The sequence below is a fragment of the Oncorhynchus gorbuscha genome, linkage group LG11 (assembly GCF_021184085.1).
Source record: "Oncorhynchus gorbuscha isolate QuinsamMale2020 ecotype Even-year linkage group LG11, OgorEven_v1.0, whole genome shotgun sequence".
Taxonomy (NCBI): domain Eukaryota; kingdom Metazoa; phylum Chordata; class Actinopteri; order Salmoniformes; family Salmonidae; genus Oncorhynchus; species Oncorhynchus gorbuscha.
This window is the reverse complement of record NC_060183.1, coordinates 27,171,497-27,243,585: the sequence shown is the minus strand read 5'-3', so window position 1 is coordinate 27,243,585 and position 72,089 is coordinate 27,171,497. Positions and strand designations below refer to the sequence as shown.

The window sequence follows — 72,089 nt, the reverse complement described above, 5'->3', positions numbered from 1 at the left end:
AGCATGATACTGCTACCAGCATGCTTTACTGTGGGGACGTTGTTCTCAGGGTGATGAGGGGTGTTGGGTTTGCGCCAGACATAGCATTTTCCTTGATGGCCAAAAAGCTCCATTTAGTCTCATCTGACCAGAGTACCTTCTTCCATATGTTGGGGAGCCTCCCACATGCCTTTTGGCAAACACCAAATGTGTTTGCTTATTTTTGTCTTTAAGCAATGGCTTTTTTCTTGCCACTCTTCCGTAAAGCCCAGCTCTGTGGAGTGTACGGCATAAAGTGGTCCTATGGACAAATACTCCAATCTCCACTGTGGAGCTTTGCAGCTCCTTCAGGGTTATCTTTGTTCTCTATGTTGCCTCTGTGACTAATTCCCTCCTTGCCTGGTCCATGAGTTTTGGTGGGCGGCCCTCTCTTGGCAGATTTGTTGTGGTGACATATTTCTTCATTTTTTTAATAATGGATTTAATGGTGCTCCGTGGGATGTTCAAAGTTTATGAATTATTTTTATAACCCAACCCCGATCTGTACTTCTCCACAACTTTATCCCTGACCTATTTGGAGAGCTCCAAATTGCATTACATGCAATCCAAATAAAAATCTATTTAAATTGCAGGTTGTAATGCAACAAAATAGGAAGAACGCTAAGGGGATGAATACTTTTGCAAGGCAATGTACCTAAACGACCTACCTGCTTATCTATCTTTCTCCCTGCCTACCGACATACTTACCAACCTACCGGCCTACCAACCTACTTACCTACTTACTTTATTATGGTTTATGGCTTATGAAAGCGTAATACATACATTTTAAAATTCATTTTCATTGTGTCTGTGTGTCTGTGTATTTAATTTGTAATGGAATTTACATTGACCTCTAAGGGCAATTGACTCGTTTGTTTCTGTTCACTTGTAAAATAATGAAATTGAGAGAAAAGACAGGATCATCATTTTGACCTGAATGTGAAATGTTGTGAAAAACGGGCCTTTACCTACACCTAAGGACCATGGACAGTTCCCAAGCATTCAGGCCACAGTGCACTCTTCCTAAGCAATCAGAAACCAAGGGGGAATCAGATCTCTTTATAGTAACGACAAGGGGAAACTAGAAGTCCACTTTTTTTTTACCCCTTTTTCTCCCCTATTTCATGGTATACAATTGTTTTTTAGTAGCTACTATCTTGTCTCATCGCTACAACTCCCGTACGGGCTCAGGAGAGACGAAGGTTGAAAGTCATGCGTCCTCCGATACACAACCCAACCAAGCGCGCATCCAACCCGGAAGCCAGCCACACCAATGTTTCGGAGGAAACACCGTGCACCTGGCAACCTTGGTTAGTGCGCACTGCGCCCGGCCTGCCACAGGAGTCGCTGGTGCGTGATGAGACAAGGACATCCCTACCTGCCATGCCCTCCCTAACACTAGGCCAATTGTGCGTTGCCCCACGGACCTCCCAGTCGCGGCCGGTTACGAGAGAGCCTGGGCACCAACCCAGAGTCTCTGGTGGCACAGCTGGCGCTGCAGTACAGCGCCCTTAACCACTGCGCCACCGGGAAGGCCCAGAAGTCCACATTTTAAAATCATTTTTTACATCAGGTATTGTTATTCTAATGATAGACTAATAGCGAGATTATCACACCATATCAACCAATTATTTATAACTGTGCATCACTTATTCATTCACTATATACTGTATAATCTCAAGATTAACAGTCTATAAACTCATTTTAAAACATGAATAAAGTACATATGTCTGTAAACATTTTACCAAAAGTTTTGTATTGTCTGAACACATCCAGAATCCTGGTATATTAGTACATTTGGCCCAAAGTGGATGTATTGTAGCAGCACCACAGGAGGTTGGTGGCACCTTAATTGGGGAGGACGGGCTTGTGGTAATGGCTGGAAGGGAATAAGTGGAATGCTATCAAACACATGGTTAAATGCCATTCCATTCGCTCCGTTCCAGCCATTATTATGAGCCGTTCTCCAATCAGCAGCCTCATCTGGGCTGCAGCACTCAGGCTGTTTCAACAGTGATAACCCGGCCTCGGACCCCAGTTATACCTCTCATTAAAGATAAATGGAGCTTTATTGTCCTTATAATCCCGATGGAGGGTGAGTCAGCGACTGACGGCGTAAAAACCTCTTGGTATGTCCAACACTTCCTCCCCGTCAATGTCACTCCGTCTGGTACGGTTTTCTATCTCACACACATCATCTCACTCTCTCTCTCTCTCTCTCTCTCTCTCTCTCTCTCTCTCTCTCTCTCTCTCTCTCTCTCTCTCTCTCTCTCTCTCACACACACACACACACACAAAACACAGTGTTCTAGAACTCACCCACTGACACAGAACCCTAAGCCCTGCGGGCATATCTGGACTTCAGACCCGATTTTGTTTTAGAAAATAGATTTTCACACCTTGTTTCTTCCTCACTTCAAAAGCACTTAAGGTGTAAATGGGGTTTCTGAATATTTCACACGAGGTGAGAAGGAGTTGCTGTTGCCAAGATAAGACAAATAGCTAAGCCAGACAGACATTTCATAGAGTGAGCAGAATACGTAAGAAACACACACACACACACACACACACACACACACACACACACACACACACACACACACACACACACACACACACACACACACACACACACACACACACACACACACACACACACACACACACACACACACACACACACACACACACACACACACACACACACACACACACACACACACACACACACACACACAAACTTAAGCACTGTATTTGTATCCACAATGATACATTACAGCACAGCTAGAGCAATTTTTAGAGGAGAACGCTGAGTCCCAATCCCAAGACAGCAATATTATTCTCCCACTAACATCCGTAACCAGCAGAGAGCAGCCACATCGACGCGTGCAACTAAGAATAGACCTCTGGCTGTCAGATTTGTTGAGCAAACATATTTCTGTGCCGGCTCTGCTATCTGGCTTCCTCTGTTTCCCTGGCACTCTGACTGGCTTTGTCATTGAATGCCGTCCTCTCTCTATTACACTCACACACTCTTTAATTCGATGATCCAATAAATGAAATCGAATCCCCAATTTTCAATTTTCAATAAAAAGTATTCTTGTTTTTTGGTCCTAGTTTATTTGTATTTTTATGGAGGATTGGGATCTCCATCTCTCTTTCCCAGGGGAGGTTATTACCAGGATATCATACCACTCCTTCATTTTCTATTCACACTCAGCACAGATGGACACTGGAATGATAATGTACTCATTGTCCAAGCTAAATATCTTTGTACATACACTTTTATAAATTTATTAAGTCATAAATATGTCATACCAGACTTATTGTACTGCGTGTAGGGGTATAAATGACAATGTATAAACTCTCTAATCAAGACCCGTTTATTATTCTAAATTCACGGTAATCCAATCAATATTCATGGGCATGGTAGGGATTAAAATGAGAAAGGCCATTTTACGTGTTCATTTTGTGTGCCACATATTTGACTGCTCATGTCAATCTGCAGTAGCTAAGCATAGTACCATTGACCTTTAGGTGTTTTGAATTTTTCAACATCTGTTGTAAAGATTTTGTTTTCGAAGCGCATACCCGTACGTGCGTGCGTACGCACACACATTTTAAGTTAACAGAGGTCCAAACAAGCACACTGCCTTTATCACACACACACACACACACACACACACACACACACACACACACACACACACACACACACACACACACACACACACACACACACACACACACACACACACACACACACACACGCACACGCACACGCACACGCACACGCACACGCACACGCACACGCACACACACACAGCACTTTTGCACACACACATACACACACAGCACTTTTGCACACAAATATACTCACAGCACTTTTGCACACACACACACACACACACACACACACACACACACACACACACACACACACACACACACACACACACACACACACACACACACACACACACACACACACACACACACACACACACACACACACACACACACACACACACACACACACACACACACACACACACACACACACACACACACACACACACACACTTCATGGCAACAGAGGCCCGAACACACACAGAAATATTTTGCACACAAACCCACAGGTCTTTTGCACACTCAATGTAAGTGTGTTATATCATACAGGGATTTGTGTTATTTGATGTATTAGTAGGTTCATCTTTGACCGAGATAGAGCAAGTCATTAGGGACTTTTCATAACAACAGAGGATACAAATAAAGCTCTAACAATGGCCAAGCTGAAGGCTCGTATTCTTCATATGTTAGAAAACATGTCTTAAAGGCACAATGTGTCATTTCCAAAGCCTGACCCGGCATCTTTGTTTGGTAGGCCGAGGGACAGGGCTGGGGTAATGTAACCACTGTTAAAAACATATAGACAGCAGTGGATGTAAGGACTGACAGTTTTACGTGGCTCATAAGGCATTATAAGGTATATTATTCAAAATAGGAAAAGTGATCACACATTTGAGGTTGCTTGTTGCAGGTGATTGGTAATAATGAAATTATATCCCCTCTTATATTTAAAGTCCCCTCTTTGGGGACCTGTGTGATTCTGGTACTGGTTCCGACCGACATTTTTGCTTATAAATCATTATGTGGACGCCATAGATTGAAATGGATAACACACACGCACACAATTAAGTTATACTATGTCACTCAAAAGCTAGGCCTCAATGTGCCTCTGGAATGTAATGTGGAAATGCAAGCTAGCCGGCGAAACAATCAACCAACCTCTGATCACGTGTTATGGCCTAATAGTTTTCCCTGTGATACTGTTTTTTATTCCTGTAACAGAATGGGCAAGACGTGACTAAGAACCCATGGGAATGAGTAATGAATACATGTGCATGAACCGCAGTGCCAATTACAACTTCAAGGACGTTATCATAAAAGTGATCAGCTACTGTCTGTGTTTTAGATAAATTGTTGTGGTTATGTAGCCATTGGCTGTCCCATCTGAGTTTTCAGCATTGCGGTGTTGTGAGTGAATAATAGTATATGCCTCTCTGTCCTCCTTGTTCTATTCAATAGCTTCTATACGTTAGAGCGTTGGACTAGTAACCGGAAGGTTGCAAGTTCAAACCCCCGAGCTGACAAGGTACAAATCTGTCGTTCTGCCCCTGAACAGGCAGTTAACCCACTGTTCCTAGGCCGTCATTGAAAATAAGAATCTGTTCTTAACTGACTTGCCTGACAAGCCCTGATTCTCACGGACATAGGAGTATGTCTCTTGTGCATGTGTGAAGCAGGATGTGAAATCTGACACCACTTGAAGCTGGGATGTCCTTCCTTACCATTTCATTCGCTCCTCTGACTCCCTACGTCACAGTCACTAACACCGCATATGCCTGGAATCCTTTCATCGTAACACAACAGGAGATAGTGGTTTCGTCGCTGCAGAGCGTTCAGAGATCGATTTATAGCCAGCAATCCAAAATCATTCATAGATTTGACACTTTCTGTTTGTCATAGACGGATAAGATTAATGTCCGATGAAAGGTGAGTTTCTAACGGGTTCAGGAAGCAAGGCTAGAGCTCTGTGAGACGTTCACAGCTGTGGGGCAGACGTTTTGATCAAGCGAGACCTTTAGAAAATACGCACTAAATACACAGATATGTAATTTACAGTTATAATAAGGAAGGTGAACTCTAATAGCTTTTTCATTTTATAAATAGATTATGCTATATTTAGAAGAAAATATGTACTTTCAAGCCTTATTCATACAGTTTTGTTGAAAAGGAAAGGGATCATACAACATATTTCATATTTTCATCATATTTGTACTGTGTACCTGAGCTTGTGTCCTCAAAAATGACTACACCTCAGAATTTCTTTTTTTTAAAGACCAAAAAGTTGAGATTTTAACCTTTCTTGGAGTATGCAACATTACCAGTTATTGTTTATAGCTCTCTCATGATAAATAATTACTTTTGGGGATTATGTAGATTACATTTTCAATTACATTTAGTTACATTTAAGAGGTTTTAAAGGCCTTATATCGGCCTCATATCATTCTCTGGCCGCAGAGCTCTGATACGTAAGCTTGATAAACTAAAGAGATACTGACTAGCCGTGTGTCACGTTCTAACCTTAGTTCTGTTATTATATCTTTGTTTTATTATGGTCAGGGCGTGAGTTGGGTGGGTTGTCTATGTTCGTTTTTCTATCATTTGGGATTTCTGTGCATTGGTCCTCCGATCCTTCTCGCTACTCCTCCTCAGAAGAGGAGGACGAGATCCCTTACAGAAACACCCACCACCAAAGGACCAAGCAGCATGGTAACGGGCAGCAGCAGCAGCAGCAGCAGCGAGATCAGGACTCCTGGACATGGGAGGAGATTCTGGACGGCAAGGGACCATGGGCACAGCCTGGAGAATATCGCTGCCCCAAGGCAGAGCTAGAGGCAGCAATAGTTGAGAGGCGGCGTTATGAGAAGGCAGCACGGCAGCGCGGCTGGAAGCCCGCTGCTTGGTAGGAGACCTGCGCCAACTTCCCATGCTTTCCGGCGAGCGGGAGGGACCGGGCAGGCACCGTGTTATGCGGTGGAGTGCACGGTGTCCCCGGTGTGCGTGCATAGCACGGTGTGGTACATTGCAGCACCTCGTATCGGCCGGGCTAGAGTGGGCATCGAGCCAGGTGCCATGAAGCCGGCTCAGCGCATCTGGTCTCCAGTGAGTCTCCTCGGGACGGTGTACATGGCACCAGCCTTACGCATGGTGTCCCCGGTTCGCCAGCACAGCCCAGTGCGGGCTATTCCACCTTGCTGCACAGGCTTGGCTACGGGGAGCATTCAACCAGGTAAGGTTGGGCAGGCTCTGTGCTCAAGAGCTCCAGTGCGCCTTCACGGTCCGGTCTATCCGGTGCCACATCCACGCACCAGCCCTCCGGTGGCAGCCCCCCGCACCAGAATGTCTCTCTGTCTCCTCCCTACAGGTGCTCCCGCCTGTCCGGCACTGCCGGAGTCTCCCGTCCATTCGGGACCCATTGCTAGGGTCCCCAGTCTGAGGTCGGCGGTGAGGGTCGCCGCTCTAAAGAGGCCGTGGAGGTGGGCTAAGAGGCGGACAAGGACTATGGTGAAGTGGGGTCCACGTCCTGCACCAGAGCCGCCACCACGGACAGACACCCACCCAGATCCTCCCCTATAGGTTCAGGTTTTGCGGCCGGAGCCCGCAACTTTGGGGGCGGGGGGGGGGGGTACTGTCACGTTCTGACCTTAGTTCTGTTATTATATCTTTGTTTTAGTATGGTCAGGGCGTGAATTGGGTGGGTTGTCTATGTTTGTTTGTCTATAATTTGGGATTTCTGTGTTCGGCCTAGTATAGTTCTCAATCAGGGGCAGCTGTCAATCGTACTTAGGTAGCCTGGTTTCACTTTTGAGTTGTGGATGTTTGTTTTCCATGTGAGTGTTTGGTCCACACGGTACTGTTTTCGGTTTTGTATATTCACGTCATCGTCTGTTGTTTTGTTCGAGTGTTCTATTACCTTGATTAAAAAACATCATGGACACTTACCACGCTGCGCATTGGTCCTCCGAGAAGAGGAGGACGAGATCCCATAAACCGTGTGAGTTTTTCTTGTCATGGAGGTATATTCTTCAAGAATTTTTATTTATTTATTTATTTCACCTTTATTTAACCAGGTAGGCAAGTTGAGAACAAGTTCTCATTTACAATTGCGACCTGGCCAAGATAAAGCAAAGCAGTTCGACAGATACAACGACACAGAGTTACACATGGAGTAAAACAAACATACAGTCAATAATACCGTATAAACAAGTCTATATACAATGTGAGCAAATGAGGTGAGAATGGAGGTAAAGGCAAAAAAGGCCATGGTGGCAAAGTAAATACAATATAGCAAGTAAAACACTGGAATGGTAGTTTTGCAATGGAAGAATGTGCAAAGTAGACATAAAAATAATTGTTTGCAAAGGAGCAAAATAAATAAATAAATAAAATACAGTTGGGAAAGAGGTAGTTGTTTGGGCTAAATTATAGGTGGGCTATGTACAGGTGCAGTAATCTGTAAGATGCTCTGACAGTTGGTGCTTAAAGCTAGTGAGGGAGATAAATGTTTCCAGTTTCAGAAATTTTTGCAGTTCGTTCCAGTCACTGGCAGCAGAGAACTGGAAGGAGAGGCGGCCAAAGAAAGAATTGGTTTTGGGGGTGACCAGAGAGATATACCTGCTGGAGCGTGTGCTACAGGTGGGAGATGCTATGGTGACCAGCGAGCTGAGATAAGGGGGGACTTTACCTAGCAGGGTCTTGTAGATGACATGGAGCCAGTGGGTTTGGCGACGAGTATGAAGCGAGGGCCAGCCAACGAGAGCGTACAGGTCGCAATGGTGGGTAGTATATGGGGCTTTGGTGACAAAACGGATTGCACTGTGATAGACTGCATCCAATTTGTTGAGTAGGGTATTGGAGGCTATTTTGTAAATGACATCGCCAAAGTCGAGGATTGGTAGGATGGTCAGTTTTACAAGGGTATGTTTGGCAGCATGAGTGAAGGATGCTTTGTTGCGAAATAGGAAGCCAATTCTAGATTTAACTTTGGATTGGAGATGTTTGATATGGGTCTGGAAGGAGAGTTTACAGTCTAACCAGACACCTAAGTATTTGTAGTTGTCCACGTATTCTAAGTCAGAGCCGTCCAGAGTAGTGATGTTGGACAGGCGGGTAGGTGCAGGTAGCGATCGGTTGAAGAGCATGGATTTAGTTTTACTTGTATTTAAGAGCAATTGGAGGCCACGGAAGGAGAGTTGTATGGCATTGAAGCTTGCCTGGAAGGTTGTTAACACAGTGTCCAAAGAAGGGCCGGAAGTATACAGAATGGTGTCGTCTGCGTAGAGGTGGATCAGGGACTCACCAGCAGCAAGAGCGACCTCATTGATGTATACAGAGAAGAGAGTCGGTCCAAGAATTGAACCCTGTGGCACCCCCATAGAGACTGCCAGAGGTCCGGACAGCAGACCCTCCGATTTGACACACTGAACTCTATCAGAGAAGTAGTTGGTGAACCAGGCGAGGCAATCATTTGAGAAACCAAGGCTGTCGAGTCTGCCGATGAGGATGTGGTGGTTGACAGAATCAATGAGCTTTATCACATCGAAATATAGTCAGAGGATTCTATTTAAAGTAACTTATGTGGCTCATACACATCCTATCTAATGATGTGAGCAACAGCCTTTCATGGCATTGTGGCGCATCATAACACACCCCACGGCATCCTCCTCAAAATCATGCCGAAAAGTTTCTTCTATTTCCGTTTTGCGATAATAATGAACACAGCGGTGAAACGAGGTCACTCATCAGAAGCACTTGTAAATAACACGCCATGGAGCTGAGTCTAAAAAGACACCAGAGCAGACCCCCCCCCCCCCCCCCCAGCAGCAGAGCGAGAAGGCTGAAAGCACTATTTGCTCACAGGCCTCCAGTTGCAAGACGGCTCTTTTGTACCAAAATAGATTTAAGAAACAAAAAGTTGGCACTCAGTAGAAACGACAGAGCAGCAGAAGGGAATAAGAGAGAGAGAGAGGAAAAGATAGAGAAAGAGAGAGAGAGGAAAAGAGAGGGAGAGAGAAAAAGCTGTAAAGAAAAAGTTGAAGACCAAGGGGGAGAGTGAAATGGAGAGGTGGCAAGAAAGAACGGTGAAGAGAAGAGAAGAGGCGAGAGAGAGAGTGACACTGGGTGTTATGCTAATTGGGGTGGGGGGGGGGGCAGACATTCAGCCTGCTTATGTTCCTGAGCCAGGAGACTTATCCCCTTGCTCTCTAACTACTGTGGAAGAGATTCTGGATCTTAGAAAGCAACACGCACACACACACATACTCGGGTACACTCTAGCTTGCATGCACACTAGCTCACATACACACACACACACACACACGCTTGCCTCTAATGCTACTTCTGTTCCCTGCTGTGTGCTACGAATGTTTTAACCTTTACACTGTGGGATGACTGTTTGTGGAGGCAGAGTCGGGAAACAAGAACACATAGGAGAGGGCCGCACGTGCACTGTCAGGAGTGGAAGGAGAAGAGAGAGAAATAGACGTGGACATTTGTACGAATTTTAGCTGTCGCCCCCACCCTGCCTGATAACAGCACGAGCCACACATCTCCATTCTACCTGATTCCTCTGGATGGTGTGATGAGGTGTCAATGAGAGAGAGAGAGAGAGAGAGAGAGAGAGAGAGAGAGAGAGAGAGAGAGAGAGAGAGAGAGAGAGAGAGAGAGAGAGAGAGAGAGAGAGAGAGAGAGAGAGAGAGAGAGAGAGAGAGAGAGAGAGAGAGAGAGAGAGAGAGAGAGAGAGAGAGAGAGAGAGAGAGAATGAGACAGAAATGCGCAATGAGAGATGAGTACATACTCTAAATGGGACTAAAAATGCTCTTACACATAATTTATAAACTATGTCCTTTTTATGTAACAGCCATGTTCTCTCTCTCTGTCACTCCTCACCCTCACTAATCCACTTACACCCTAAGTAGTGCTTAAAGCTCTTAGTATATTTGACTTCAGTCGATGGTCCAAATGGCACACTATTCCCTACCTAGTGGACTTTCTTTTCACTAGAGCCCTATGGGAATAGGGTGCCATTTGAGATGCAGACCTACATGATCCCGACAAACATAAATGCCCTGTATGAAACTCATACAGAGTAGCTAATACACTTGATGTGTATTATGTATCACACACAAACACACACAGACACACACGTACACAATTAAGTTATACTATGTCACTCAAAAGCTAGGCCTCAATGTGCCTCCGGAATGTAATGTGGAAATGCAAGCTAGCCGACGAAACAATCAACCAACCTCTGATCACGTGTTATGGCCTAATAGTTTTCCCTGTGATACTGTCTTTATTTCTGTAACAGAATGGGCAAGACGTGACTAAGAACCCATGGGAATGAGTAATGAATACATGTGCATGAACCGCAGTGCCAATTACAACTTCAAGGACATTATCATAAAAGTGATCAGCTACTCTCTGTGTTTTAGATAAATGAGTAATTGTTGTGGTTATGTAGCCATTGGCTGTCCCATCTGAGTTTTCAGCATTGCAGTGTTGTAAGTGAATAATATTATATGCCTCTCTATCCTCCTTGTTCTATTCAATAGCTTCTATATTTAGCTCGGCGTCATGGGGTGGGTGCATATTTAAAAACTCAAAGAGGGGGATGCTTGCGTTTGCAAGTGAGAAGTACTGCTTTTTTGCAAAACCAGTGATTATTACAGTAGATTGACTTGGTAAAGTTGACTATGAGAAAGTATTTTTGATGTTTTTTAAGATTTACATTGTGTTTCACTCCCTTTTTTATGTGATTTGGCTATTCTAAGTGTCAGGTTCTGTCCATGGCATATGGTGCTGAAACAGGGACTGGGCACTGTTCAGGCCTTTTCTGCTGAAACATAGGGTCTGAGTACTGTCAAACGTATGGCTTTGAAACATGGGGAAAGGACCAGGCGCTGTCCAAACCTATGGTGCTGAAACATGAGACTTGGTGCCTTTTGGATTTACTTTGGAAGGGGCGCTGTCCAGCTATAATATGGTTCTGAACCGCGAGGAAAGAGTCAAACCCTGTCCGGGCATATGGTGCTGAAACACAACGTTCCACCTAGCCTTCCTACAACTCCACTTTGAAATAACATCATCCAACATAAAAGCAGTCATAACCATAAACCGAAAGAACATTATTAATAGACATGTTAGCAAGCTGTTGCATTGCCATCAACATCTTCAGAGACGTACACCTGCGTCCTAGCACCGCCCAAGTCTACCAACGTCATCAGCTTTGATCCAGTCCTGACGTGGTCCTACACTAACATTTGCATAGTGTAAGGGGGTTAGGCCAATCAGGTTGAGCCAACCTTGTCACTAAATCAAAGTTTGTAAAGGCGCGTGTGGCAGAAGCTGAGCGAAGCAGTGGACAGCGCTCATCAATAGATAAAGATAAGGCTATATAATACGCTTTGGCTAGTGGATATTTACAATTGTTTTAAAGTAGCCTAACGTGATACGAGGATTTTTTTTATTTGGAAGAGAGAGGATATTGTTTTTGCGACGGAGTGGCTTTGCGCGTCAAGATACCTTATTCACTGGAATGTTATCGAGTAAATTACTTCGATTTGACTCGTGAAAAAGTGAAAAGCATGAGCCTTTATAGCCTACGTATGCTTTCAAGTTCATAGCCCACGAATACCGGTCGCGTTAGACGTTTGTTGTATTTCACTAGAGCAAATTTAACCACGGTATCCAATTTTGGCAGTATACTGTAATAGCTTCTGCTTGTCTGCCAAAAGATGACGGAAAACAATGAGAAGGAGAATGAACCGCAACACCGGGACCTCCATCGTTGCCCGAGCACTGTGCCTATTCAGCCCGAATCAAAGGTAAGACATTCGGCTTTACTTTGAAGCCTTGCAGGTGCGCACGCAAAGACGTTGATTCTAGTTGCCAGATATTAGTTTAAATGCAATGCAGTTTAATGGCCTGAATCAAATGATGAGGACTTATAGCCATACCTAACCATTTTTAGACGACATTTTTCGTTTATATGCAAAGCATTTATATTTATTTTTGAGACCCAACATGATTGAGAAAAACTGGGATGTGACACCACAGGCGGCAAAAGTGACAGCATGTATCGAAAGTGACAGCTAGCAGCTAGCCTTAAATGACAGTGTCATGGTGCTTTCAAGACAACTGGGAACTCGGGGAAAAACGAGGTCAAATCATGACATCAGTGATCTTCAGGTCGGAAAGGTAGGGCATTTTTACCAGTTGGAGCTTGTTATTTTCCAAGTTCCCAGTTGTGTTGAACACACTGAAGTCGGAACTCTGTGAGTTGTTTGAGATAAGACTATAGCTTAAGGAGGGATGAACCTGTATGTCACCAGATGAAATCTACAAGATCCAAATATTCATAAACGTAATAATAATAAATTTTATTTATAAAGCAGCATTGTTTTTTATACAAAAATGCATAGAGATTTTTAAAACGTATTACAGAATGTTATTAGGTACTCCCCTTTGCCTCCAGAACCGCCTGAATTCTTTGGCGCCTGAATTCTTTGGGGCGTGAATTATAAAACGTGTCGGAAACGTTCGTTGCTCAATTGGCATCAAGGGACATAATGTGTGCCGGGAATACATTCCCCACACCAGGCAGGATGGGTCCACGGATGCTGCTTACGCCAAACGTTGACTCTGCCATCAGCATGACGCAACCGCAATAGTTGGACCAAGCAATTGTTTTTCCACTCCTCAATTGTCCAGTGTTGATGATCGCACCCTCACTAGAGCAGCTTCTTCTTGTTTTTAGTTGATAGGACTGGAACCCGATGTGGTCGTCTGCTGTGTCATTCTGCACACCACTGTTGTACCGCGCCGTGATTTGCGTGTTTGTGGCCCGCCTGTTAGCGTGCATGATTCTTGGCATTTTCTTCCGACCTATCTCATCAACAAACTGTCTTCTCCCACAGGACTCCAGCTGACTGGATGTTTTTTGTTTGTCGCACCTTTCGCAGTAAACCCAAGGCACTGTGGTGCGTGAAAAGCCCAGGATGGCGACCGTCTCTGAGACACTGGATCTGGCGCGCCTGGCGCCGACGATCATACCGAACTCAAAGTCGCTTAGGTCACTTGTTTTACCCATTTTAACATTCAATCGAACAGTAACTGAATGCCTCAATGCCTGTCTGCCTGCTTTATATAGCAAGCCATGGTCACGTGAACGGGATGGCGTACCTAATAAACTGACTGGTGAGTGTACTGTATATGAAACAGTGTAATATAAAAAAAAACTAAAGTAGCCTACATAGGGAATAATACAATTGGTAGGCCTACATGTAAAAGTGGATAACCAGTAAAGAAAGATACAAAAGCAATTGAAAATAGGCCTACATTTTCTACTGTCTCTTAAAATGAAGATTGTTTACAAAATCGTTGGTACTTCTATTGAAACAAGCCAAGGCTACCAACCAAAAAATAACGTATCACACACACCACAGAAAAAAAACACTATCCAAAACTTTCATTGATTGCAGAGCCCTGACAACCTTCTACTCTGCACCTGGATTTGTGTGGTGTGTGTATATGTGTGTGTGTGAGTGTTGTATCTGTTTCTGTATGTACACTGAGTGTACAAAACATGACATAGACTGATGAGTTGAATCCAGGTGAAAGCTATGATCCCTTATTAATGTCACTTGTTAAATCCACTTCCGGCAGTGTAGACGAAGGGGAGAAGACAGATTAAAGAAGGATTTTAAACATTGAGACAATTGAGACATGGATTGTGTATGTGTGGCATTTAGAGGTTGTATGGGCAAGACAAAATATTTAAGTGCCGTTGAACGGGGTATGGTAATTGGTGCCAGGCATACCGGTTTGAGTGTGTCAAGAACTGTAATGCTGCTGGGTTTTTCATGCTCAACAGTTTCACTTGTGTATGAAGAATGGTCCACCACCCAAAGGAAATCTATTTGTCAATAACAGCTGGTGTGCGATATCTAATATTAAGGTAGTCTCGAGGTATTGCTTGCCTAATGCAGAGTACCTCATGATGAGCTGTAGAACCGTACTATCTACCGAGAGAGTTTTCATCTATATTTTTCTTAGCCATCAATTTACCACCACAAACCGACACTGGCACTAAGACCACACTCAATGAGCTATATAAGGCCAATAGCAAACATGGAAATGCTCATCCAGAAGTGGCGCTCCTAGTGGCTGGGGACTTTAATGCAGGCAAACTTAAATCTGTTTTACCTCATTTCTACCAGCATGTCAAATGCAACCAGAGAAAACAAACTCTTGACCACCTTTACTCCACACACAGAGACACATACAAAGCTCGCCCTCCATGATTCTATCCTCCTGATTCCTACTTGCAAGCAAAAACTAAAGCAGGAAGTACCAGTGACTCGCTCAATACCGGAAGTGGTCAAATGACACAGATGCTACACTACAGGACTGGAATATGTTTCGGGATTAATCCAATGGCATTTAATTTTTTTTACATTTTACCTTCATCTAACCAGGCAAGTCAGTTAAGAACATATTCTTATTTTCAATGACAGCCTGGGAACAGGGGGTGTAATTCTCCTTGAAGATGCCTTCAATTCTCATTGTGTACCACTTCTGTTAGCAATGTATTCAGTAACGATAGATTTGTACCTTGTCAGCTCAGGGGTTTGAACTCACAACCTTGCGGTTACTAGTCCAACGCTCTAACCACTAGGCTACGCTGCCGCCCCATTGAGGAGTATATCACCCCATTCACTGACTTCATCAATAAGTAAATCAACGACATCTTCCCGAACAGTGAATGCATGTACAATACTTGCAAAAGTATTCACCCCCCTTGATAAGTTTCCTATTTTGTTGTCTTACAACCTGGAATTAAAATATATTTTGGGGGGTTGTATAATTTGATTTACACACATGACTACCACTTTGAAGAAACAAAATATTTTTTCTTGTGAAGCAAACAAGAAATAAGACCAAAAAACCGTACAACTTGACCGTGCATAACTATTCAACTATTCAAAATCAATACTTTGTAGAGCCACCTTTTGCAGCAATTACAGCTGCAAGTCTCTTGGGGTAGGTCTCTATAAGCTTGGCACATTGAGCCACTGGGATTTTTGCCCATTCTTCAAGTTTTGGATGAGTTCCGCTGGTGTACAGCAATCTTTAAGTCATACCACACATTCTCAATTGGATTGAGGTCTGGGCTTTGACTAGGACATTCCAAGACATTTAAATGTTTCCCCTTAAACCACTTGAGTGTTGCTATAGCAGTATGCTTGGGTCATTGTCCTGCTAGAAGGTGAACCTCCGTCCCAGTCTCAAATCTCTGGAAGACTGAAACAGGTTTCCCTCAAGAATTTCCCTGTATTTAGCGCCATCCATCATTCCCTCAATTCTGACCAGTTTCCCAGTCCCTGCCAATGAAAAATGATGGTGTTCCTGGGGTGATGAGATGTGTTGGATTTGCACCAGACATAGCGTTTTCCTTGATGGCCTAAAAGCGAAATATTTGTCTCATCTGACCAGAGTACATTCTTCCATATGTTTGGGAAGTCTCCCACATGCCTTTTGCCGAACACCAAACATGTTTGCTTATTTTTTTCTTTAAGCAATGGATTCTTTTCTGAACGCTCTTCCGTAAAGCCCAGCTCTGTGGAGTGTACGGCTTAAAGTGTGTGTTCGTGCGTACGCGCGCGTGCTTAAAGTGGTCCTATGGACAGATACTATCATCTCCACTGTGGAGCTTTACGGCTCCTTCAGGGTTATCTTTGTTCTCTTTGTTGCCTCTCTGATTAATGCCCTCCTTGCCTGGTCCATGAGTTTTGGTGGGCGGCCCTCTCTGTGATTTGATTTAACTTGACACAACTGTGGGAAGCATTGGAGTCAACATGGGCCAGAATCCCTGTCGAACACTTTCAGCACCTTGTAGAGTCCATGCCCTGACGAATTTAGGTTGTTCTTAGGGCAAAAGGGTGTGCAACTCAATATTAGGAAGGTGTTCCTAATGTTTTATACACTCAGTGTATGTATGTATGTTGTGTTAGAATGTGTGTATGCGTGCATGCTTGTGAGAGTGTGTGTGCGCGCATGTGTGTGCGTGTGTGTTCGTGCGTGCCTACGCGCGTGTGCTTAAAGTGGTCCTATGGACAGATACTATCATCTCCACTGTGGAGCTTTAAAGCTCCTTCGGGCTTATCTTTGTTCTCTTTGTTGCCTCTCTGATTAATGCCCTCCTTGCCTGGTCCATGAGTTTTGGTGGGCGGCCCTCTCTTGGCAGGTTTGTTGTGGTGCCATATTCCTTGCCTTTTTTAATAATCAAATAAAATGTATTTATATAGCCCTTCGTACATCAGCTGATATCTCAAAGTGCTATACAGAAACCCAGCCTAAAACCCCAAACAGCAAGCAATGCAGGTGTAGAAGTAATAATGGATGTAATGGTGCTCCGTGGGATGTTCAAAGTTTCGGAAATATTTTTTTTATAATACAACCCTGATCTGTACTTCTCCACAGCTTTGTCCCTGACCTGTTAGGAGAGCTCTTTGATCTTCATGGTGCTGCTTGCTTGGTGTTGCCTCTTGCTTAGTGGTGTTGCAGACGCTGGGGCCTTTCAGAACAGGTGTATATATACTGAGATCATGTGACAGATCATGTGACACATAGATTGCACACAGATGGACTTTATTTAACTAATTATGTGACTTTTGAAGGTAATTGGTTGCACCAGATCTTCTTTAGGGGCTTCATTGCAAAGGGGGTGAATACATACAGTGGGGAGAACAAGTATTTGATACACTGCCGATTTTGCAGGTTTTCCTACTTACAAAACATGTAGAGGTCTGTAATTGTTATCAACCAGAGACAGAATCTAAAACAAAAATCCAGAAAATCATATTGTATGATTTTTATGTAATTAATTAGCATTTTATTGCATGACATAAGTATTTGATACACCAGAAAAGCAGAACTTAAAATTTGGTACAGAAACCTTTGTTTGCATTTACAGAGATCATACGTTTCCTGTAGTTCTTGACCAGGTCAGGAGGGATTTTGGCCCACTCCTCCATACAGACCTTCTTCAGGTCCTTCAGGTTTCGGGGCTGTCGCTGGGCAATACGGACTTTCAGCTCCCTCCAAAGATGTTCTATTGGGTTCAGGTCTGGAGACTGACTAGGCCACTCCAGGACCTTGAGATGCTTCTTACGGAGCCACTCCTTAGTTGCCTTGGCTGTGTGTTTTGGGTCGTTGTCATGCTGGAAGACCCAGCCACGACCCATCTTCAATGCTCTTACTGAGGGAAGGAGGTTGTTGGCCAAGATCTTGCGATACATGGCCCCATCCATCCTCCCCTCAATACAGTGTAGTCGTCCTGTCCCCTTTGCAGAAAAGCATCCCCAAAGAATGATGTTTCCACCTCCATGCTTCACGGTTGGGATGGTGTTCTTGGGGTTGTACTCATCCTTCTTCTTCCTCCAAACATTTTACACCAAAAAGCTCTATTTTTGTCTCATCAGACCACATGACCTTTTCCCATTCCTCCTCTGGATCATCCAGATGGTCAATGGCAAACTTCAGATGGACCAGACATGCGCTGGCTTGAGTAGGGGGACCTTGCGTGCGCTGCAAGATTTCAATCAACAGGGCTGTAGTGGAGCGGGTCGAGAGTTTCAAGTTCCTTGGTGTCCACATCACCAACAAACTATCATTGTCCAAACACACCAAGACAGTCGTGAAAAGGGCACGACAACCCCTTTTCTCCCCGGGAAACTGAAAAGATTTGGCATGGGTCCCCAGATCCTCAAAAAGATCTCCAGCTGCACTATCAAGAGCATCCTGGCCGGTTGCATCACCGCCTGGTATGGCAACTGCTCGGCATCCGACCGTAATGGGCGCAACAGAGGGTAATGCGTATGGCCCAGTACATAACTGGGGCCAAGCTTCCTGCCATCCAGGACGTATATATACTAGGCAATGTCAGAGGAAGGCCCAAAAAATTGTCTAGGTCCAAAAAGCTCATTAACAGCTTCTACCCCCAATTAATCAAATGGCCACCCAGACTATTTGCATTGACACCTTCCCCTTTGTTTTACACTGCTGCTACTCACTGTTAATTATCTTTGCATAGTTACTTTACCCCTACCTACATGTCCAAATTACCTCGACTAACCTGTGCCCCCGCACATTGACTCGGTACCGGTACCCCCTGTACATAGCCTCATTATTGTTATTTTACTGTGTTACTTAGTAAATGTTTTCTTAACTCTGTTTTCTTAAAACGGCATTGTTGGTTAAGGGCTTGTAAGCATTTCACGGTAAGGTCTACCTGTTGTATTCGACGCATTTGACAAATAAAATGTGATTTAACTTGACACAACTGTGGTAAGCATTTGAGTCAACATGGGCCAGAATCCCTGTCGAACACTTTCAGCACCTTGTAGAGTCCATGCCCTGACGAATTTAGGCTGTTCTGAGGGCAAAAGAGTGTGCAACTCAATATTAGGAAGGTGTTCCTAATGTTTTATACACTCAGTGTATGTGTGTATGTTGTGTTAGAATGTGTGTATGCGTGCATGCTTGTGAGAGTGTGTGTGCGCATGCATGCGTGTGTGTTTGTGCGCGCATGTGTGTGCGTGTGTGTGCGTGTGTGTTCGTGCATACGCGCGCACGCGTGTGTGTGTGATGGAATGTGCACTGACAGGGACAGTGCTCCAGAGACAGTCTGGGTGTAGTTCCCTGAGAGTTTGTTTTTATCCCAGTGGTGGAACTTTGTGCCTGGGCACACGTGAGCTCCAGCTCCCATCACTCTCCAGAACTCTAGACAGGCACACCACGTACTAGAGGTTGTATGAATGGAGGTGGTTCGCTGAATCACACTTGTGTGCAACATTAGGTTGTCAATGATCTATATGCAAACTGAGACTGCCCTCAAAAAGTATTTGTTTAACAAAATGTTAGTGTTAAAGATGTTTTTTGGACATCCCCTTTCCCATGGGCCCCAATTATTTCAACCAAAAGTATTTCTGTGCTCAATGTACCTTTTTTGATTGATCACGGAAACGCTCACACACCAGTCACCTAGCATACACACACAGACAAGTGTTAAAAGAGATGAGCTACGGTACATTTCGACCAGGGAGGGCGGACTCAGTCCTCGACCGTCACCTGAGAATTTATGACTCAATCAGGTAACAGATGTTTTCTTTGTCTGGCCACCAGTTGGGTCATAACTCAGTGGGTCGCTGGCTCAACAAGACATGGGGGAAACAAAGGGTGTCCCATGTTTCACTTCCCGCCAAGCCAAAGCCCCGGCTGGCAGCCACAGGCCCATTTCCAACCGGTTAGAGGAGTCTCAGTGTACAACGGCCAGGAGGACATGTGGCATATCATCCCTCTTTCTCGTATTGTGTCTCTCTCTCTCGCTCTCTCTCTCTATCCCCCTCTCTCTCCTCTCTCCACTCTCGCTGTCCCTCTCCACTCCAATTTCAAATGGCTCTGGGAGAATTTGTCATAGACTTAAATGGGACCGCTGGCCTCAGCGCTCTGCTAAGTGAGCTTCTCCTCCTTTGGGGTGCAGTGACAGCTATGTTCTCTGAAACAAATGATTTTGGCCCTTTTTACCCCCTCTAAGGGGGAGGTAAGACTAATGGGCGAGGTTGATAGTCTCCCGAGTGGCGCAGCAGTCTAAGGCACTGCATCTCAGTGCCAGAGGCTCCACTACAGACCCTGGTTTGATCCCGGGCTGTATCACAACCGGCCGTGATCGGGAGTCCCATAGGGCGGTGCACAATTGGCCCCAATATTATCCAAGTTTGGCCGGGGTAGGCTGTCATTGTAAAATAAGAATTTGTTCTTAACTGACTTGCCTGGTTAAATAAATCAAATTAAAATAACAATTCCACTCAAGGGGTTTGAGTTCTAATCAAAGGGGTATGGAGCAGTGATTCCCCTATTATTGTGAAGCTGGGGTGGGCCACCTTTGCCTACAGCTCTGAAATAGAACTACGTTTCCCTCTCTGCCTCAATCACTTTTGCATTGATTGGTTTCATTTGCCCCAAAAATTGTTAAAGAGCCCCTAGATGTTGATTATGGGGGTCTTTGTGCCCCTTCTTGGAAATGAATCAATAGGGGGAACACTGGATATAAAGAGGTAGTGTTGAATTAAAACTCTGATAGTGCAGAAGAGTGGCCCATCAGTTCTTCAACTAACACACAACGTACCCGGGCACAGATGTCTATTCCACGTTGGTTCAACGTAATTTCATTGAACTGACATCGAAACTACGTTGATTCAACCCGTGTCTGCCTAGTGGGAATGCACATTTATGAGGGGGAAATTATGATACTGCACTCTCTCTATCAGTGGAGGCTGCTGAGGGGAGCACTGCTCATAATAATGGCTGGAACGGCGCAAATGGAATGGCATCAAACACATAGAAACCATGTGTTTGATACCATTCGACCTATTCCGCTCCAGCCATTACCACGAGCTCATCCTCCCCAATTAAGGTGCCAGCAACCTCCTGTGCTCTCTATATCTATCCTGCACGCACTCTTCATCCGTCTCTCTCTTCTCTGCCTCTTTAATGTCGCACCCCTCCCTTTGCATCGTTATCTGGTTTCCCTCTCTCCCTCTGTTCGCTTTCGTATGAACATTTTCTCTGAACTCTCTCCTCACCCACTCTGTTTTCTCTTCGATTCATTCTTGTCTCCTTCACTATACACTTCTCCACAGTTGATGTTCCCTCTCCTTTGAATGCCCCCCCCATCCCCCCCACCCTCCTCTCTGTTTCCGCCCCCCTCTGTCTCTATGGACATTGATTGGGTGGTGATGGCTGGCTGAGCACTTGGCAGGTTAGAGGTGTGATTACGGGCAGGGTAGCGTGCCAGGGACAGTGCCCGTGCCAAGACGGGGGGATAGAGTGATGGAGAAAATAGCAAGGAAGCAAGAGGGACAAAAATAGAAAGATAGGACAGAGAGAGGAGAGTGAAGACTAGAGAGAGATGGAAGTGATGGGACACAAGCTAGAGTGAAATAAGAGAGCAAGGAAGCGAAAGAGACATGTCATCTGTGTTTTGGCTTCTTGACTGTGCCTCCACAAACAGTCATTCCACAGTGTAAAGGTTACATCATTCACAGCACATTATACTACTATGGAGGCACTACGGAAGAAGCAATAATAGAAAATGTGTGTGTGTGTGTGTGTGTGTGTGTGTGTGTGTGTGTGTGTGTGTGTGTGTGTGTGTGTGTGTGTGTGTGTGTGTGTGTGTGTGTGTGTGTGTGTGTGTGTGTGTGTGTGTGTGTGTGTGTGTGTGTGTGTGTGTGTGTGTGTGTGTGTGTGTGTGTGTGTGTGTGTGTGTGTGTGTAAGCATGACTGTATATATTTGTGTGCTAATTTTGGTTAGGGCAAGTGTTTGTGAGAGTGCGTGCGTCCGTGTTTGTTTACACACACACAGCTTGCCAAACTGAGTGACCTGCTGACCTTTAAATAAAAATGTCTGTACAGAGAACAGATGGAGAGAGAGAGAAAGCAAGGTTAGAGAGAGAAAGGAAAAGAGAAAGCGAGACAGAGAGAGAGAGAAAGCATAGGTGGAGAGGGAGAGATGTAGAGAGAGAGCAAGGGTAGAGAGAGAGAGAAAGAAGCAGAGAGAAAGAGAGAGAGAGGAGAGAGAGAGAGAGAGAGAGAGAGAGAGAGAGAGAGAGAGAGAGAGAGAGAGAGAGAGAGAGAGAGAGAGAAAGAGAGAAAAAAAAAGAGATGGAAAAGCAACAAGAGAATACAGAAGGATGAAGGAGGAGGCAACGCTAACCATTAGCTAGACCAACCCAGGGCCACGAACTGATCATTTATAACACTCTGAATGATGATCCTTCTAATACCCTTGATTGAGCTCCACAAAGTGCTGACCCAGAAAAGTCACAGTTGGAGAACAAGAGAACAAGAGTGTGCTGACAGTGATGACCTTTTACTGTTGCAATTATATTCTTGATATATTAATCTAGATGTAATTTAGGATTACACACTCACACGCACACACTCACACTCTCACACCCCTGATGATATTTGGAATATTTAAGAAATCAAGGCCTTCCCGATATATGGGATAGTAATTGCAAAGAGTTTGCCCTGGATCAAGGTAAAAGTGGCAGATTGTCCATGCAAAATATTTCTTAACCCAACCATCAGTCTCACAAAGCCTCAGTGTGACCGCCGTAAATTGCCTCTGTGTTGTGTTTTGATTGGCTTACATATAACCATAAGATCATGGTTGGTTTTTATCTTTTTTTCTCTGATGATGACAGGACAAACTTCTATAAACAAATGCTGTAAAGCCCTTATACGTCAACTCCTCTATTCCACTCCTCTCTTCCACACCAAGGCAGTCGTGAAGAGGGCACGACAAAACCTATTCCCCTTCAGGAGACTGAAAAGATTTGGCATCCTCAGATCCTCAAAAGGTTCTACAGCTGCACCATAGAGAGCATCCTGATGGGTTGCATCACCGCCTGGTTTGGCAACTGCTTGTCCTCCGACCGTAAGGCACTAAAGAGGGTAGTGTGTACGGCCCAGTACATCACTGTGGCCAAGCTTCCTGCCATCCAGGACCTCTATACCAGGCGGTGTCAGAGGAAGGCCTCCAGCCACCCTAGTCATAGACTGTTCTCTCTGCTACCGCATGGCAACCGGTACCAGAGCACCAAGTCTAGGTCCAAGAGGCTTCTAAACAGCCTCTACCCCCAGGGTTCCCGAGTGGCGAAGAGGTCTAAGGCACTGCATCTCAGTGCAAGATGCGACCGGTATGCCGTCATTGTAAATAACAATTTGTTCTTAAGTTACTTGCCTAGTTAAATAAAGGTTAAAAAAAATACCCCCAGCCATAAGACTCCTGAACATCTAATCAAATGGCTACCCAGACAATATGCACTGCCCCCCTTTTACTCTGCTGAACCTTTATGTTATTATTTATACATAGTCACTTTAATAACTCTACCTACATGTACATATTACCTCGACTAACCGGTGCCCCCGCACATAGACTCTGTACTGGTACCCTCTGTATATAGCCTCGCTATTGTTATTTTACTGCTGTTCTTTAGTTATTTGTTACTTTTATTTTTTATTTTTTTAAGGTATTTTTCTTAAAACTGCATTGTTGGTTAAGGGCTTGTAAGTAAGCATTTCACTGCTGTATTCTGCGCATGTGACAAATAAAATTTGATTTGATTTATAACAATAATCTCATTTCACATAACGGTACAATATAAGGTCAATGCAATGTACAGTTTGAAATAGATATGTACAGTATAGCCTGTGAGGCTAGCCAACCTTCTCAATGACAGTGCATTAGCGACAGCTAACAGTCAGTAAAATGTTGTTAAAATATCTTTCAAAAACAAAAATACCTTACTTCCTGATAATGACAGGAAATACGTCCATAAACAGATGCTGGGCTGCCCTTATACTCCAACTCCCCTGCAAGGTACACATTAGCAATGAAAGGGGACATGAATAGTAGTGATGGGGGGAAGGAGATCGATACAGCTACATATCTAAACATATATTTTTGATGATATCTCGCATCGTATGAGTTTGACTATCGCAATATTATTTTTGCACTAGTTGGTTGTACCTGCACCAAAACGGCAGTATTTTTCCTTCATAGATTTTTCCCTAAACTTCTTTTTAAACAGGGAGCAAATATTGTTTTCAGCACTTTTATATCCCTGACTGATCAAAGCTAGTTTTCTCGTGGTTCTCTCTTGTCCCGCTGCAGCAGACATATGGTGAGCAATATGTATGGAACATCGAATCACAATAAAATCACAGTATCAAATAGCAATACATATAGAATAGTGAGAGTCACGGGAATCACAGTACATATCGTATCGGCACCTAATATCGTATCGTGAGGTCCCTGGCAAATCCCAGCCCCAATGAATAGCCATGCTAGCCCAATGACGACATGTACAGACATCTACCACCTCATGCTAATTGCTAAAGCTGCTTAGGCAGGATTTGGAGATGCTACATATAGCTAGCTCCTCTTCACACATACATACACTCAGACCAAAGCACGCAAGCACGTGGAGTGTTGGCTAGTTAGGCTAAAATAGGCGAAATGAGGCTAAAAATACCTACCGCCCCCAGAAAAGCCAGATAGTTTACGCACAAAGCTAAAAGTGAGGCCTGAGAGAACCCGATTAAACTGACAGTGGGTGGCCATTGATTTCTTTCACTTCTATCACAATGATATCCTCCCCCTTAGCTCTTGTATAAAACATACATTTGCATGATACATAATTTGACAATTGTCTCCCCTAAAATACGGATATGGCTCCAGTGTTACTAAACAACATTTTCTTTGCCATGTTTTCTGTTTCTTGGTGCACTGTAAATACTGAGAAGCGTCCTAACTTAAATATTTTACATTTGCTGACAGGACTATCTATGGCTTAGTTCTCTGTACTTTTAGGATGAAATGTTTAGTCAACTCAGTGTAATAAGTTGAGTGTACTTAAAGGGGCAATCTGCAGCTTGCACAATAAGGCTGGAGTTACACAAAGCAACATTTTAGTTGCAAGTTTTTATTTATTTAACCTTTATTTAACTTGGCAAATCAGTTAAGAACAAATTCTTATTTTAAATGACGGCCTAGGAACAGTGGGTTAACTACCTGTTCAGGGGCAGAACAACAGATTTGTACCTTGTCAGCTCGGGGACTTGAACTTGTAACCTTCCGATTACTAGTCCAAAGCACTAACCACTAGGCTACCCTGCCGCCCCAAGTGACATCATCTCGAGCAACTTTCTGTTACATAGAGAAGCTCAAACGCGATTAGAATAGCATGCAACAGACAATTAAATTGAAGCAGCTTCTGTCATATTGTTTGAGAATTCTATACCCCATGTCATCTGCTGCATTACATAATGGTTTCACAAATTTTCTAACCGTTTGGTTATTGTAACTGCATGGATATAAACACAATGCAGCCTGTACAATTTAGCTAGCTAGCCAAAATGACATTGCAAACACCAACACAGCTGGCTAGCAATGAGCTATCCAAGATAGCAACTAATTAAGCTAGTTCATGGTGAATAATTTAAGTTGAAACTGGTCAGTGAGAGGTTTAGGTTCACTTTGAACATTACATTTATTAACTGCCAAACCATGTGCATAAACCTTTACTAGCCATTCTATTAAAAATTCTGTCAATCATTGTGGTTCCCGCAGCACTGACAGCTGTGTTGGTCAGAGTTCTGAACCTTGGAATGGATCATGTGACAACAGCATTTGTTTAAATTGGCAGTTGCTTTGTATTTGTATTTATTAAGGATCCCCTGCAGCTACTCTTCCTGGGGTCCAGCAACTTAAGGCAGTTTATACAGTTTTTAAAACATTACAATACATTCACTGATTTCACAAAATACTTTGTGACCTCAGGCCCCTACTCCACCACTATCACATATCTACAGTACAAAATCCATGTGTACGTGTGTGTATAGTGCGTATGTTATCGTTTGTGTATGCATGTGTCTGTGCCTATGTTTGTGTTGCTTCACAGTCTCTGCTGTTCCATAAGGTGTATTTTTATGTTTTTTAAAGCAAATTTTACTGCTTGCATCAGTTACTTGATGTGGAATAGAGTTCCATGTAGTCATGGCTCTATGTAGTACTGTGCGCCTCCCATTGTCTGTTCTGGACTTGGGGACTGTGAAGAGACCTCTTGTGGCATGTCTTGTGGGGTATGCATGGGTGTCCGAGCTGTGCTCCAGCAGCTCAAATAGACAGCTCGGTCCACTCAACGTGTCAATATCGCTCATAAATACAAGTAGTGATTAAGTCGATCTCTCCTCCACTTTGAGCCAGGAGAGATTGACATGCATATGATTAATATTATCTCTCTGTGTACATCCAAGGGCCAGCTTGCAACTAATTGCACAAAGTTGACATTTTTGCAACTGCATGCAACCAAGTTGCAGATAAGTTGCTTATTAGTTGCTGGGGCTGTTTCAGGAATCAATCAAGAAGCAACTCAGTTGCAAGAAACCAAGCTGTTTTGGTAAAAAGCTGAGAGATGAGGCTAGAGAAATGTACCCACTCTCAAATTCATGGAAAGAGCTATGGATACAAGGGGTGCATTCAGTTCGATTGAATGTTTGCTACGCTGCAGAACGGTTTGTACTCAACTACGTTTCCCCAAAATGTTCTTGTGCGCTCTGGAACAGACTTTTGAGGTATGTTTGATCCGTTTGGTGGTGTGGCGGGGTGTGGCTTGGAGCAATGAGTGAAGCATTTCATGGGCAGCGGCCATGCTGACAGCGTTCCACAACCCAACCCCTCCCTGTTTTTCAGCTGGTCGTTCAGTACAGCACCGTTTCTGTTGAATTGAATGTTCCAGTACGTTTTTTCGTACTAAACGCAGCCCTTGACTGACCATTAATGTTATCAAAATTATAGTTTAACCATGTTTTGAGGCCATACAATGTTTGTTTACAATTGTTTTATTTACAAACAAAGGAGCAAAAAAAACACATTTTGGGAGCAAAAAGGAGCAAAAAAACATATTTTGGAGTACAACAGTTGAACTAAGTAGTGTGAGAAACAGGAAGTCGACAAGAAATCTAATATGTACTGTAGGACTAACAGCAGTGTTTTTTGTGCTTGATACCTTACCGTTTTTCCGAGGCATGCCGTGTGAACGCCTCCGTAACCCTAATCATTAATTTATCTATGCATCTCACAACACTCTATTTTTAGCTCGCCGCCAAACAACCCTCTGTAGACTGCTCATCTTCAAACAGCCGAAGAAGAACAAGGCCACAATGTCTTCTCTGCCTCTGTCTTTACCATCTGTCTATCTGTCTATCCATCTGTCAGAGGGAGGAAAAAAGGCTCTGTGCATTGTTTGGGATTTCAAAAGAAAGGGTCTCTCTCTCTCTCTCTCTCTCTCTCTCTCTCTCTCTCTCTCTCTCTCTCTCTCTCTCTCTCTCTCTCTCTCTCTCTCTCTCTCTCTCTCTCTCTCTCTCTTTTTCCCTCCCTGTCTCACTCTCACACGGTTCTTCCTCTATTGCTCCCTCTTTCTCTCTTTTCCGCTAATTGAGTAGCCAGTTGTTCAGAGAGAGAGTGGTCTGTGTTTTTTGGAACTATGAATTGATGCAACAGCACATGAGGGAGAGACTGCAGCAATGGATGAGGGCTGGCATCCCCCAAGGGTCTGCATTTGTTCCTTTCAAATTCAGGGAGACATGGTAAGAGACAAGGAGCAGAGGAGCACATTTGGGAAGTCGCCATTTACCCTCCTCGCAAACACCCACACACACAGTCAAATACACACACACACATACACACACACAAACAGTCTCACACTTACACAGGCCTAATCACACAAAAAAAAGTTCACACATATACACGCACAGTCTCACACTATACACACGCAGTCACTCCCCCGTGCACACACACGCACGCACGCACGCACGCACGCACGCACGCACGCACGCACGCACGCACGCACACACACACACACACACACACACACACACACACACACACACACACACACACACACACACACACACACACACACACACACACACACACACACACACAGACACATACACACCCCTACCACCACACGCACACCTTTCAGCCCCTGAAGTGTGAGTGGCGAATACAACAGTTATGAGTCAGATACTTCATGCAGTCACTTTGGTAGGACTAATGGTGTAAGGTGTGAAAAACACCCATGAGACCCAAACCTGTCACAGAGCCCTTCTGTTCACAGCTGGCACCCACTGCGGCAGTTCGGGACAATGAGAGAAGCCAAGGCACTTAACCTGGCCTTTGCATATTGATATGAGATCCATGTAGCCCGAACCTAAGAGGCCTGGAATTAAATTGCAATTGCTGAATAATGCAAACCTACTGTATAGTGATTAGCCCAGTGGGATGCACTCACAAGTGTGTCGACTGAGGTACTTAGGTGTGCTGTCAGTGGTGCATAATGGGAGTTATTCACATAGGCCTGCGGAAATATGCAGATTTGCTACTATAACGAGAGGATGAAGGGAAGGTTTAATTAACATGATTGTACATATGCAAACACATACATATAACATGTGATGTCATACAATACTTAAAAAAACTGGTACAAATATATAAATGCTGGTTGGCATTTTTTGTCATGAATCTTGTTTTGGAGGCAGCTCTGCAGAGTGGTCACTAGCTGGCACAGCCAAAAAGGAATAAAAACAGATTTTAAACCTAACCCTGACCTTAACAACACTGATAACCCTAATGCCTAACCCTAACCTTAAATTAATCTTTGTTTCCATTCATTTTTAAATAGCCTCTTGTGGCAGCCGGCAGGGAGAGGTGAGGGGAGTGGTAATTGAGGAGAGAGATCTTGCAGGTAGCTGGCTCCACCCCTAAACCTTATATGGACTTCCTGCCCCAACGAGGAAAGGCTATGGGTCTTTAAGCCAGTGCTTGGGGATAAAGAAGGAAGCAGCCTGCACAAAGGGGCAGAGGAGGTGAGAGACAAGAAAGGTATGAAGAGTGAGAGAAACGAGAGCTAAATCTGTGTGATTGCCCGTTGTGGCACGGATTGTTGGATTACCCCCCTTGTGTAATGGACCGGATTGGCTGAGGACCCGAGTGGGGATTACCCCTGGAAAATGGAACCTACAAAGAGAGAGAGGCTTGTAGACTGTGAGGTGATTGGTGAATTGCCCCTTCTTTCCCCCTGTACGAAAATCCCTAAAACTTCCCCGTTGCATTCCATTTGTGCTACTGGTGCCTGTTTTGTTATTGAACTTGGTGACGTGGAAACCCCGCACCCTTGATCTTGCTACACTCTTAAAGATCGTAACAATTAAAAAAAAATGTTTGCCTAAAATGACATACCCAAATCTAACTGCTTGTAGCTCAGGACCTGAAGCAAGGATATGCATATTCTTGATACCATTTGAAAGGAAACCCTTTGAAGTTTGTGGGAATGTGAAATTAATGTAGAAGAATAACACATTAGATCTGGTAAAAGATAATACAAATCAAAACCCATGGGTATTTTTTTTCTCATCTTTGAAATGCAAGAGGCCTTACTTGCAGGTAGTAGTCTATGTGTAATTTAGATTTTGGCCACCAGATGACAGCAGTGTGTGAAAGTTTCAGACTGATCCAGTGAAGAATTACCTTACTGCACAATATTTTGTATCAAATCTGCCAGGAGTTTGCCGCCTTGGTCAATTGATACATTTTCAAGTCCAAAACTATAGAGAACATACGAAAATGCTATGGTAATACAACATTTAAGTTTACACACTCCCAGGAATGTCATACATAATGGATCATTAGCTAATACACTAACTTTCTCATATCTAGATGGTCTGGGCGGGGTGGGTGTGGAGTCAGAGACAGTAGTGAGGTCAAACTGTAGACCCCAGCTCCTACATTTGAACATAAATGTATTTTACCGAACAAAACTATGCAACATTTTATGTCTGGGACCCTCGGTGTAATATTGGAGCTGTGAGTCAGGAATCAGGTTCAACGTTGAATAGAACAACAACAACCAGAAATGAGACAATTCCATGTGGCTATACGCCAGTACACAAGAATAATACCAATTGTTGAGAAAACATAGGATAGTGACATATAAAGCGGAGGAAATTAAGGTAATGAATTCCAGGTGTGAATCATAATGATTAACAGGTGCGCGTAATAATGAGTGCCAGGTGTGCGTAATGATGAATCCCAGGACCGGTGGTTAGTATTCTGGCGACGTTGTACGCCGGAGGGGAGGAGCAGGAGAAGATGTGACAGTACCCCCTCTCTGACGCATGGCTCCAGCCGCAGGACGACACCGACCAGAGGGACGACCCCGAGGACACGGAGCCGGTCGGAGCGGGTCGGAGCGGGTCGGTCCGGGCTGCGAAGGTGGAAGTCACAGATGATGTTGGGGTCCAGAATGTCCACCGGAACAAGTCCACCAGATACTGAAGCTGAGCCCCATGACGTCGGGAGTCCAGTAGAGATCTGACAGCGTATGCTGGACCCCCCTCAATGTCCAGGGCGTGGAGGTGTGTCGTGGGGGACAGTATCAGCTAGGGGACCAGGAACCACTGGCCTGAGAAGGGAAACATGGAAAGAGGGTGATATGCGATAGTGACTGGGTAGTTGTAACCTGTACGTCACCTCGTTGACCCTCCGGAGAACCTTGAATGGCCCCACAAACCGGTGGCTCAGTTTGTTGCAGGGCAGGCGGAGTGGCAGTTTCCCGGTTGAGAGCCAGATGCGGTCGCCAGGATGGAACACAGGGGTCTCACTGTGGTGGCGGTCTGCCTGTTCCTTCTTACGGTGGACAGTACACTGGAGTCTCACATGCGCGTCACTCCACACCCCCTTCGCGTGCCGGAACCACTCATCTACCACAGGAGCCGTGGTCTGGACCGGGGCCACGGGGCCAGGGCCAGCTGGAAACCCAAAACACACTGCAACGGGGTCAACCCAGTGGAGGAGTGACATAGGGAGTTCTGAGCGTACTCTGCCCAGGGAAGGAATCGTGCCCAGTCACGCTGCTGATCCTGACAGGGACTCCTCAGGAACCTCCCCAGCTCCTGGTTCATCCTCTTCACCTGCCCATTGGACTGAGGCCGATACCCGGAAGTGAGGCTGAGGCTGTCCCACTGTCAGAGACGATGTCCTCCGGAAGGCCATAATGCTGGAAGAGCTGCTGGAAGAGTACCTCAGAAAAGCAAGTAATCAACATGACTTGGAAAATCATCAGAGGAGGGAAGATCGGTTACAAAGTCAACGGATAGATGTGACCAAGGTTGCTGAGGCACGGGAAGCGGCAGGAGCTTCCCTGCTGGAGCATTCCAGGGGGACTTGGTTTGAGCACATACGGGACCCTGAGTTGGTGGCCCACCTGCACCAAGGTCGGCCACCAGTACTTCTCCGCGATGGAGTGGGAGTGCGAGTAATACCTGGACTTCCTGCGACGACAGCTGTGTGTGCCCAGGTCAGCAGCCGATCCCTTATCCCTGTGGGAATGTAGATGCGCTTGGGAAGACAATTCCAGGGTGTGGGCTCCCTCTCTAGAGCCTGGCAGATGTCCACATCTATGTCCCAAACCACTGGACCCACGACACGGGAGGATGAGATTATGGGTGCCCCCTGTACAGGAACCTCTCCCGAATCGTAGATACGGGACAGAGCATCGGCCTTGATGTTCTTAGAACCTGGGCGATAGGTCAGCGTGAAATTTAACCTGGTGAAGAAAAGAGCCCACCTGGCTTGGGGCGGATTCAGTCTCCTTGCTGTCCGTATGTACTATAGGTGCCGATGGTCGGTGAGGATGACGAATGGTTCCTTGGCTCCCTCAAGTCAGTGTCTCCACTCCTCTAATGCCAACTTCACCACCAGGCCCTCCAGATCGCCGACGTTGTAATTCCTCTTTGTGGAGGACAGTTTCTTGGACAAAAATGCACAAGGATACAATTTCAATGGGTTACCCTGTCTTTGTGACAAAACTGCCCCCACGCCCACCTCAGATGTGTCTACCTCAACCACAAAAGGTAGCGTGGGATCTGGGTGTTTTAGCAAGGAGGCGGAGATGAATCGCCCCTTAAGGAGACGAAAGGCCTCGTCAGCTGCTGGAGACCACACCAGCCTATGAGGCCCACCCTTGAGGAGGGAGGTAAGAGGTGTGGCGATAGCGGCGGTTGAAATGGGAAACCCCAAAAACCATTGCCATGACCTTACCACATCTACCTTCTTGTCCTCCATCCTCACTCCCTGTGGGCTGATTTGGTAACCCAAGAAGAATTTAGCCATCTGGTGGAATTGGCGCTTCTCCGCCTTGACGAACAGGTGGTTGACCAAGAGGCGTTCCAGGACTACTCGAACGTGGGGTATGTGATCCTTCAGGTTGGTCGTGAAGATCAGGATGTCATCGATGTATACAATCACCTGCCGTCCGAGCATGTCCCTGAACACCTCGTTGACGAATGCCTGGAACACTGACGGAGCATTGGCTAAGCCAAAGGGCATAACCAAATACTCGTAGTGACCAAACATCGTGCTGAATGCCGTCTTCCACGCATCCCTCTCCCGGATGCGGATGAGATTGTAGGCATTCCGCAGGTCCAGTTTGGTGAAGAACTGGGCCCAGCGGAGCTGCTCGATGGCTGACGGCACCAACGGGAGAGGGTACTGATACTTCTTGGTAATGTCATTGAGTCTTCGGTAATCGATACATGGGCGTAATCCTCCCTCCTTCTTATTCACGAAGAAGAAACCAGCCGATGCAGGAGACGTGTATGTGCGGATGAAACCCTGTTGAAGCGCCTCTTTTGAATGTAATCCTCCATGGCCTGGGTCTCAGTCACAGACAGAGGGGTCTGCACGGAGGTGTAGCACTGGAAACAGGTCAATGGCACAGTCCCAGGGATGATGAGGGAGACAAGAAGCACGGGTCTTGGAGAATACATATTTTAGGTCCTGTTACTCCTCCGGGCTGAAGGGAAACCATAGGACTCTCAACCGACGTGGAACCACAGGGGACAGGGAAGCAGGTCTTCCGGCATTCAGGTGACCAGTCTGTGATTTTCATCCTCGACCATGAGATTGTAGGGTTATGGCGTTGGAGCCAAGGGAAGCCGTGGATGATTTTGTGAACTGGTACACTTGCGATGAAGAGGGAGATGCTCTCCTGGTGATTGGTCTCCATGGTGAGTGTGAGTGGTTGAGTGATGTATGTGACGGTCCCAGATCCTAATGGCCGACAGTCGAGACCTTGATCCGGTGTCTCTAGACACAGTACAAGAGGAACAGTCAGCCAGAGTGACACTAAAAATAGTCTAGCAGGAAGAGCTGAATCTGTAATACTCACTCCTGGTCCAGGGGATGGAACATCATGTGACCATCCCTCTGCTCTAGTGGATCCCGGATTCTGAAATACAGGACACCGCTGGAGCGTGTGTCCTCCTTGCCTACAGTGCAGACATAGCCCCAGCTTTATCCGTCGCTCTGCCGCGGAAATGCGTGTGACCCCTATCTCCAAGGGTTCATTCTCTGATCCCGAGTACTCGCCAAAGGAGGGAGAGAAGCGATGAGAATGCCTACGCTCCAGGAGAAGGTTATCCACGCAGATGGCCATCGCAATGAGTGCGTCCAGGGTGAGGTTATTGCCCCGACTGGCCAGTTCCGTCTGGACCTTCTCGCGCATACCTCTTCTAAATAGTGTGCGAAGTGCCGGCTCATTTCATCCACTGGAAGCTGCCATTGTCTGGAAGGTGAGCGCATGCTCAGCAGCCATCTGATTCCCCTGCTGTAGCTGAAGCAGACGCTCACCTCCCTCTCTGCCCTCCGCGGGATGATCGAAAATGCATTTAAACAGAGCCATGAACCCCGCATAGTAATCTAGCTCCTCCTCTCCTATCTCCAAGATGGCCAAAGCCCATTTCAATGCCCACCAGGTCAGCAGAGAAAGAACCGTGGCAACCTTAGACCTCTCGGTAGAGGGGGTCCCAACTGGTGTGAAAAATAGAGAAAATTTAAGGAGGAAGCCACGGCAATTGGATCGTGTACCATCGTATTTCTCAGGGAGGGGTAGACGGGCATAGCTGACCTGAGCGTGTTGCTGAATGGGCCGTTGCGCTGGCTCGCTGGGTAGACTGGCTCTAGAGTATCCTCAAATGCTTGGCTGCAACGTCTCTCGGGGGTGTTTGAGACGCTGCAGACTGCGGAGAACCTCTTTCATGGAAGTCCCCAGTTGTGCCAGCTGGACATGGTATTGACGTAGAAGACACCCTTGTTCATCGACCATCTGAGATTTCCGACTTTCCTGCTGCTTCCATAGCTTGAGTTGGTATTCGGTAATAACAGAGCTGTGAGTCGTGAAGCAGGTGAAGGTGCAACGTTTTAATAAAACAACAAAACCAGAAACGAGACAATTCCATGTGGCTATACGCCGGTACACAAGAATAATACCAACTGGTGAGAAAACATAAGAGAGTGACATATAGATGGGAGAAAATGATGAAAGTAATGAAGTCCAGGTGTGAATCAGGACCGGTGGTTAGTATTCTGGAGACGTCGTACGCCGGAGGGGAGGAGCAGGAGAAGGTGTGACGAATCAGAGCAAGATTACTGAATGTAAGTACATTATTTACCTTCCGATGTGAATGTATCCAACCAGTTACCGTGATAAAAGGGTTTTGTTGTTGTGCACTCTCCTCAAACAATATCATGGTATTTTTTTCACTTTTTCACCGTAATAGCTACTGTTAACACCATTCTAGTCATATTAGCGCACAAATGGTCAGCCACAAAGTAATAAAACCAGATTTTAAACCTAAACCTAACCCTAAGGACACTGATAACCCTAATGCCTAACTCTAAACTTAAATTAATCTTTGTTTCCATACATTTTTCCATAATAGACCATTTTAACTTTGCAGCTGGCCTAAGGGGAAACTGCCCCAGTTCTGCCTCCAGGACAAGACTCATGCCATTAAACGTCGGAAAGTATTCAGACCCCTTCACATTTTCCACATTTTGTTATGTTACAGCCTTCTTCTAAATTGGATTAAATAGTTTTTTCCCACTCATCAATCTACACACAATACCCCATAATGACAAAGCAAAAACAGGTTTTTAGAAGGAAAATAAAATTGGAACTGAAATATAACATTTACATAAGTATTCAGACCCTTTACTCAGTACTTTGTAAAAGCACCTTTGGCAGTGATTACAGCCTCGAGTCTTCTTGGGTATGACACTACAAGCTTGGCACACCTGTATTTGGGGTGTTTCTCTCTTCTCTGCAGATCCTCTGATGCTCTGTCAGGTGGAGAGCGTCGCTGCAGAGCTATTTTCACGTCTCTCCATAGATCTGGTTCAAGTCCGGGCTCTGGCTGGGCCACTCAAGGACATTCAGAGACTTGTCTCGAAGCCACTCCTGTGTTGTCTTGGCTGTGTGCTTAGGGTTGTTGTCCTGTTGGAAGGTGAACCTTCAACTCAGTCTGAGGTCCTGAGGGCTCTGGAGCAGGTTTTCATCAAGGATCGTTCTGTACTTTGCTCATCTTTCCCTCAATCCTGACTAGTCTTCCAGTCCCTGCCGCTGAAAAACATCCCCAACATGCTTCACCGTGGGGATGGTGCCAGGTTTCCCCCAGACGCTTGACATTCAGACGAGAGTTCAATCTTGGTTTCATCAGTCTAGAGAATCTTGTTTCTCATTACATTTACATTACATTTAAGTCATTTAGCAGACGCTCTTATCCAGAGCGACTTACAAATTGGTGCATTCACCTTATGACATCCAGTGGAATAGCCACTTTACAATAGTGCATCTAAATCTTTTAAGGGGGGGTGAGAAGGATTACTTTATCCTATCCTAGGTATTCCTTAAAGAGGTGGGGTTTCAGGTGTCTCCGGAAGGTGGTGATTGACTCCGCTGTCCTGGCGTCGTGAGGGAGTTTGTTCCACCATTGGGGGGCCAGAGCAGCGAACAGTTTTGACTGGGCTGAGCGGGAACTGTACTTCCTCAGTGGTAGGGAGGCGAGCAGGCCAGAGGTGGATGAACGCAGTGCCCTTGTTTGGGTGTAGGGCCTGATCAGAGCCTGGAGGTACTGAGGTGCCGTTCCCCTCACAGCTCCGTAGGCAAGCACCATGGTCTTGTAGCGGATGCGAGCTTCAACTGGAAGCCAGTGGAGAGAGCGGAGGAGCGGGGTGACGTGAGAGAACTTGGGAAGGTTGAACACCAGACGGGCTGCGGCGTTCTGGATGAGTTGTAGGGGTTTAATGGCACAGGCAGGGAGCCCAGCCAACAGCGAGTTGCAGTAATCCAGACGGGAGATGACAAGTGCCTGGATTAGGACCTGCGCCGCTTCCTGTGTGAGGCAGGGTCGTACTCTGCGGATGTTGTAGAGCATGAACCTACAGGAACGGGCCACCGCCTTGATATTAGTTGAGAACGACAGGGTGTTGTCCAGGATCACGCCAAGGTTCTTAGCGCTCTGGGAGGAGGACACAATGGAGTTGTCAACCGTGATGGCGAGATCATGGAACAGGCAGTCCTTCCCCGGGAGGAAGAGCAGCTCCATCTTGCCGAGGTTCAGCTTGAGGTGGTGATCCGTCATCCACACTGATATGTCTGCCAGACATGCAGAGATGCGATTCATCAGAAGGGGGAAAGGAGAAGATTAATTGTGTGTCGTCTGCATAGCAATGATAGGAGAGACCATGTGAGGTTATGACAGAGCCAAGTGACTTGGTGTATAGCGAGAATAGGAGAGGGCCTAGAACAGAGCCCTGGGGGACACCAGTGGTGAGAGCGCGTGGTGAGGAGACAGATTCTCGCCACGCCACCTGGTAGGAGCGACCTGTCAGGTAGGACGCAATCCAAGCGTGGGCCGCGCCGGAGATGCCCAACTCGGAGAGGGTGGAGAGGAGGATCTGATGGTTCACAGTATCGAAGGCAGCCGATAGGTCTAGAAGGATGAGAGCAGAGGAGAAAGAGTTAGCTTTAGCAGTGAGGAGCGCCTCCGTGATACAGAGAAGAGCAGTCTCAGTTGAATGACTAGTTTAGAAACCTGACTGATTTGGATCAAGAAGGTCATTCTGAGAGAGATAGCGGGAGAGCTGGCCAAGGACGGCACGTTCAAGAGTTTTGGAGAGAAAAGAAAGAAGGGATACTGGTCTGTAATTGTTGACATCGGAGGGATCGAGTGTAGGTTTTTTCAGAAGGGGTGCAACTCTCGCTCTCTTGAAGACGGAAGGGACGTAGCCAGCGGTCAGGGATGAGTTGATGAGCGAGGTGAGGTAAGGGAGAAGGTCTCCGGAAATGGTCTGGAGAAGAGAGGAGGGGATAGGGTCAAGCGGGCAGGTTGTTGGGCGGCCGGCCGTCACAAGACGCGAGATTTCATCTGGAGAGAGGGGAGAAAGAGGTCAGAGCACAGGGTAGGGCAGTGTGAGCAGAACCAGCAGTGTCGTTTGACTTAGCAAACGAGGATCGGATGTCGTCGACCTTCTTTTCAAAATGGTTGACGAAGTCATCTGCAGAGGGAGGAGGGGGGGGAGGAGGATTCAGGAGGGAGGAGAAGGTGGCAAAGAGCTTCCTAGGGTTAGAGGCAGATGCTTGGAATTTAGAGTGGTAGAAAGTGGCTTTAGCAGCAGAGACAGAGGAGGAAAATGTAGAGAGGAGGGAGTGAAAGGATGCCAGGTCCGCAGGGAGGCGAGTTTTCCTCCATTTCCGCTCGGCTGCCCGGAGCCCTGTTCTTGGTGGTTCTCATGGTCTCCGAGCACTCCACAAGCGGGCTGAGGAATGGCTTCCATCTGGCCACTCTACCATAAAGGCTGGATTGGTGGAGTGCTGCAGAGATGGTGGTCCTACTGGAAGGTTCTCCCATCTCCACAGAGGAATTCTGGAGAATTCTGACAGCGTGACCATCAGGTTCTTGGTTACCTCCATGACCAAGGTCCTTCTGCCCCGATTGCTCAGTTTGGCCTGGTGGCTAGCTTTAGGAAGAGTCTTGGTGGTTCCAAACTTCTTACATTTTAGAATGATAGAGGCCACTGTGTTCTTGCGGACCTTCAATGCTGCAGAAATGTTTTTGCACCCTTCCCCAGATCTGTGCCTCGACACAATCTTGTCTCGGAGCTGCAAGAACAATTCCTTTCGACCACATGGCTTGGTTTTTGTTCTGAGATGCACTGTCGTGCACTGTCAACTGTGGGAGCTTATATAGACAGGTATGTGCCTTTCCAAATCATGTCCAATCAATTGAATTTACCACATGTGGACTCCAATCAAGTTGTAGAAACAACTCCAGATTTTTTTATATTTTTTTTATCTAGGCAAGTCAGTTAAGAACAAATTCTTATTTTCAATGACGGCCTAGGAACAGTGGGTTAACTGCCTGTTCAGGGGCAGAACGACAGATATGTACCTTGTCAGCTCGGGGGTTTAACTAGTCCAACACTAACCACTAGGCTACCCTGCCGCCCCAAATGATCAATGGAAACAGGATGCACCTGATCTCCGTTTCGAGTCTCATAGCAAAGAGTAGGTATACTTATGTAAATAAGGAATTTATTTTTATTTTTATAGATTTGCAAAAAAATCTAAAAAACGATTTTTGCATTGGCATTATCAGGTATTGTGTTTAGATTGAGCAAAATGTTATTTAATACATTTTAGAATAAGGCTGTAACGTAACAAAATGTGGATAAAGTCAAGGGGTCTGAATACTTTGCGAATGCACTGTAAATAGGCTGAAATTGCTCGTTCTTTGTGTAAAGTAGATGACAGAACAGAATTCTATGTCGCAAGTCAGGAAATGAATTTGATGCACTACAGAATTTGATGAAACTTACAGGGTTTACTCTCCAGCTTTGAAATACATTGTTTTCAAGCTCATCAAACCATTTTGGTGACTAATCGTGCCCTGTGGATGCGGGCATTGTCATCCTATGTGGACATAGCCATCGTAGCCAAACTAATGGCCTTAAATATTTTCTTAATTAACTCAGGAACCTCACCTGTGTGGAAGCACCTGCTTCCAATATACTTTTTAATCCCACATTTACTCAAGTGTTTCTATTATGAAATACATTAAATACAAAAACGAGGTCAAATGTGTAAACAGTGTGGTGGAACGAGAAAGAAAATCAACTAGACTATTTTGAATGAACCACCAGTCAACCCTATAAAAGCCCATTAAAAATGAGCCTGGATGCAGCTCGGGGTAGAAAAGCACGTGCAAGAGGTGCTCGCTAATGGGTCAACAGAGAGAGCGCTCTTTTCATCACTCAAGATAATTGGTGCCAGTGGAGCCATGGCTTAAGGGAGGAAAAGAGGAACCCACTCAACGTTATTGATGACCGTTTCTCCGAGAGAGCGCAGGCTCCAAGAAGCTTCCGCAGGTGCAGAGGGAAACGATGTGAAGGCTACAAACACTCAGTGATGCACACATAGGGAGACACGAATACATGCATGCACGCATGCGCACACACCAACTTATACAAGGCCTTGATAATGATATATACACACACACAGTTGTGTCATATATTTTTTTATTTATCTTTAGGCTACTGCAGTGCAGGTGCAAACAGAAACAAAACAAGCTGTAACCTGCATACAAAATAAACCGAAGAGCATTTAACAAACAGCTATACACCAGACACGAGCTGTAAGGCGTAGACATAACACACAACTATACTGCGCCACGGGAAAATAAATCATAAAAAACGGCCATACCAGTCAGATAGGCAGCGAATAGCGATATGCCCGACAGTTTCACCTCAATGTGTTTTTGGTTTTACTATATACACTGCTCAAAAAAATAAAGGGAACACTAAAATAACACATCCTAGATCTGAATGAATGAAATATTCATATTAAATACTTTCTTTACATACTTGAATGTGCTGACAACAAAAAAAATCACACAAAAATTATCAATGGAAATCAAACCTATCAACCCATGGAGGTCTGGATTTGGAGTCACACTCAAAATTAAAGTGGAAAACCATACTACAGGCTGATCCAACTTTGATGTAATGTCCTTAAAACAAGTCAAAATGAGGCTCAGTAGTGTGTGTGGCCTTCACGTGCCTGTATGACCTCCCTACAACGCCATCCTGGATGAGCTGCACGACCTGAGCCACTTGTGTGGGTTGTAGACTCCATCTCATGCTACCACTAGAGTGAAAGCACCGCCAGCATTCAAAAGTGACCAAATCATCAGCCAGGAAGCATAGGAACTGAGAAGTGGTCTGTGGTCACCACCTGCAGAACCACTCCTTTATTGGGGGTGTCTTGCTAATTGCCTATAATTTCCACCTGTTATCTATTCCATTTGCACAACAGCATGTGAAATGTATTGTCAATCAGTGTTGCTTCCTAAGTGGACAGTTTGATTTCACAGAAGTGTGATTGACTTGGAATTATATTGTGTTGTTTAAGTGTTCCCTTAATTTTTTTGAGCAGTGTATATAAAAAATATAAAAACCAGGAAAATTGGAGATATTTCGTCGGCACCCACAAGGAAAAGGTTATTTTAGGCTTAAGGGTTAGGTTTAGGGTTAGGGTTACAATTAGGTTTATGGTTAGAATTAGAGTTGGGGGTTAGGTTTAAGGTCAGGGTTATGGTTAGGACAGGGTTCTCCAACCCTGCTCCTGGAGCTCTATACCGTCCTGTAGGTTTTTGCTCTAATCAAGCACACCCGCTTCTAATAATTAGCTTTATAAATTGAAATACAATTGAGTTTGGAGGGAAAACCTACAGGAGGGAAGCTCTCCAGGAACGGGGTGGGAGTACCATGGGTTAGAAGTTAGGGTCAGGGGTTTGTGGTTAAAGTTAGGATTAAGGTTAGGGTTAAATTAAGGGCTCAGGGTTAAATTTAGGATTAGGGGTTAGGGAATATAGGAGTTTGAATGGGAGTCAATAGTTTGGTTCGCACAATGGTAGTAAAACAAACGTGTGTGAGTGTGTGTGTGTGTGTGTGTGCCTTCACGTGTGCTCTCATTCCGTAGGCCATTCTATTGATGTAGGAATCTGTGGCTTATTATTATACCATAGGACCTCATTGCCTTCCACACCCCATAATCTTATGTCATTAGCAGAATCGTAATATTGCGGCCAAGATGCCTGGGCAAGTCCACTGAAAGTGAGGCGGCCGGAGGAGTGAGATATCAACCCAGTGTTTGTTCCTTGTTGTGCATCAATACATCACAGTACGGAGGAGCAGACCGGTCAATATACTAATCAAATCTGAATTTTAAGGGGTATTGACTTGAGTTCCCTGGATCTGCTATAATTCTGATCCAAACAAGGCAAGTGTGGTGTTGTAGGACAAGGGCAGTCAGAGGGTACTGCAGGGTCTCTGTCTCGCTTCCCTCTATCTCACTCCTGTCACCATATTCAAGTCAGAAGAGCTGTTGCTAGCTGCTGCTAAAATGATGTTTTTTTTAAAGAGTCCGTTAGCAAATTCTGTGGTCGTTTTGTTTTCATCGTCACTGAATGAAGGAATAAATAAATGAATGGATGGATGGAATGAATGTCTTTGATCCAGTGGGTTGAACACAGGTCATGACCAGGGATCTTGTGTATATGTGAGTGGCTGCGGTCAAACCCAGGTCTCGTGCCACAAGACTACGTTAGCCTGCTGCGCTATAAACTCATATGCATTAGCTTGGGAAGTTAACACAATTCTTCAGGTCTGTGGCAAGGTTACTCATTACCCGAGAGGGGTTCACCGAACCACCTTCGTTATCATTACATGGAGACAGCAAAGTTATAGTGCTTTGTCTTATTGTGTTTGAATTCTGGAGTTGCTAAGTGCATACATGGATCTCAAGTTACGATTCAGCCCTGAGTGCACCCTGCTATTCTGAACGATCACTGTCGGTGATTTTATCATTCCCCAGCCCTTGTCTATCCATGCTGACCTAATGTCTCCACTCCTCTCTTTCCACAGCTGCAGCGACTAAAGCGCTCCTTGTCCTTCAAGTCAGTGATGCGCAGCAAGAGCGTGGACAACTTCTTCCAGCGCCCCAGCAACGGAGAAGTCCGCCTGCCGTCTGGGATCATCCACGAGCCTCCGCTGACCTCCTCGCCACCACCCTTCGGGGAGACGCCCCTGACCTGCGAGCGCTCACCCTCCCTCTCCCCTTCGCTCAGCCCCAACCCCTCGCTTTCGTCCCGCTCGCCCTCCCTCAGTCCTTCCCTCTCCCTGACCTCCAAAGCCCAGCTCCAGGGCCGGCTAGTGAAGACCCACTGTTTCCAGGAGCACGTCTTCCGTCGGCCCACCTGCTGCCAGCAATGCAAACACGTGATCCAGGGTAGGTCGATTCAGGTCCAGTACTCCCTTAATGCAGTGACATGAAATGCAAATCATCTTCTGGTGGATCATGTCACATAAAAGCTATTCTCTTTGGGCCGACTACTGACTACTGAGAGACCGTATGCACATCCAACACAATCTAGCAATCCCATGTGATCAGTGCAATGTTTCCACGAAAATTTGAGCTCTTGTGGCCAAATGGCAAGTTAGGATTTTGATTGAGGATGAGTTCGAAGTAGATGTGGCTAATAATCACACTGTCCATACACACGTTGCCTATAACATCTCTCATCAAAAGGGTCTCACTTTGACATTTTATAACCTAGTCCTAGTTGATTGATTGATGAATGGATTGTAGTGTGTGAGCTGAGGCTACTGTTGTGAGTGGTATGTAAAGTATAGTATAGTAAAGGAAAGTACAGTACTGTAGTAACCTGGCTTCCCATCTGTGCAGGGAGCTCCAAGCAGGGTCTGCGCTGTAAAGCCTGTAAGCTGGGCGCCCACCTCTGGTGCTCCTCTGAGCTGTCCCAACAGCCCTGCACAGGAAAGGTGAGTCAACTGCCCTAGATTCAGATTTCCCCACAGCTGTCTTGTACTCAACCATTACAACCTAAGTAGTGGACTGTTCTAGAGTTGGATATCTACTGCTTTCCGATCCTCAACTATTACGGTCTAAATATTATTATTTTCTTGGGGGGGGGCTTGCTTGTAGTCTCAAAGTCCCAATCATGTTAGATAGAGGATGAACGTTTTTCCACTAGAGGAGCTAAAAAATATCTAAAGAGGGGACAGAAATAGAGAGATAATTGACAACCTGACAAAGAGAAACAGCTGAAGAAAAGAGAGAAGAAGAGGATGAGTGAGAGCCATAATAAAATGATCCGCAATGAATTTCTATATATGGAACAAAAGCCGAGGCGAGGGCTGAGGCAGATAGCGCTGTTCTGTCCCCCCCCCCCCCATCCATCCCCCAGCCCCCCCCCCATTCACCCTCTTCTCGCATGGATCCGATTTTCTCAAGTCAGTCAGAAAAATCAACATCTCCCTGCACCAGGCGCTGGTACTAATTCAGTGTGAAATGCGGTGTGTTTGAGGTGCTCGCAGTTCCCGCGGGACGCGACATGCAGCAAAACTTGTTGTGTCTGCTGCATAGTCATAATGGAGGAGAGACGGCGGCAACATGCTACAGTAGCTTGTACATAAGTTTAGACTCGTGTTGCCCCCCCAACCACCCCTGATCAGTATGTAATGAATTTTGATGTCACTTTGTATGCAAATTAAATATGGCCCCTGTGGAGTGGGATTTGAATTTGAATTCATTTTAAAACTTTTAATTCATTTAATTTAGTGACATTGTCGGCGTTCTTCTGTTGTAGAGTCAATTACAATGTATTTAAAAAAAATCCAAGGACCAAGCATTATGAAAAGCAATGTGAGAATTGGGAATATATGGTGAGACTGGTAATTCACCTAGCCTTCAGATAGGCTAGATGAAAATTTCCACCATATTGCTTACACCTATCCTCTCTGATCGACACAATGCCTAGGAGATAGGAGGTGGGGGCTAGGAGTTCGGAGTGATGGTGTCAATACAGGATTGGGCACCAGTCTCGTTTGAGGTCAAAAGAGGGGCAATTGTGTGTTTGTCCAAAAGTGTCCAAAAATCTGAATCAGTTGGACATCTGGGAGCCACATTGAATCTAGCCAGTGGGAATATCATCATTGGTGCATTAGTAATCTAGCCCAATCCCCAGCCCAGACCAATAAGGCACGATTGGGGTGGGGAGAAGGGATGATTAGGTAAGTTTGGTTCGTAATACCACCCCTCTCAGCTTCACCCCCAAATAATACAAAAATAAAGGTTGTCGGCCAAGATTAACGAGCAAGAGTTTTGTAAACACAACTAGTTTAGTTATCTATTCTCTCTAGTTCTTTCTCATTCTCTCTCTCGCTCGTTCGCTTGTTTTCTCACTCTCTTTCTTTCTCTCTCTCCCTCTCTTTCTCATCATCGTTTTACCCTATCAGGGGTGAAGCTGTAATTTGGCCGGGGACGAGGAGGGCCCCAAGATAAGCAATAAGAGAAGCAATAAGCGTTAAATTGACTTTAGATCACTCCAGAGAAAGTAGAAAGTCACCCCTCCAATTCCCCACATGCCCTGCTGAGCACCTTGGGGCCATCTTGACAGCCAATAGGAACTTCTCGTCTCATTTATCAAAATCTCACGGTGGCGCATCCGTTATAACATATCCGTTATAATGAGACTAATCTAATCAAATGCAGAGAGGATACTCTGCTCATATAATAACTTAGGATTTATGTTTCCAAAAAGTTATATTTGGAAGAAGCGAGAATGATCGAACAGTTATCGCCCCAAGACAGCGTCGGCGAGCCAAACTAAACCAAGGCATTAGCTCTTGGAGCCAACGCGAGTCTCCCCATCTTGGGTGAGGTTACTCGTGACGGTTCATGGTTCACCTTTTATGAGTATGGTTGACAATATTTTGTCGATGACACTGCCCGGTCCTATGTTATGCTTTCGGTTATCGGTTCTCATCACAAGACTGTGTTAGCCCACTGAACTGAAGCCAAGGCATTACCTCGGAAGCTAACACAAGTCTTTCGGGTGACTTATCACATTACCGTGGTCCTGACACCTTATCTTCCCCTTTCTGTATAAGCTCTCATCCAGCCACTGATGACAGCTGTTGACATATGGATATATTTTACGCCATGATGCCCCGCAAAGATGAAAGTAGAGCTATGCTGCACCTGGGGCGGGATGGTACAGGGAAAAACAACGACACAACACTGCTCCCTCTGTCAAACACAAAGCGTTCAATGACTCAGATCGACCTTTGAGTTCTATTCTGTTCCTATTTCTAAATCAGAGTCCGTGATTCATTGCCTTACACGTCCGTGGACTATTTTAATCCCAACATCTTGGGAATTACTGTGGCGAATGTTGGTTTTCTGTCAAACGACAATGCCGAGGCTTTGTTGTGCTTGTCTAGCTGACAATTGGGTGTGAGATGTGAACGATGCTGTACAGATAGACATGATAAGAGAGTGCAGGTACAATTCACTGGAAATGCAGAAGGCTAAGAATCGAGTTCCACCTGTCTCCTTGTTCAATTTACAGTGACCCCCGGGCCACAGGCTGCAGAGGGAATATCATACACAGTCAGCATCCGCTCTGCACACACGTATGCACGCACGAACATTCACACACGCACGCGCGCGCACGACATTTTCAGCTTCCTTTGTAAACCACAAGACTATCCGTTTACGGTGGGAAAGTTTCTGAGACTTGTGTTTGTCCGCCTTTCGCTGCTTAAATAACATTGAGCTGATAGAGAAAGAAATAGTTCTTAACTGAATTGCCTCGTTAAATAAAGGTGAAACAAAATGAATAAATAGGGACAGTTATTCATCGCCTCTCTGTCTCTTCTCATCCCACTCTCCTTCTCGACTGCTAGACGGGGGCCTTTAAACGGAACTTCAGCTCCCCTCTCTTGACTAACGATATGTTAGGGGTGGTCAAGGAAGCTCCACCATCGCAAGGTGAGTGAGTGTGTATGTGTGTGTGTGCGCGTGTGTGTGTGAGTGAGTGTGTATGTGTGTGTGTGTGTGAGTGTGTATGTGTGTGTGTGTGCGCGTGTGTGTGTGTGAGTGAGTGTGTATGTGTGTGTGTGCGCGTGTGTGTGTGTGAGTGAGTGTGTATGTGTGTGTGTGTGTGTGAGTGAGTGTGTATGTGTGTGTGTGTGCGTGTGTGTGTGTGTGTGTGTGTGTGTGTGTGTGTGTGTGTGTGTGTGTGTGTGTGTGTGTGTGTGTGTGTGTGTGTGTGTGTGTGTGTGTGTGTGTGTGTGTGTGTGTGTGTGTGTGTGTGTGTGTGTGTGTGTGTGTGTGTGTGTGCATGTTGCTTGAGGGATCAGCGTTGATGCTACATGTAGACCTTTAGTTCATTCCAAGATCTGGTCTTTAGTCTGACACATTGTTTTGTTCTCTCTCTGTGTGTGTGTGTGTGTGTGTGTGCGTGTGTGTGTGTGCATGTGTGTGTGTTTCTAGAGTCTGATAAAGGGGGAGTTGACCCTGTGTATGAGGCTCTGCGTTATGGAACGTCGCTGGCACAGATGAGTCGCTCTAGCTTCGGAAGCATCACTGAGTCCCCTATTCATAAGGTACACTGCTTACATGCACTTGAGTTCATAGATACAAATTGTCTATTTGACATTTTTCTCACTATACTTAATAAAAAAGCCATGTGTTTTAATATACAAATGCTAACAATAACAGTTCAAACTGATCAGTATTTTCCCAGCTTCTTTCCTTTTGCACGCTGTCTTCTTCCCTCTCTGACTTGGCACCTTGTTCTTATCTTCTTTAGGTGGAGAGAGTAGGGGAGGGACTGGAAACGCAACCAATCGTTGAGGAGGAGTTTGTCCCTGAGAGTGAGTTGGATCAAATTCCCCACAATTTACTCACCCCTAACCTATTACCTGACATCTCACCCCAACCTCTCACCTCTAAACCTCTCACTTCTAACCTATTATCAGAGATGGAAGAGGAAGTGAGACATCCGACTCTCTGTTTTTTTTTGTTGGTTCATATACATTCAATGAACGAAGCAGACCAGACCCATCATTGGTATCTATGGGAGAGCCACCCCGTTAAGTAGATTAGAATTTTTTTTTAAATTCAATGGTAAACGGCCAGAGTGAACTATCTTTAGTTATCCACCATCTTTGCTATTATTCCTAACCCCTCCCCAATGTTTCCTCTAATATTTTTCAACACTGAGCAAATTTCAGGTCTGCTGAGTGCAAACTTGAACCTTGTGAAATATCCGTGCAACTTCCGGCGCCCGTTTTCTGTGAACACTGAGGCTGTACCTGCTTTCATTTACAGTTTTAACAGTGGCTAAATAGATGACTGTGGCTATTTGATCATAATGTAGGCCTACCAGCGTGGCCTACCATGAAAAACAATGGAGAAAATGAATCACAAAACATTTTAACATGGAAATAGGGTTTCTATCATTCAGCCTACAGTAACAGCCAATGTGTGGTGTTTGATGCAGGCTGCAGGCCATGAAACACGCAGGGCTTGACATGAACCTGTGTATCCACTTGTCCTACCGACGAGGAGGTGACTGAACACTTGTTTTGTTGTTTGATGCAAGAAACCACTTTACCAAATAAAATGTATTATTATTCCTATACCATTATTACAGAGAATCAGACAAATGATGCTTCCCTCTGCCTATTGGCTACTTAGTATGACTCGCTTTTCAAAGATGTCTAGAAATACACGTTTTGTACTCTTGTAGGAAGCAATCACTCCCACATTGCTAACTACAAGTTAGCTATTACTGGGCTAATAACGCACAAACTAGCAAAGAATATGAACAAATGTGCACACGTGGCTAAATGCTGCTCAAGAAGCGCATGATAATCACAACCACCCATGGTGTAAAACAGTCCAGTTCAGAGGGAATTGCACAAATCCATATATGGCAAGGGTTCATTTGCATATAGGCCTACTGCAGCTCTGATTGGTTATGGCGCACCAGTCTGTTTAGAGTACGGGCAATAGAATCCTATTCCGATGTGTTCTGCCTACAGCAAAATATTTTGCATAGTTAGTTTTGCATACTAATGCATGCATCATTTGTTTTGTTTTGGTATGTTAAAATTGAAAGTAGTTAATATTGCGTTGATTCTATTACAATTCCCATAGTAAAGGCAAACATTGCTAATGGGGGAAATTCTAGCACTTCGTGCTTCTCTGCGTGACTTGCTATTTATTCCGTGCGCGGCAGTCCCTGGGAAGCAGCGCCTGTGCACTCGCGTTGCTTAGAGGAAACATTGCCCCTCCCTATCCTTTCACTCTAAAGCACCCTCACTCCAAACCCCCAACCCTCTGGGCTTTAAATGGTTGAGTCAACCTATTTCCTCATTATTTCAAACTCCTTTATCAATGTCATTTAAATGTAATTCATGTAATGTTATATATGTAATGTTGCATCAACGTGACTAGTTGGTTGAACTTGCAAAAAGTCAAGCCTGGACTGTCAACTATTGTCCTCCTCTCCTGAAATAATCTCTTTCATTATAGACTATCATTATACCCATCCATTACACAGAGAAGGCCTTCCATTGACAAAACTAGGTGATCTGTCTGTCTGTCTGTCTGTCTGTCTGTCTGTCTGTCTGTCTGTCTGTCTGTCTGTCTGTCTGTCTGTCTGTCTGTCTGTCTGTCTGTCTGTCTGTCTGTCTGTCTGTCTGTCTGTCTGTCTGTCTGTCTGTCTGTCTGTCTGTCTGTCTGTCTGTCTGTCTGTCTGTCTGTCTGTCTGTCTGTCTGTCTGTCTGTCTGTCTGTCTGTCTGTCTGTCTGTCTGTTCATGCGTGTGTGTGTGAGAATATGCCTGTGTGTGTGTGCGTGTTTGTGTATGCATGCGTGTGTGTAGTGAATTCACCAGTGTATTTCCATCTTCAATAAATCCGATGATATGAAGTACTGTGTATGCTTTAACTAACTGACCTTGTCTTTGTGCTATACTGCAAAGTGACAAGACCCCCTCCCTCGTTCTCTCTCTTTCTGTATCTCTGCTCTCTTTCAATCTGTATGCTCCCTCTCTCTCTTTCACTGTCCCTCCCTCTCTCTTTCTGCTCCCACTCTCTTTATCTCTCTCTCTCCTCTCTCTCTTTTCCCTGCTCTCGATCTATCTTCTTTCTCTCTTTCTCTCTCTCTCTCCCCTCTCTCTCTCTCTCCCCTCTCTCTTCATATATATATATATATCCCCCTCTCTCTCGTTCTCTCTCTACCCCCCCCTCTCTCTTGCTCTCTCTCCCTCTAGCTCTCAATCCTCCTGAAAGTGAGGCTGATTCAGAGGACAGGGTCAGTCTGAAGGTGCGTAGTCAGCATATCTCTTTCTCAAGTGTTTCCTCTTTCCTTTCAACCTTGAATCCCACTTCACCTCTACATTTAAACCCTCCCTCTATCTATCCCTCTTTCAAACTCTGCCATCAACCTCCATGTGACTTTTTGTTCACCCCTGTTTTACTAAAATTGCATAGGCCAATACAGTACCGTAATAGTGTAATATATGCTATTTATGATTGATTGCCATCCCAATGAGTGTACCCCCCCCCCTTCAGGCCATGGATGAGGCATGCAATGACATCAAACCAGACCTGAAGTATGTCAGGCTTGGATTTCCCCAGGCGCATGAACAATGAGGATATTTACTGCAATTTCGATGAGAACCTATGGCCAAATGCTCAAAACAGGCTGGACTCAAACTAGTGCCTGCTAAACATTGTCTCTTTAATTTCTTTCATTTGATCACATTGTGGAAGATGTCTTCAATGGTCACACATGGCAGAAATGACAGAAATGTTATGTTCAGTAAATTTGAATGTGTAGTGCAAGTGTATTGCCAAACGTGAAAACAGTGTAATGTACTGTAATTTACAGTACTGAAGCATACTACGTTCAATGGGCAATTTTTAAACATGCATGTTACATTTTTTGCTATTGGATTAACTGGTTGTTAAAATAACTAAATTGAGAAGATATCATTATTTTGTGTTTTGGTGCACCAATGTACTCATTATATTTCACAGTAAACGTTTTGGATCAATGGTGAAAGATGTCCACTAGTTTGGAAATTTGTAGTAGGAGTTTTGAAAATTCACCACACACATACTTGTGAAAACAGTACTAAAGTGATCAAATGAAATACAAACGGTGTGTATTAGACTCATTTGGTGTGTGCGTGTGTGTCCAGACTCCAAAGCGCATCGACGTCCACTCTGTACACACCTATGTGGCTCTGTACAAGTTCATCCCTCAGGAGAAGAATGATCTGGAATTACAGTGAGTTAAATACATAGTACCTGTGTGTGTGTGTGTGTGTGTGTGTGTGTGTGTGTGTGTGTGTGTGTGTGTGTGTGTGTGTGTGTGTGTGTGTGTGTGTGCGTGCGTGCGTGCGTGCGTGCGTGCGTGCGTGCGTGCGTGCGTGCGTGTGTGTGTGCGCGTGCGCGTGTGTGTGTGTGTGTGTGCGCGCGCGTGTTCGGTCATCTTCAGACCGAAAGTCAGACTTCGCATTACCACATGAAAGGTTAAAAGTTAGAGGTAAAGAAAGGGGCAGTGATGAAGAATGGATGGAGGGAGAAATGTATGTGTGTATGGGGAGGGGGTATTGTCGCAGTGGGCAGGTGAGAGAAAGAGGAGGGACAGGTGTGCAGTGCCAACACGTCTCTCAGACCATCTGCCTTCTCACTGGGGGTCTGAGACGTAACTGGCAACGCTGTTGGAGCCACAGACTGAGAAGGACAGGCAGCCGGGAATGTGTGTGTGTGTGCATTTGTGTGTTTAATCAGGACCTGTTGTTTCCCTCTCAGACCTGGCGATCGAGTGCAAGTAACTGATGACTCTAATGAGGACTGGTGGAAGGTGGGTGAAAAATACGTTTTTTTTGTTTTGTTAGAATACTTTTTATATCCTTCCTTCCTTCCTTCCTTCCTTCCTTCCTTCCTTCCTTCCTTCCTTCCTTCCTTCCTTCCTTCCTTCCTTCCTTCCTTCCTTCCTTCCTTCCTTCCTTCCTTCCTTCCTTCCTTCCTTCCTTCCTTCCTTCCTTCCTTCCTTCCTTAGTAAAAATTCCCTGTCTTTGGTCAGTTAGGATCACCACTTTATTTTAAGAATGTGAAATGTATCGTAGAGAGGATACTAGTAGAGAGAATTATTTATTTAATCTTTTATTTATTTTTTCACATTCCCAGTGGTTCAGAAGTTTACATACACTCAATTAGTATTTGGTAGCATTGCCTTTAAATTGTTTAACTTGGGTCAAACGTTTCGGATATCCTTTCACAAGCTTCCCACAATAAGTTGGGTGAATTTTGGCCCATTCCTCCTGATAGAGCTGGTGTAACTGAGTCAGGTTTGTAGGCCTCCTTGCTCGCACACTCTTTTTCAGTTCTGCCCACAAATTATCTATAGGATTGAGGTCAGGGCTTTGTGATGGCCACTCCAATACCTTGACTTTGTTGTTCTTAAGCCATTTTGCTACAACTTTGGAAGTATGCTTGGGGTCATTGTCCATTTGGAAGACCCATTTGTGACCAAGCTTTAACATCCTGACTGATGTCTTGAGATGTTGCTTCAATATATCCACATCATTTTTTTTCTCATGATGCTATCTATTTAGTGGAGTGCACCAGTCCCTCCTGCAGCAAAACCCCCCACAACATGATGCTGCCCCCCCCCCATGCCTCACGGTTGGGATGGTGTTCTTCAGCTTCCAAGCCTCCCCCTTTTTCCTCCAAACATAACGATTGTCATTATGGCCAAACAGTTCTATTTTGTTTTTATCAGACCAGAAAACATTACTCCAAAAAGTATGATCTTTGTCCCCATGTGCAGTTGCAAACCGTAGTCTGGCATTTTTATGGCGGTTTTGGAGCAGTGGCTTCTTCCTTGGTGAGCGGCCTGGCAGGTTATGTCGATATAGGACTCGTTTTACTGTGGATATAGATACTTTTGTACCTGTTTCCTCCAGCATCTTCACGAGGTCCTTTGCTGTTGTTCTGGGATTGATTTGCACTTTTCGCACCAAAGTACGTTCATCTCTAGGAGACAGAAAGTGTCTCCTTCCTGAGTGGTATGACGGCTACGTGGTCCCATGATGTTTAAACTTGCGCACTATTGTTTGTACAGATGAACGTGGTATCTTCAGGCATTTGGAAATTGCTCCCAAGGATGAACCAGACATGTGGAGGTCTACAATTTATTTTCTGAGGTCTTGGCTGATTTCTTTAGATTTTCCCATGATGTCAAGCAAAGAGGCACTGAGTTTGAAGGTAGGCCTTGAAATACATCCACAGGTACACCTCCAATTGACTCAAATGATGTCAATTAGCCTATCAGAAGTTTCTAAAGCTATGACATAATTTTCTGGAATTTTCCAAGCTGTTTAAAGGCACAATCACCTTCTGACCCACTGGAATTTTGATACAGTGAATTATAAGTGAAAACAATTGTTGGAAGAATTACTTGTGTCAGGCACAAAGTAGATGTCTTAACCGACTTGCCAAAACTATAGTTTGTTAACAAGATTAACGAGTTTTAATTACTACAACCTAAGTGTATGTAAACTTCCGACTTCAACTGTATATCTAAGGGCTCCATTACATAGCTTTCACCCTTCTAGTCAAGTCAATATCAGAAAAGACATGAAAGCATTCAAGTATTCAAACAGGATCTACTGTACTTTATACAGTAGTGATGCACGGGTCAGCTATTTCTTCACCTGCACCTGCCCAGACTTGCTAATAACCTATCTGCAAGCACCTGATTATAGAGTATGTAATAACGTGACAATCTGAGGCTTGCACCCGACCCTAACCCACAAATATAGAAAATGCGCTGGTTCTAGATAGCACCTTTTGTAGAAGACTAAATAAACGCTTGTTCATAAATCGATAGAATGAATGTTTCAATCTAGTTGACATTGGGTAAAGTTTGTTTTCACTTTCCTCTTTCATCTCTGCTTCGTTCGCGCAGCAAAGACATTTAATGTACCGGGGAGAAAATGATAACAACAAAAAACAGGGAAGATTTTTCGTGCAACATTTTCAAATGACATCAGTTTGACCGGTTGTAAGAAATGTCAATGTTTAAAAAAAAAAAGATTTCATAAGATCTCAGTTCGGCTTGGATGCATATATTCTATGTGGTTGGAATACGATCATTTTTTATGATGGTGACCAAGATAGCACCTCCACCTTTACAGACACTCCTTAACCATGCATTCATTCTCTCAAGATGCTGAAAGAAAGAAATCCATATTTCTCCACTCCTGTTCCTGAGTAAAAATGTACATTTGGTGTATAATTGTACTGCAGGAAATGCTTTATTCTGCAGGAGTTCAAATTATATTAGGCTATGTGAGAGGTTATAGACCAACAGTCAGTGTCCAGATTTCAGTTAGCTATTCCATTTAACCCATCTAAACTGTACAGTTCCCTTGATGTGCCATTTTGAAGTCCCCGTCTTGTGACTGTCAAATTTATATAGCGCCTCACAATCATCACACATAACATAGCCGACACTGCTAACATCCTCTTTTACCACTTTACAAAATCTTTCCCAAACACTTGACTACTGTTCTGGCCCTCCCTTCTATTTATTTGTAACTTTCTATTTTGCAGCTTTTCTCTTATTGAATTAAACTCCGGCATTGTCCTTTTTACCTCTGTGGATCGTCATAACATAGTAAATGTATATCCGGGACACTCAAATTAGTATGATATGTTACATTTGGTAAGACAGAAGGTTACTTAAGGCTAAAATGAAAGTAGGGCAGTTGGTCAGTTACATAACACAAACGTCTATCTTGGACAACTTTAGCATTATAGCTAATTAGCAACTTTGCAAATACATACTACTTTTTAGCTACTTTGCAACTACTTAACATATTAGCTAACCCTTACCCTTAGCCTAAACCTAACCTTAACCCTAACCTTAACCCCTAACCCTAACCCCTTGACTAGCTAATATTAGCCACCTAGCTAACATTAGTGTTAGCCACCTAGCTAACATTAGCCACAACAAATTGGAATTCATAACTTATTGTACGAATTGCAATTTGTAACTTAATATCATACGAAATAAATGATAGACATCCACAAATTAATACACACAAAACGTACCCCTGAGTCCAGGTTGTACAGTTAGGCCCTAAGGCTACGCACTAACGCCAGATAAAAATAATGTAAGAAAAACCTCAATGTAGCCCATAGATATGAATTGCACGGGAATTATACATTTATGGATTTTTAATGCATTGTTTAATCTATATTCAACCCGCCCACCACCCACACTCCCTTCATCCACACAATATTTCCTGACCCTAAACATGCGAAGTCAACCGGTGCATCACTAATATACAGTACATCTCCATGAAGTGTTCTTAGACAATAGAGAGATTAGTGGCTTTATCTTGGTACAAGTTGCCGATAAGCACAGATCTAGGATCATCCTAACTTCCCCCAATTATACCTGTAACAATTAGATGGGGAAAATCAAAACTGACCTTGAATCAGTATCTTTGGGCAACTTTGGTTTAGCAGAGTTAGTAAGTCAGTAAGTGGAGCAGGATGTAATGAAAGTTTTATGTGCTTTGCCTTTTGGTTTGGCCTAATGGAGGTAAGGTGAGCCCAGATGGAAAGGCAAACACGTTGGCACACAAGCGTGCATGCAGACACACCATTTGTTCAAACAATAGAAAAGTGCTGTATCTACATGAATACGCCATTTGTCTATTGGCATTCGGCGTTTACACACCTTTTTATCACTACATCCCTGAGAATATACTAGCATAGCGTAATTAATTATCTTAACTATGCTCTGCCGTGTGTTCACAGGGGAAAAGCAAAGACAAGCTGGGTTTCTTCCCCGCCAACTTTGTACAGAGAGTGCGCCCAGGTGAGCGTGTGTGGAAGGTCACGGGTGGTTTCCATGGTGACCGTGACAGAGGGCAGATGACTGTGAAAGAGTCTCAGGTACGCTGACGCACAAGCACACAACACGCGCACGCACACACACACACACGCACCTGTACTAAACACACACCTTTCTTTTCTCAAACTAGATCTGTGTAGGGAAGAACGAAGAGTTGGACGGTTTCCTAAAGCTGAGCAGTGGGAAGAAGAGAGGTCTAGTCCCTTCCAAGTACCTTCTGGAGATATGACTTCCGTCAAAGAAGGGAATTCTCTGTGTCCCGACCCTCGTTCTGCCCTGAAGACCACCCTCTATCAGGAGCGCTTCCCTAACACCTCACTGACTGCCAACCCCCTGGATGTGGAAATCGACCCTCCCACCAACACCAGAAAACATAGAAAGGGAGGGAGAATATGGTGGACACTGGCCAGGATCGAATTGGTTACACTGCTTTGCTTGGAGTGGTGGAATAATTTTGAGAGAAAGGAGGGGGGAGGGCTTCTGTTGAGCTAGCTGCTTTACCTGTGGTGTACCCTCACACTCTTTTACCTGTTCACGCACACACACACACACACACACACACACACACACACACACACACACACACACACACACACACACACACACACACACACACACACACACACACACACACACACACACACACACACACACACACACACACACACACACACACACACACACACACACACACACACACACACACGCACACACACACTGCACAAAGACACTGATGCTAACAATGGCCCTGGAGCTGGGGCGGCGTGACTGTAGCAGGCAGTGGTTGTCTGAAAGATGTATGGATACCTCACAATCTACACAAGCACAGCTTCTGCTTGAGCCAAGGTGGAGAAGACTGGCAATTATTCGCCGTGTGGTCGTGTGACCTTTTGGATTTCATGTGAAAGTGAAATTTGGACGTTTTTGTGAGTCCAAGTTCTGTAGCATTTTATTGTAGCAGCTTGTTGCGACAAAGCTCTTTTCCTTTGACGTTGTCCTCCCAGCCAGATATGGTATAGCCGCATTCCCTGTGGCACAGAATATTTAGCACATTGGGGCAAACCAAAGTGGGTAGGTGGTGGGGTTAGAAGGGAGCCTCAAGGGCCCTATGCTTGATTTGAGGATTGTAGCTTGGACAATGTAATTGAAAGTGTACTGTTGAGTCAAATGTATTGATGCATGCTTCACTCACTCCCTGACTATTGGGAGGTTCAGGTCCTTGCATTTCATCTTTGCTAACCCCCTTCTTTCTTTACATTGCTCAATCCCATTTGACAATTTGTTTAGCAAAATGGCTAACAGTTTTTTTGTGCAAAATGGCTTCCGTGGCATCATCCAGGTGGGTGCTACACATACCTATAGGTGTTGGATGAGGTTTAAAGTGCTCCGAGCATCAGGAAAAGCGCTAAATAATATCAAATCCATTATCGTCAATGATCTTTACTATTAAGAAGGGTTTAGCCAGGAGAGCGAGGGGAGACACACACACATGTTAATCCTGCTGTGATGTCCTTCCCAACGATGCGTGATTATTTGGGACCTCTATCCCTCTTCCCCCATTTATTTCCCCCACCTCTCTGTCTGTCACACATGCTCTCTGTCTAGCTCTCTCTCCCTCTCTGTGATCACTGAAGGCTTAGAGCTCTGTGACTGCAGCAGAGGTCACAGCGGTCACAGCACTGAGACAGTGTAGCATGATAAGACACTCAGACACAAAGCTTAACTTAAAAGTCATATTCATCCCTCTATATGGGCTCCTCCGCAGGCCTCTGGATGTCAGCCATTTTCATAGCATTTTATAGTAAGTTAGTAATACATTATTCTCATGGAATGTGTTGGGATGCAACCACCCGACAGAATTATTTTCACGTGCGCAATGTCCTCAGCCCTTTTGGTAATGCCATGTTGTGTTTTTTTTCTTCTGTATCTTGTGTTGAAACATATCATTCTAACACTCTCAAATGCCTAGGATTGTTTTGTGTATCCTGCTGAATTGAGAGTGAAATGTCTATGAAGCTCTGGATAAGAGCGTCTGCTAAATGACTTAAATGTAAATGTAAATGAAACACTGGATACAACGTCCTGTGGATGTCATTACTTCCTTTGCTGATTTATTCACTCTAGGATTCACTCCGTAGCAGTCAGAAGCTTTCTTGGCAATAACCACTTAGTACCAGTCAAAAGTTTGGACACACCTACTCATTCAAAGGTTTTTCTTTATTTTTACTATTTTATACATTGTAGAATAACAGTGAAAACATCTAAACTAAATGGAATCATGTAGTAACCAAAAAAGTGTTAAACAAATCAAAATATATTTTAGGCTTTTGATTCTTCAAATTAGCTACCCTTTGCCTTGACAGCTTTGCACACTCTTGGCATTCTCTCAACCAGCTTCATGAGGAATGCTTTTCCAACATTCTTGAAGGAGTTCCCACATATGCTGAGCACTTGTTGGCTGCTTTTCCTTCTCTCTGCGGTCCAATCCATCTCAATTGGGTTGAGGTCGGTCAAATAGCCCTTAGACAAATAACTTTTACAATGATGGTGTAGGCAGTCATTGTAAATAAGGATTTGTTTTTAATGTAAACAACATTTTTACAGCCTGGAAGTATGTTTTTGGTCATTGTCCTGTTGAACAACAAGTGATAGTCTCATTAAGCACAAACTAAATGGGAAGGCATATCGCTGCAGAATACTGTGGTAGCCATGCTGGTTAAGTGTGACTTAAATTCTAAAAAAATCACTAACAGTGTCACCAGAAAAGCACCCCACACCATCACACCTCCTCCTCCATACTTCACGGTGGGAACCACACATGTGAAGATCATCCGTTCACCTACTCTGCGTCTCACAAAGACACTGTGGTTGGAACCAAAAATCTAAAATTTGGACTCATCAGACCAAAGGACAGTTTTCCACCAGTCTAATGTCCATTGCTGTCTAATTCTCTTCTTGTTATTAGTGTCTTTTAGTAGTGGTTTCTTTGCAGCAATTCGACCATGAAGGCCTGAGTCACACAGTCTTCCCTGAAGTGATGATGTTGAGATGTCTGTTACTTGAACTCTGTGATGCATTTATTTGGGCTGCAATTTCTGATGCTGGTAAATCTAATAAACGTATCCTCTGCAGCAGGAGGTCCTCATGAGAGCCAGTTTCATCATAGCGCTTGATGTTTTTTGCGACTGCCCTTAAAGAAACTGTTCTGGATTGACTGACCTTCATGTCTTAAAGTAATGATTGACTGTCATTTGTCAGGATTTGGCCAGGGTTGTTCCGGTTTTTGGTCACTAGATGCCCCCATTGTGCCTTTTGACCTTTTGTTTTCCCTTGATCCCCATTATTATTTGCACCTGTGCCTCGTTTCCCCTGATTGTATTTAAACCCTTTGTTTTCCTCTGTTCTTTGTTCTGTGTTTGTAAGTTAGCACCCAGCCCTAGTACTCTGAGAACTCTTGTTGATCCCGGTGGACTCTCTTGTGAAATTCTGTTTTTTTGTTCTTGTTTGTTTGTTTTTTGAGTATCTTTTGAGGCTTTTTGTGCTTTACCTTCCACCTTGTGGATTTACCTTTTTTGTCTTGGAGGATTACCTTTGTTCTTGTAGGATTCCTTTTGAGGTTGTGGAGTTACATGTTTTCCTGAAGAACTTCACTTTTTACTTCATTAAATGTACCGTCTCAAGTACTGCTGTGTCTGCCTCATCTTCTGGGTTCTGCAGACTATTCGTGGCTCAGTTGGTTAAGTGACTGTTTCTTACTCCGGAGACCCGGGTTCGTAACCGGGTCCTGACAGAAACACAGAGCCAAAAATGAACCCAGAGGCAGCCAGTTCCCAGGACCTTGTTGCCATGCTGTCCCACCACCAGGAGACTGTCCAAGGCCACGAAGCCGCCCTGGTTCAGCAAGAGGCCTTAATGGCTAGACATTCTCATCTTCTGTCGGAGATGCTGACTTCCATAAAGCAGATATCTGATCGACTTACCCCGGCAACAGTTCCCGTCCCAGTTCCTCAGATTCACGTACCCATGGCAGTTAACCCTCTGGCTGAACCTCGTCTTCCACCTCCCCAACGGTTCTCAGGTGATCCAAGTGCTTGTAAAGGGTTTCTCACCCAATGTTCTCTCTCCTTCGAGCTGCAACCCTCGTCGTTCCCCACCGACCGGTCTAAGATCGCATATATCATCACCCTGCTGTCGGAAAAAGCCCTGGCCTACTGCTGTGTGGGATGCCCATAGTTCCTGCTGTGCCAGCTATTCTGCCTTTGCTGAGGAATTCAAACGAGTGTTTCAAGGCCCAAGCAGTGGTCCTGACTCAGCCAAACAGCTCCTGACTCTCCACCAAGGTCGGCGCAGCGTGACGGACTATGCCATCCAGTTCCGCACGGTGGCAGCAGTGAGTGGCTGGAACAACGAGGCGCTCACGGTGTGCTTTCTGAAAGGCCTTTCCGACACTATCCAAGATGAACTGGCCACTTGGGAACCACCGGACAATCTCGAGTCCCTGATCAAGTTGCCCTCACGCATTGACCAGCGTCTGAGAGAGAGAGAACTCAACCGTAGACCTCTAGCCCCTATCAGTCCCAGCTCCGAGTCCCCACCTTTATCCTCGCTGGCTCCACCGGAACCCATGCAGATTGGACGCATCTCCCAGGCTGAGAGAGACCGCCGGATGAGGGAACAACGCTGTCTATATTGCGGCAAACCGGGCCATTTCCGTTCCACGTGTCCCGGGCTCCAGGGAAACGCTCTGTCCCGTACAGACCGGGGGGAACTGTAACGGGAAACATAACCTCCTCCCATCCGTCCAACTCCCGTCTGCTCATTCCAGTCACCCTTTCCTGGGACAACCACAAGCTTCACCTTCAAGCCTTGGTAGACTCTGGAGCCGCAGGTAACTTCATGGATGGTGTCTGGGCGAAGGAGAATGGCGTTCCCTCTGAACCTCTAAGTGACCCCATGAGGGTTACTACATTGGATGGAAGCCCTTTGGGATCTGGACTTGTCACTCATGTCACTACCTCCTTGCGACTTTCAGTTTCACAACACCAGGAATTGATGAACTTTCATTTGATCTCCTGTTCCGAGTTCCCTCTCATCCTTGGATACCCCTGGCTTCACAGCCATAACCCTCACATCGACTGGTCTGTGGGCACTATCAAGCAGTAGGGTCCTACGTGCCAAGCTACTTGTATTTTCCCGAATTCCCCGAGTTCTACTCCCGAGTCTTTAGAATCCATCGACCTGACCCGAGTTCCCAAGTGTTACCATGACCTCAAACTGGTATTTAGCAAACAGAGGGCCACCATGCTACCACCCCATAGACCTTATGATTGCCCCATCGAACTGTTTCCGGGCATTTGCCCTCCCAGGGGTCGGATCTTTTCCCTATCTCCACCCGAACGAGCTGCTATGGATACCTACATCAAGGATGCTCTGGAAGCAGGCCTCATGCGTCCATCCACCTCCCCGGCGGGAGCAGGGTTTTTCTTTGTGGCCAAGAAAGACGGTGGATTACGTCCTTGCATCGACTACCGGGGACTCAATGCCATAACCGTCCGTAACCGTTACCCGCTACCCCTTATGGTCACAGCCTTCGAGCTGCTCCAGGAAGCAGTTGTTTTCACTAAGCTTGACCTGCAGAACGCATACCATCTTGTGCGGATCAGACCTGGTGACAAGTGGAAGACCGCTTTCAACACGCCTACTGGTCACTATGAATACTTGGTGATGCCCTTCGGCCTGACCAACGCCCCAGCGGTGTTCCAAGCGCTCATAAACGATGTGCTTAGGGATATGCTTAACATATTTGTGTTCGTTTACTTGGATGACATCATCTTTTCCAGCTCTCTTCAAGAACACACTAAGTATGTCAGACAAGTACTCAAACACCTCCGAGACAGCCATCTGTACGTTAAGCCGGAAAAATGTGAATTCCATTCATCCCGAGTACAATTCCTGGGATTTGTAGTGGAACCCGGTTGAGTCCAAATGGACCCCAGGAAGGTAGGGGCGGTAGCGGATTGGCCCACCCCCAAATCTGTTAAGGAAGTTCAGCGTTTCCTGGGCTTCACTAACTTTTACCGCAAGTTCATCAAGAACTTCAGCTTGGTGGCAGCCCCTCTCTCAGCTTTAACCAAGGGTGGCAATGCAAGGTTTTTGTGGGGAAGAGAAGCTGAGACGGCCTTCCAAGGACTCAAGCAGCGCGTCCTCTCTGCTCCCATCCTGATACTACCGACTACGGATGAACCGTTTGTGGTGGAGGTAGACGCCTCAGAGGTTGGTGTTGGAGCTGTCCTGTCTCAGAGGGGTGAAGACAAGAAGCTTCATCCGTGCGTTTTCTTCTCACACCGGCTTACCCCGGCTGAGAGGAACTACGATGTGGGGGATCGTGAACTCCTAGCGGTTAAGATGGCATTGAAGGAATGGCGACACTGGCTCGAGGGGGCTTCTCACCCGTTTCAAGTGCTTACGGACCACAAAAATCTGGAGTATATCCAGCAGGCGAAGCGGTTGAACTCTAGACAAGCTAGATGGTCTCTTTTCTTCAATCGATTCCAGTTTATCCTCACCTATCGGCCCGGGTCGAAGAATCTCAAACCGGATGCCCTGTCCCGAGTCTACGCTCCTGCCATTCGAGATGACACGGACATGCCAGTCCTTCCTGCTGCTAAGATCATGGCTCCGATCTCGTGGCAAGTTGAGGATACCGTGAGACGAGCTCAAGCTATTGAACCGGACCCGAAAGGAGGTCCTGCCAATCGGTTGTTTGTCCCCAAGTCAGTGAGGACTCAGGTCCTTCTGTGGGGGCACTCCTCTCGCCTCACCTGTCACCCGGGCGTAGGTCGCACCTTGGAGTTCATCCAGCGTAAATTCTGGTGGCCTACCATAAGAGAAGACGTTGCCACTTTCGTCAATGCCTGCCCCGTGTGCTGCCAGGGCAAATCTTCTCACCTCCGCCCGCAAGGACTCCTTCACCCTTTACCTGTTCCCCACAGACCCTGGTCCCATATCTCGTTGGTCTTCATTACTGGCCTTCCTCCATTCCTTGGCAATACTACTATCCTAGTCATTATCGACAGGTTTTCAAAGGAGGCCAGGTTCGTCCCTCTGACTAAGTTACCTTCTGCCAAGGAAACGGCTGAGTTGGTAATTAATCATGTGTTCCGAGTCTTCGGCATTCCTCAAGATATGGTTTCTGACAGAGGTCCCCAGTTCGCCTCTAGGTTTTGGAAGGCCTTCTGCCAACTCATGGGGGCTTCTGCCAGTCTATCTTCAGGGTACCATCCGGAGTCCAACGGCCAAACTGAGAGGATGAATCAAGAGCTGGAAACCACCCTCCGATGTATGACTCGTAACAACCCGTCCACATGGTCGTCCTTCATTGTTTGGGCCGAATACGCGCACAACACCTTGCGCTCCTCCTCCACTGGTATGTCCCCGCACGAGTGTCAGTTTGGCTATGCCCCTCCATTGTTCCCGGACCAGGAGGCAGAAGTCAGAGTGCCTTCAGCCTTGAAGTTCGTCAGACGCTGTCGGCTTATGTGGAGGAAGACCCGTCTTAATCTTATGCGTTCCTCACAGAGGTACCAACAACAAGCCAACAGACGTTGCCGTCCCGGGCCTACCCTGCGCCCCGGCCAGAGAGTCTGGCTCTCCACAAGAGACTTACCACTATGGGTGGAGTCTCGCAAGCTGTCCCAAAAATACATCGGTCCCTTTAAGGTTGCCAGGAGAGTTAACCCAGTTTCTTATCGCCTACACTTACCCAGATCCCTTAAGATTAATCCCACATTTCACATTTCCTTATTAAAACCTGTTGTTTTTTCTCCCCTTGTCCCGGCAGACAGACCTCCCTCTCCGCCTCGTGTCATTGGAGGCCAGCTGGCTTATACCGTCCATCGGATACTGGATTCCCACCGGGTGCAGCGGTCCTGGCAGTATCTGGTGGACTGGGAAGGCTACGGTCCCGAGGAGCGCTCCTGGGTTCCTGCCAAAGACATACTGGACACTGACCTCATTCGTCAGTTCAGGGCCCTCCACCCTGAGAGAGCTGGTAGGAACGTCAGGAGCCGTTCCTAGGGGGGGGGGATTCTGTCAGGATTTGGCCAGGGTTGTTCCGGTTTTTGGTCACTAGATGCCCCCATTGTGCCTTTTGACCTTTTGTTTTCCCTTGATCCCCATTATCATTTGCACCTGTGCCTCGTTTCCCCTTATTGTATTTAAACCCTTTGTTTTCCTCTGTTCTTTGCTCTGTGTTTGTATGTTAGCACCCAGCCCTAGTACTCTGAGAACTCTTGTTGATCCCGGTGGACTCTCTTGTGGAATTCTGTTTTTTGTTCTTGTTTTTTTTTTTTGAGTATCTTTTGAGGCTTTACCTTCCACCTTGTGGATTTACCTTTTTTGTCTTGGAGGATTACCTTTGTTCTTGTAGGATTCCTTTTGAGGTTGTGGAGTTACATGTTTTCCTGAAGAACTTCACTTTTTACTTCATTTAATACACCGTCTCAAGTACTGCTGTGTCTGCCTCATCTTCTGGGTTCTGCCGACTATTCGTGGCTCAGTTGGTTAAGTGACTGTTTCTCACTCCGGAGACCCGGGTTCGTAACCGGGTCCTGACAGTCATTTCTCTTTGTTTATTTGAGCTGTTCTTGCCATAATATGGACTTGGTCTTTTACCAAATAGGGCTATATTCTGTATACCATCCCTACCTTGTCACAACTTAACTGATTGGCTGAAATGTAGTAAGAAGGAAATAAATTCCACAAATGAACTTTTAAGAAGGCAGACCTGTTCATTGAAATGCATTCCAGGTGACTACCTCATGAAGCTGGTTGAGAGATTTCCAATAGTGTGCAAAGCTGTCATCGAGGCAAAGGGTGCCTACTTTGAAGAATCTAAAATATATTTGGATTTGTTTATCACTTTTTTTGGTTACTACATGATTCCATATATATTATATCATAGTTTTGATGCCTTCACTATTATTCTACAATGTAGAAAATAGCAAAAGTGAAGAGAAACCGTTGAATCAGTGGGTGTGTCCAAACTTTTGACTGGTACTGCGTTTAAATAGAACTATGGGGAAACAGTTGTATGTATTCAGCTATCATGGCCTTAACCATGTGGTATACGGTTATCAAAGAGTTCACTGTTTTCAGTAATGGTTATTCATTCCCTACCTAATATATCAGCATCAAGACTTAAAAGCACAACACAACCACAGGACTTTGCACTCTACCCGTTCTAGTCACACTGTACATCTGATTACCCCTCAGTCTCAATCTTTACTAACAGTTATAAGGTGTATATTGCAATTAAGCCACACTCTTGGATTTCTTTGCCATCAAGGAGTGAGTCCACCAAGCATTGGATCATCACGATGCATTCCAGTACACTTACACACGCATATAGCACTTGAATTATATGATATTTCTATAGTGATCCAGGGACGACATTTCATGAGAGCAACAGTTATTTTTCATACATGATTTAAAGCTATACATACAGTAATTTGTTTACAAAGTCCTATATAACTACAAAAGCAAAGACAATGGAGTAATATGTATGGTATATATATTCTCCTAATCAAGTGTGTATTTTATTAGTCAAAATGTCCACTGGAGTGACTTGAAATCATACAGCATGTGGCTTTAAAAGAATAGCTGCGTAATAAAGGTTTTAGAGGCATAACGGGTATAGTAGACTTTAAGGGCTGGTCTTGGATCAGTTTATTTGAGACTGACTAACCAAGCCTGGCTCTGGACCAGTACTCCAAGGTCATTTCCCTCCCCATCCACCTGGCATTGGCACACACAGTCTCCCTTCCTGCATGGCCACCTGGACTGTGACCTGTACACATGTCAATAAAGTTCCGTCAAACCAATCAACGGCTGTTTTATTTTGTATTTTTACTCCCATAGATAGAAAACCATCACACTCTCCTGCCCAGCTGCCTTTGTTGGCTCTAGCTGCAGCTTAGACCCAATTGGTTGGCAGTTAGGAAGTACAGCAATATTTGATTAGATAAACTGAAATGATGACCTTGTGATGATGAAGGCCTCTGGTTTACAGAGGCTCACTTAGGCTGCACCTCAAATGACATACTGTACATACTGTGCTATTGTGCACTCCTTATGGCGAGAGCTGGATGTTTTGATACAGCACATAACACTGGTCATATTGCAGTGCTTGAAATGGAATGAAAAAAGGGCTGTTACTAATATGTCTGTGCAAAGGTTTGTATTAGAGCCAGTATTCGATAAGAGATGCGCGCAAACAAGAAAATGATGGTGCCGGGTTCTCCATACAGGTCAGGACTGGCTCACTTCAATCACTTACTGTATGGGGGAATAGGGTGTCATTTTAGATTTGGTCTTGGAGCTGTGTGGTTGTATGACAACCCTATGGCTGGCTGTGTAAGGCATTGGCCACAGAATGGCGTGGTGACAGTGACACTCCTCTGGGACTCTTTAGTTTCAAACCATTTCGATGTAAAGTCCCCTGTTTAGGGGACCTGCGTGGTTCTGGTACCAACATTTTAGCTTATAAATCTATCTGTGGACACCGTAGATTGAAATGGCTTGCATCGAGCGATAGCCCTGATTCTAATATGTCTAATTTTCTTGTGTGAAGCAGGATGTGAAATCTGACACCACTTGAAGCTGGGATGTTCCTCCTACCATTTTATTCACTCTTCTGACTGTCCATCAACTCCTGGCAGAACCCTAAGATATAGCCACTAATATAATTTTCTGCCTAGGAATCCTTACATTTTAACGCAGCAGGAGAGAGTAGTTTCGTGGCTGTAGCACATTCAGAGATCAATTTATAGCCAGTAATCTAAAAGATGGACAACATTAATGAGATGAAAGGCGAGTTCCGAACAAGTTCAGGAAGCCAAGCTAGAGCTTTTTGAGACATTCACAGCGATCAAGAGAGGCCTTCAGAAAATATGCACACTGAATATACACATATGTACACTGAGTATACCAAACATTAGGAACACCTTCCTAATATTGAGTTGCCCTGCCCCTTTTGCCCTCAGAACAGCCTCAATTTGGTGTCTCTACAAGGTGTCGAAAGAGTTCCACAGGGACGCTGGCCCATGTTTACTCCAATGCTTCCCACAGTGACGTCAAGTTGGCTGGATTTCCTTCAGGTGGTGGACCATACTTGATACACACGGAAATCTGTTGAGCATGAAAAACCCAGCAGCGTTGCAGTTCTTGACACAAATCGGTGCACCTGGCACCTACTACCACACCCTATTCAAAGGCACTTAAATGTTTTGTCTTGCCCATCCACCCTCTGAATGGCACACATACCGTACACAATCCATGTGTAAATTGTGTCAAGGCTTAAAAATCCTTCTTTAACCTGACTCCTCCCCTTCATCTACACTGATTGAAGTGGATTTATCAAGTGACATCAATAAAGGATCCTAGCTTTCACCTGTATTCACTTGGTCAGTCCATGTCATGGAAAGAGCAGTTACAGTTATAAGGAAGGTGAAATCTTATAGGTAGTCCTTTCAGAACTTGATTATTTTATATTTAGAAGAAAATATGTCATTTCCAGCCTTATTCATAGTTTTGTTGAATAGGAAATACATCATATAAAATATTATATTTTTTAAAACATTTGTACTGTGTACTTGAACTTGTGTCCTCAAAAGTGACAACACCTCAGCAATATATAACTTTTTTTTACCAGAAAGGTGAGATATGAACCTTTCTTGGAGCATGCAGCATTACTAGTTCATGTTTTATCTCATGATAAATAATTACTTTTGGTGATTACATAGATTACATTTTCGATTACATGTAGTTGTCTGGGTTGGCGCCCCCCCCTTGGGTTGTGCCGTGGCGGAGATCTTTGTGGGCTATACTCAGCCTTGTCTCAGGATGGTAAGTTGGTGGTTGAAGATATCCCTCCAGTGGTGTGGGGGCTGTGCTTTGGCAAAGTGGGTGGGGTTATATCCTTCCTGTTTGGCCCTGTCCGGGGGTGTCCTCGGATGGGGCCACAGTGTCTCCTGACCCCTCCTGTCTCAGCCTCCAGTATTTATGCTGCAGTAGTTTATGTGTCGGGGGGGCTAGGGTCAGTTTGTTATATCTGGAGTACTTCTCCTGTCCTATTCGGTGTCGTGTGTGAATCTACATGTGCATTACATTACATTTAAGTCATTTAGCAGACGCTCTTATCCAGAGCGACTTACAAATTGGTGCATTCACCTTATGACATCCAGTGGGACAGTCACTTAACAATAGTGCATCTAAAACTTAGGGGGGGGGTGGGGTGAGAGGGATTACTTAACCTATCCTAGGTATTCCTTAAAGAGGTGGGGTTTCAGGTGTCTCCGGAAGGTGGTGATTGACTCCGCTGTCCTGGCGTCGTGAGGGAGTTTGTTCCACCATTGGGGGGCCAGGGCAGCGAACAGTTTTGACTGGGCTGAGCGGGAGCTGTACTTCCTCAGTGGTAGGGAGGCGAGCAGGCCAGAGGTGGATGAACGCAGTGCCCTTGTTTGGGTGTAGGGCCTGATCAGAGCCTGGAGGTACTGAGGTGCCGTTCCCCTCACAGCTCCGTAGGCAAGCACCATGGTCTTGTAGCGGATGCGAGCTTCAACTGGAAGCCAGTGGAGAGAACGGAGGAGCGGGGTGACGTGCGAGAACTTGGGAAGGTTGAACACCAGACGGGCTGCGGCGTTCTGGATGAGTTGAAGGGGTTTAATGGCACAGGCAGGGAGCCCAGCCAACAGCGAGTTGCAGTAATCCAGACGGGAGATGACAAGTGCCTGGATTAGGACCTGCGCCGCTTCCTGTGTGAGGCAGGGTCGTACTCTGCGGATGTTGTAGAGCATGAACCTACAGGAACGGGCCACCGCCTTGATGTTAGTTGAGAACGACAGGGTGTTGTCCAGGATCACGCCAAGGTTCTTGGCGCTCTGGGAGGAGGACACAATGGAGTTGTCAACCGTGATGGCGAGATCATGGAACGGGCAGTCCTTCCCCGGGAGGAAGAGCAGCTCCGTCTTGCCGAGGTTCAGCTTGAGGTGGTGATCCGTCATCCACACTGATATGTCTGCCAGACATGCAGAGATGCGATTCGCCACCTGGTCATCAGAAGGGGGAAAGGAGAAGATTAATTGTGTGTCGTCTGCATAGCAATGATAAGAGAGACCATGTGAGGTTATGACAGAGCCAAGTGACTTGGTGTATAGCGAGAATAGGAGAGGGCCAAGAACAGAGCCCTGGGGGACACCAGTGGTGAGAGCGCGTGGTGAGGAGACAGATTCTCGCCACGCCACCTGGTAGGAGCGACCTGTCAGGTAGGACGCAATCCAAGCGTGGGCCGCGCCGGAGATGCCCAACTCGGAGAGGGTGGAGAGGAGGATCTGATGGTTCACAGTATCGAAGGCAGCCGATAGATCTAGAAGGATGAGAGCAGAGGAGAGAGAGTTAGCTTTAGCAGTGCGGAGCGCCTCCGTGATACAGAGGAGAGCAGTCTCAGTTGAATGACTAGTCTTGAAACCTGACTGATTTGGATCAAGAAGGTCATTCAGAGAGAGATAGCGGGAGAGCTGGCCAAGGACGGCACGTTCAAGAGTTTTGGAGAGAAAAGAAAGAAGGGATACTGGTCTGTAATTGTTGACATCGGAGGGATCGAGTGTAGGTTTTTTCAGAAGGGGTGCAACTCTCGCTCTCTTGAAGACGGAAGGGACGTAGCCAACGGTCAGGGATGAGTTGATGAGCGAGGTGAGGTAAGGGAGAAGGTCTCCGGAAATGGTCTGGAGAAGAGAGGAGGGGATAGGGTCAAGCGGGCAGGTTGTTGGGCGGCCGGCCGTCACAAGACGCGAGATTTCATCTGGAGAGAGAGGGGAGAAAGAGGTCAGAGCACAGGGTAGGGCAGTGTGAGCAGAACCAGCGGTGTCGTTTGACTTAGCAAACGAGGATCGGATGTCGTCGACCTTCTTTTCAAAATGGTTGACGAAGTCATCTGCAGAGAGGGAGGAGGGGGGAGGGGGCGGAGGATTCAGGAGGGAGGAGAAGGTGGCAAAGAGCTTCCTAGGGTTAGAGGCAGATGCTTGGAATTTAGCGTGGTAGAAAGTGGCTTTAGCAGCAGAGACAGAGGAGGAAAATGTAGAGAGGAGGGAGTGAAAGGATGCCAGGTCCGCAGGGAGGCGAGTTTTCCTCCATTTCCGCTCGGCTGCCCGGAGCCCTGTTCTGTGAGCTCGCAATGAGTCATCGAGCCACGGAGCGGGAGGGGAGGACCGAGCCGGCCTGGAGGATAGGGGACATAGAGAGTCAAGGGATGCAGAGAGGGAGGAGAGGAGGGTTGAGGAGGCAGAATCAGGAGATAGGTGGGAGAAGGTTTGAGCGGAGGGAAGAGATGATAGGATGGAAGAGGAGAGAGTAGCGGGGGAGAGAGAGCGAAGGTTGGGACGGCGCGATACCATCCGAGTAGGGGCAGTGTGGGAGGTGTTGGATGAGAGCGAGAGGGAAAAGGATACAAGGCAGTGGTCGGAGACTTGGAGGGGAGTTGCAATGAGGTTAGTGGAAGAACAGCATCTAGTAAAGATGAGGTCGAGCGTATTGCCTGCCTTGTGAGTAGGGGGGAAGGTGAGAGGGTGAGGTCAAAAGAGGAGAGGAGTGGAAAGAAGGAGGCAGAGAGGAAAGAGTCAAAGGTAGACGTGGGGAGGTTAAAGTCGCCCAGAACTGTGAGAGGTGAGCCGTCCTCAGGAAAGGAGCTTATCAAGGCATCAAGCTCATTGATGAACTCTCCGAGGGAACCTGGAGGGCGATAAATGATAAGGATGTTAAGCTTGAAAGGGCTAGTAACTGTGACAGCATGGAATTCAAAGGAGGCGATAGACAGATGGGTAAGGGGAGAAAGAGAGAATGACCACTTGGGAGAGATGAGGATCCCGGTGCCACCACCCCGCTGACCAGACGCTCTCGGGGTGTGCGAGAACATGTGGGCGGACGAAGAGAGAGCAGTAGGAGTAGCAGTGTTGTCTGTGGTGATCCATGTTTCCGTCAGTGCCAAGAAGTCGAGGGACTGGAGGGAGGCATAGGCTGAGATGAACTCTGCCTTGTTGACCGCAGATTGGCAGTTCCAGAGGCTACCGGAGACCTGGAACTCCACGTGGGTCGTGCGCGCTGGGACCACCAGAGTAGGGTGGCCGCGGCCACGCGGTGAGGAGCGTTTGTATGGTCTGTGCAGAGAGGAGAGAACAGGGATAAACAGACACATAGTTGACAGGCTACAGAAGAGGCTACGCTAATGCAAAGGAGATTGGAATGACAAGTGGACTACACGTCTCGAATGTTCAGAAAGTTAAGCTACGTAGCAAGAATCTTATTGACTAAAATGATTAAAATGATACAGTACTGCTGAAGTAGGCCAGCTGGCAGTGGGTGCGTTGTTGACACTACACTAATCAAGTCGTTCCGTTGAGTGAAATAGTTTCTGCAGTGTTGCTATTCGGGGCTAGCAGGCTAGCTAGCAGTGTTGTTTACGTTACGTTGCGTTAAAAGAACGACAATAGATGGCTAGCGAACCTAGAAAATCGCTCTAGACTACACAATTATCTTTGATACAAAGACGGCTATGTAGCTAGCTAAGTAGCTAGCTACGATCAAACAAATCAAACCGTTGTACTGTAATGAAATGAAGTGAAAATGTGATACTACCTGTGAATGCGACCGGGTAGTTGAGTTCTATACAGAAGACGTTGGCTAGCGTTGGCTAGCTGTTGGCTAGCTAGCAGAGTCACCTACGTTAAGGACGACAAATAGCTGGCTAGCTAACCTCGGTAAATTAAGATAATCACTCTAAGACTACACACTCTAAACCTAAACAACACAATTATCTTGGATACGATGATACGATGATACGAAGACAGCAAAGACAGCTATGTAGCTAGCTAACACTAAACTAATCAAGTTGTTCAGTTGAGTGTAATAGTTTCTCCAGTGCAGCTAATCAGTGGACGTTAGCTAGCTGGCTAGTGAAGACTACGTTAGGACGGCGAAATACGATAATTACGCAATTATCTTTGATACAAAGACGGCTATGTAGCTAGCTGAGAAGAAATTGCTAAGATAAGACAAATCAAACCGTTGTGATATAATGAAATATAATGAAAAAGTTATACTACCCGTTGGAGCGACGTGCAGATGCGACCACTCGCTCCTTATCTCTTTCTTTCTCTCTCTCGGAGGACCTGAGCCCTAGGACCATGCCCCAGGACTACCTGACATGATGACTCCTTGCTGTCCCCAGTCCACCTGGCCATGCTGCTGCTCCAGTTTCAACTGACCTGAGCCCTAGGACCATGTCCCAGGACTACCTGACATGATGACTCCTTGCTGTCCCCAGTCCACCTGGCCATGCTGCTGCTCCAGTTTCAACTGTTCTGCCTTATTATTATTCGACCATGCTTGTCATTTATGAACATTTGAACATCTTGGCCATGTTCTGTTATAATCTCCACCCGGCACAGCCAGAAGAGGACTGGCCACCCCACATATGCTCTCTCTAATTCTCTCTTTCTTTCTCTCTCTCGGAGGACCTGAGCCCTAGGACCGTGCCCGATGACTCCTTGCTGTCCCCAGTCCACCTGACTGTACTGCTGCTCCAGTTTCAACTGTTCTGCCATATTATTATTCGACCATGCTGGTCATTTATGAACATTTGAACATCTTGACCTTGTTCTGTTATAATCTCCACCCGGCACAGCCAGAAGAGGACTGGCCACCCCACATAGCCTGGTTCCTCTCTAGGTTTCTTCCTAGGTTTTGGCCTTTCAAGGGAGTTTTTCCTAGCCACCGTGCTTCTACACCTGCATTGCTTGCTGTTTGGGGTTTTAGGCTGGGTTTCTGTACAGCACTTTGAGATATCAGCTGATGTACGAAGGGCTATATAAATACATTTGATTTGATTTGAGTTACATTTAAAAGGATTAACCTTTTACTGCAGTGGGCTAAATCGGGGTCACATAGAGTTTGAAATCTAACTCGAAACAAAAGTATAAACCTCACACACAGTTATCGGATTTTTAAAAAAAGAAGGCACCTGTGCTATGTCAGATACTGTATATAAAGC

At 45.5% G+C, this 72,089-nt stretch overlaps 1 protein-coding gene across 3 annotated transcripts; it reads left to right on the top strand.

Annotated features, from left to right (window-relative positions):
- The first annotated feature begins 12,015 nt into the window (after positions 1-12,015).
- Positions 12,016-57,238, top strand: LOC124047746 (SH3 and cysteine-rich domain-containing protein 2-like). 3 transcript variants are annotated; one of them, XM_046368051.1, is made up of 12 exons: positions 12,016-12,470; positions 42,098-42,461; positions 42,918-43,012; positions 45,941-46,025; positions 46,530-46,642; positions 46,849-46,912; positions 48,579-48,632; positions 49,320-49,372; positions 50,253-50,341; positions 50,869-50,920; positions 54,892-55,029; positions 55,119-57,238. In XM_046368051.1, exons 1-12 carry the CDS (start codon positions 12,381-12,383, stop codon positions 55,215-55,217), a joined length of 1,296 nt encoding a protein of 431 aa, XP_046224007.1. In that variant the 5' UTR covers positions 12,016-12,380; the 3' UTR covers positions 55,218-57,238. The 3 variants fall into 3 exon arrangements, with proteins under 3 accessions (XP_046224007.1, XP_046224009.1, XP_046224008.1); XM_046368052.1 differs by lacking the exon at positions 12,016-12,470 and adding an exon at positions 29,133-29,325; XM_046368053.1 differs by lacking the exon at positions 48,579-48,632.
- The last annotated feature ends 14,851 nt before the right edge of the window (positions 57,239-72,089 follow it).

Excerpts from the sequence above, each read along its gene's own strand:
- LOC124047746 (XM_046368051.1), top strand. The coding sequence starts at position 12,381 with ATGACGGAAAACAATGAGAAGGAGAATGAACCGCAACACCGGGACCTC. Across the intron at positions 46,913-48,578 it reads GGAGGAGTTTGTCCCTGAGA|ACTATCATTATACCCATCCA; the intron begins GTGAGTTGGATC and ends CTTTCATTATAG. Across the intron at positions 50,342-50,868 it reads AAGAATGATCTGGAATTACA|ACCTGGCGATCGAGTGCAAG; the intron begins GTGAGTTAAATA and ends TTTCCCTCTCAG.